Source organism: Pyrus communis, chromosome 8, assembly GCF_963583255.1.
Source record: "Pyrus communis chromosome 8, drPyrComm1.1, whole genome shotgun sequence".
Taxonomy (NCBI): Eukaryota; Viridiplantae; Streptophyta; class Magnoliopsida; order Rosales; family Rosaceae; genus Pyrus; species Pyrus communis.
The window spans coordinates 17,460,814-17,532,902 of NC_084810.1; the positions used below are offsets into that span (position 1 = coordinate 17,460,814).

At 39.6% G+C, this 72,089-nt stretch overlaps 5 protein-coding genes across 6 annotated transcripts; 2 read left to right on the forward strand and 3 right to left on the reverse strand.

Annotated features, from left to right (window-relative positions):
- Window positions 1–445: 445 nt before the first annotated feature.
- Window positions 446–1,369, reverse strand: LOC137743049 (uncharacterized mitochondrial protein AtMg00810-like). The gene has a single exon (XM_068482967.1). It carries the CDS (start codon window positions 1,367–1,369, stop codon window positions 446–448), a length of 924 nt encoding a protein of 307 aa, XP_068339068.1.
- A 9,757-nt stretch (window positions 1,370–11,126) lies between these two features.
- On the reverse strand, window positions 11,127–15,454 carry LOC137741983 (lactoylglutathione lyase). 2 transcript variants are annotated; one of them, XM_068481701.1, is made up of 9 exons: window positions 15,353–15,454; window positions 14,967–15,098; window positions 14,813–14,874; window positions 14,207–14,267; window positions 13,855–13,934; window positions 13,663–13,733; window positions 12,872–12,961; window positions 12,156–12,278; window positions 11,127–11,419 (listed from the first exon to the last, which is right to left on the reverse strand). In XM_068481701.1, the coding sequence occupies exons 2-8, from the start codon at window positions 15,057–15,059 to the stop codon at window positions 12,178–12,180; spliced, it is 558 nt and encodes a 185-aa protein (XP_068337802.1). In that variant the 5' UTR covers window positions 15,060–15,098; window positions 15,353–15,454; the 3' UTR covers window positions 11,127–11,419; window positions 12,156–12,177. The 2 variants fall into 2 exon arrangements, with proteins under 2 accessions (XP_068337802.1, XP_068337801.1); XM_068481700.1 differs by lacking the exon at window positions 15,353–15,454 and adding an exon at window positions 15,179–15,340.
- A 9,832-nt stretch (window positions 15,455–25,286) lies between these two features.
- Window positions 25,287–26,651, reverse strand: LOC137743050 (uncharacterized). Its single transcript, XM_068482968.1, has 2 exons — window positions 26,338–26,651; window positions 25,287–25,998 (listed from the first exon to the last, which is right to left on the reverse strand). Exons 1-2 carry the CDS (start codon window positions 26,649–26,651, stop codon window positions 25,287–25,289), a joined length of 1,026 nt encoding a protein of 341 aa, XP_068339069.1.
- An 8,074-nt stretch (window positions 26,652–34,725) lies between these two features.
- Window positions 34,726–38,244, forward strand: LOC137743393 (probable CoA ligase CCL7). Its single transcript, XM_068483275.1, has 6 exons — window positions 34,726–35,840; window positions 36,312–36,501; window positions 37,214–37,359; window positions 37,637–37,704; window positions 37,786–37,888; window positions 37,962–38,244. The coding sequence occupies exons 1-6, from the start codon at window positions 34,824–34,826 to the stop codon at window positions 38,073–38,075; spliced, it is 1,638 nt and encodes a 545-aa protein (XP_068339376.1). The 5' UTR covers window positions 34,726–34,823; the 3' UTR covers window positions 38,076–38,244.
- An 11,469-nt stretch (window positions 38,245–49,713) lies between these two features.
- Window positions 49,714–53,688, forward strand: LOC137741705 (probable CoA ligase CCL7). Its single transcript, XM_068481415.1, has 6 exons — window positions 49,714–50,995; window positions 51,502–51,691; window positions 52,404–52,549; window positions 52,827–52,894; window positions 52,976–53,078; window positions 53,152–53,688. The coding sequence occupies exons 1-6, from the start codon at window positions 49,979–49,981 to the stop codon at window positions 53,263–53,265; spliced, it is 1,638 nt and encodes a 545-aa protein (XP_068337516.1). The 5' UTR covers window positions 49,714–49,978; the 3' UTR covers window positions 53,266–53,688.
- Window positions 53,689–72,089: the final 18,401 nt, after the last annotated feature.

Sequence of the window (72,089 nt, forward strand, 5' to 3'; positions counted from 1 at the left end):
AACGGGTGATCGCGAGTCTCAAATTTAAGTGAAGTACGCATTTGTAGTAAAACTCACAAAACCTCGCAATGGTAAAACCCAAGGCATGGGGAAAACCCATAAATTAAGGAGAAAAGTGAGAAGTATGCATAATGTCTAAAACAAACGTCAAACAGTACGAAGGTAGTGAACTCAACGGAATATGATCATCCCAGGATGAGTGCCTCATTAAAACCTCGTTAGGTAGCAAAAATTGAGTGGAAAAAATGCTTCTAATCGTAGGAAAATGAGTACATTAAGATCATGTGAGTATGCTTATAGATACTCCTCCTGAGTTAGACATAACTTCTAAATAAGAGAGCTACAAGTGATTCATCTCAGATAATTTACGCATACCGATTCATTGGACGAGCTTCTGAAAAGTAGACTTGGGCAATGACTTGGTAAAGAAATTGGTTAGGTTGTCCTAGGAACGAATTTGCTTGACTTCAATATTTTGATGCTGCTGCTGCTGGTGTGAGTAAAAGAACTTCGGCGCTATGTGCTTGGTGTTGTCTCCCTTGATGTATCTCTTCTTCAATTGCTCGATACATGCAGCTTTGTCTTCAAAGATAGTCATAGGAAAGTCAACGACTGATGTAAGACCACGAGTGCTTCGAATATGTACCATAACTTCTCTTGGGCAAAAGCACTCGCGCGATGCTTTATTCAGGGTGAGAATCTCAGCATGGTTCGACGAAGTAGTAACTAGCGTTTGCTTGGTAGACCTCCAAGATATAGTGGTGTCTTCAATGGTAAAGACATAGCCTGTTTGAGATCGTGCTCTATATGGGTCAGACAGATATCCAGCATCTGCATAACCAACAAGGCGATAATCAATCTGAGGACCATAGGGGGTGGCAACTCTCGAAGATTTGTGGGTATAGAACAAGCCCAAATCCGTAGTACCCTTGAGGTAGCAGAAAATGTCCTTAACACCATTCCAGTGCCTGCGTGTGAGAGCATTTATGTATCTTGCCAATAGATTAACAGCGAAGGAGATGTCGGGTCTAGTGCACTGAGCCAAGTACAATAAAGCCCCAATTGCACTTACGTAAGGAACTTTGAGTTCAAAAATCTCTTCATCATCCTCATTTGGATGGAAGGGATCTCGTTTAACATCTAGAGTCCGAACGACGATGGGTGTACTCGAAGGCTTCGTTTTATCTTCATTAAAATTACGCAACACCTTTTGGGTGTAGTTCAATTGATGTACTAGGATTCCATCCGAACAATACTCGATTTTCAGGTTGAGACAATATCGAGTTTTCCCAAGATCCTTCATCTCAAATTCCGATTTCAAGTGTGCAACAATTTCCTCAAGCTCTGTGGAAGTCCCAATGAGGTTCATGTCAGCGACATAAACTGCAACGATTGCAAATCCGGAATGTGACTACTTTATGAACACGCATAGGCATAATTCGTTGTTCACATAACCTTGACTTGTCAAATATTCACTCAAACGATTATACCATATCCGCCCGGATTGTTTCAATTTGTAGAGTGACCTCCTTAACCTAATTGAGAGAGTGTTCCGTGGTCTAGAACTATTTGAACCAGTTAATGGAAGTCATTTTGGAACTTTCATATAAATTTCCATATCTAGATCCCCATATAGATATGCGGTTACTACTAAGCTGCATATTCAGTTTTTCGGAAACTACCAAACTGATTAAGTTGCAGAACATTATAACGTCCATTACGGAGGAATACATCTTCTCGTAATCAATCCCAGGGCGCTGAGAGATGCCTTGCACTACGAGGCGTGCTTTGTATCGCATTATTTCATTCTTCTCATTACGCTTCCTCATGAAAACCTACATGTAGCCAACGGGCTTCACACGTGGTGGTGTAGGAACGATAGGTTCAAACACTTTACGTTTTGCAAGCGAATCAAGTTCGACCTAGATTGCTTATTTCCAGTTTGACCAATCGGTTCTACGTCGGCATTCAACGGAACGTGGTTTAATGTCATCGCTAAGCATGATGTTAGTAACTACTAAATACACGAAAGCATCATTGACGATCATCTCATTCTTATTCAAAACCTTATCCAATACTACATAGTGGACCGAAATCTCACGATTCTCGAGAGGCCGACATGTTTCGTCTGAAGCATCATCGTAATCTAGAATAACCTCATGCGTTGGAATGGATGAGTGAGCGATGGTCGGATTCAAACTAGGGTCATTAGTTGGTGCCATTTTCTTCTTCCGGGGTTGTGGATCCTTTGAACCAAGGGGTCTGCCACACTTCAAGGTTGGAGCAGATGATTGGATAGCCGTCAATGTACCTTGTTGCATGGAAAGTGCAGCTTCCTCACCTTCGGGGACAGTCCGGCCTTCCCGGGCAAGTTGTGGATATACACGGGGTACATCTATCTTTACAGGTGCGTTTGCAGCGGGCATATGTGATCTTGTCACCTTAGCTACATCATTAAAAACATTTGGCATGCTTTAAGCAATGTTCTGAAGATCTATAATTCATCGCACCTCAGTTTTAGACTACGTAGTGCGGGGATCTAAATGAGACATAGTGGGAGCATACCATGACAATTCGCGGCGTTCTACGGGAACGTTAGCATGCTTATCCCCCCTAACGACGGGAAGACTGTTTCATCAAAGTGACAATCCGCAAAACGTGCGGTAAAAGGATCTCCTGTCAAGGGTTTTAAGTAGCGAACAGTTGATGACGAATCATAACCAACATGGATTCCCATTTTTCTCGGAGGATCCATTTTGGTTCGTAGCAGTGACACTATTGGCATATAAATGGCGCACCAAAACACCCGTAAATGCGAAACTTCAAGCTCGTATCCAGTGACCAACTATAACAGTGAATATGGTTGGGTAGCGGTGGGCTTCATATAGACCAACATAGCTGCGTGTAATATTGCATAGCCCCATGCAAATACCGGTAATTTGGTTATCATAACCAAAGTCTGAGCTATTAATTGAGGGCGCTTTATGAAAGCTTCTGCCAGGCCGTTTTGGGTGTGAACATGGGGTACATGATGTTCCACATTAATCCCTACTGACATGTAATAATCATCAAAAGTCTGTGACGTAAACTCTCCAGCGTTATCCAGTTGAACCGACTTAATATGATAATCAGGATGGTGAGCCCTTAGCTTAATGATTTGAGCTAGACGTTTAGCAAATGCGGCATTGTGTGTGGACAACAAGCAAACATGTGACTATCTTGTCGATGCATCAACCAACACCATAAAGTATCTAAATGGTCTGCAAGTTGGTTGGATAGGTCCATAAATGTCCCCTTGAATCCTCTGAAGAAATTTAGGGAGGTCGTGAATAATCTTTGTATGGGAGGGTTGAATATTCAACTTCCCTAAAGAATACGCTTTGCATGGCGGGAGTCCAACATAGGGATGTAACTTATGCCCGTATAAAAATTTGAGGATACGGCGCATCATGTCACGTCCAGGATGTCCCAAACAGTCATGCTAAAGCAATAAAGTGTCCTGGAACTCAGGCATAGGGTCGGCAACACTGTGGGCTTCTATGCCGTGAATGATTGTGATGTATAACCCACTTGGCAAACGTTCCAACTTCTCGTGAATACGCTTCTGGACATATTTGTATAAAGTGATACAAAGAAATTCAGAACCATTATCTTCAATGGTTTCAATATGATATTGATTATCTCAAATATCTCTAAAACTCAGCAACATTCTTTCGAAACATGGAGAATAGAGTGCTTCCTTAATGGTCAAGATTGTACCATTGGACAATATGATACGTGCCTTTCCGTATCCGTCAATCAAGTTAGATGAGTCTGAGAGAGTCGTCAAATGAGCTTTCGTGGGTATTAAGTTAGTAAAATAGTGTTGTTCACACAAGATGGTTTGCGTGGTTGCACTATCTGCCAAATAACTAACTTCCCCATTAGACATACCTAGAAATAAATTGATTGAATTGGTCACAGGCATAAATATAAGTCCATTCATTCAATTGAGCAATTCGAGAAAATAATATCCATTCAAATAACAATCCATAATTCAAAACAAACCAAAACCAAATAAATTATTCCAAATACTTAGAAAAATTGTTCAAAATTAAAACATAAACCTAGAAAATAGGGTGGGGTAGGGCAGGCCACTCCTAGTGGGTTCGGCCACTAGGGGTAAACACCCTAAAAACATGTCTAATTTATTCATCCATAGGCGCTAATGCCTTCTGAAAATCTGATATCTCCATTAATGTAATTGCATCTTTCGGATGATCCACATGTGTAAAAGTTAAGACTCATGACGGGAATGATACTTGGAAATAGCCTCAGGGGAAGCTTTGTATACACGTGACCAATGATACCTTAATCCACAGCGATAGCACATGTCCAGTTCAGTATAAGCAGGCTGAACGGGAGCTTTGCCCTTGTTCTTGAAGTTTAGGGCCTTAGGGGCTAGTGGTGGACGCTGCTGGATCACAGTTTTTCCCTTAAGTGTGGCACTCTGTTGACCTTGGGCCCGTGGTGGGGCTTGCCGCCCATTTCCACGGCTACAACAATTCTTTCATCGTTTATGACTGCTAGAATTAATCGCATGCGCTGCAGGTGCGGTGTTCGAGCTAGTGGGTCGAGCTTGATGATTCTTCATCAAAAACTAGTTCTGCTTTTCAGCGAGAAGTAAAACAGAGATCAAATCTGAAAACTTGGTGAATGTATGTGCCCTATATTGTTGCTACAAGATAATATTGGTGGCACAGAAGGTCGAATATGTCTTTTCCAGGAGCTATGATTCGGTTAGTTCTACTTCGTAGAATTTCAACAATGAACGGATTCTACAAACTTCAGAGTTGTATTCATTCACGGAATTAAAGTCCTGGAAGCGAAGATACTGCCAGTCGTGTCTTACTTCAGGCAAGTATATGTCTTTTTGGTGATTGAAACGGTCGGCCAGAGCAAGCTAGAAGGTGCATGGGCCCTCTTCAGCGAGATACTTAGTCTGCAGTGCATCATGGATGTGTCTTCGAATAAAGATCATTGCAGTAACCTTCTGAGCTTCGTCAACAGGTTTGTCGGTGATAGATGTCTCGATAGTGGCTCTAATACCGTTTGCAGTCAAATAGAGCTTCATGTCTTAAACCCACTTCAGATAGTTTCTTCTAGAGACTTCTAGAGTGGAGAAATCGAGCTTGTTCAAGTTCGACATGTCTCTAAAACAGAGGGAAAAACACGAGTAGTTATATGGTAAACCATAGACATATATCGTAGAACATGCAAGTTCTATAGACATGTATTGGTTTAATTTATGCATGAAAACTACAGGTTTCATGTGGTATGTTTTGAATGAAAACTTCAGGTTTCAAAGGCACTAAATTTGAAACTACAGGTTCGATTTAGTTTTTATGAACAGTTAATTCATAATGAGAGGTTCCTGCAAGAAACACGAAATGCAATATACTAATTTGAATATAGTGGATTTGAGGTTCTTCGGGAACTCAAGTGTGAGAGCTTCGTTACTACGAAAGTATATAACGGTTCAAAGTATAGAAATAAATTATTGGATCGTTAATGTCCAAAAGTGATCTTCAGGTCAATAATTTTGGATTCATTATCAGATTAATAGACTGCATGTCACTTTTAATTAATTTAATAAATCGAGCCATGCGGGGTCGATTGTAGAAGCAAAATAATATTATCGGATCGAAAAATATAGCCCCAAAAATATTTGGGCATGGTGCCATGGGTAAGGGGCACGGGTTGGGTGCCTTAAGTAAAAGGCAAGGCCCAAAAAAGGGCCTCAGGAATGAACTACAGGTCAGGGGGGTAAGCCCGGCCGTGTAGGCTGGCATGTTGGGCCAAGGGAGGTCACGGGTGAGGTCCAACGCAGTACTGGCCGTGGGTTGGGCGCGCGAGGGTTAAGCCCAGCCTTGTGGGCTGGTGCGGGCCGTGGGAAAAATCCCAGCCAACTGGGCTGGATTGGATGGCAACGGGCCGGGGCTGCAGGCCTCATTGAGATGGACCCTAGGCCGAGGCCCGATGGCGGTGAGGATCAGCTGGGCTTTAGCCCAGCAAGCTTGCCAACTGTGGTGGTGTGGTGGTGTGCTGCATCATGTCTAATTTCCTTTTTTTTTTCTTTTCAAATCCCCTAGGGTTTAGGAAACCCAAATTTGCTTCTAATTTAATTTGATACTTTGACTCACAGATTCCACATAACAATTTAATTGTGCGATGCATGAAACAAATATATGAATATATACAATATATATATATATATATATATATATATATATATATATATATATATATATATATCGGAAGGGAAATATAAACATAGAAGGGTTCATGCATCATGGGGAATGTTTTCATGCTTCGTGGACGTTTCAAATATCTTTTTTTATTTTAAGCGTACCTGATTAGCAGAAAACGAATAAGCCTTTGAATTTGGTGGATGATAGCCTCCTCCTACGATGCGTCAGTTTCTCAGCTTTTAGTAAGAATGTGCTGATAACGTGTTGTAGACCTATTTGATTGAATGATCTAGGGTTTATAGAGAGAGAGGGGGCCGGCTATGGTTAGAGAGAAGAAAGAATGATTTAATTGTGAGGTGTGTTTGATTCACCCCATTGTGCCTTTATTTATAGTAGTAGGATAGGTAAAAACCTTTCCCTTTAAGATTATAACATTTAATAGGTAATTTACTCTTAATAGGAATATAAGATACATTCTCATATTTACTAGGATTTACACAATCACATTCATATTCTAAATATGACTGCAACAAAAATAATTTTTTTTGTTCAAATATCTATCTATTTGTATACAACATATAGAACACATGTATGTGTTTAAAGCACACCGAAAATCTTTCTAAACTATGAAATTGACAGAACAGAAAAGAGCCACTGTATTAAATTATATGAACAGTTTGTAGCTTGTTTCCTCTAAGTTGTCCGTGACCTTGATTTCATCATCTGGTTATAAACTACAGCTATTTATGTCACACATTTTTCAATGTAATCGATCATCTTTGAGTACAAGCATGCCTACTCTATATACGTTTAGAATATCTTCCCCAATGAAATTCTTATCATTATATCTGTTGATAAAAACATTACATAGAAGAGATACATTAGCTAGCAGTTGAGTTGATCAAAAGGATGTAATAACAATCCTTCCACTTAAATCATGTTGTGCTTCTACTTAAACTTAGATTTAGTTAAGTTAGTTAAAACAGTGTAGCTCTTATTTTTCTCTTAAATATTAAATTTCACTCCTTGTAATTTAAAAAAAAAAAAGTCAATATAAATTATTTTATCTTTTGTCAAAAAAAAAAAAAAGAAAAAAAAGAAAAAGAAAAAGCATACGACTTCCATATTCATGGGATTTTGTAATTTTTTTGTTTCATAAAAGAATCAAGCGTCTCATTATTCTAAAAACAAACATTACAATATTCTTTGATGGACTGCTTTGTGGGGTGTTTCCTTAGGACTTATTAGTTAAACTTCCATTTGTCCATATTAGAGAAAAAACATATTCTCTTTCACTGACATTCGGATGAGAATGAATACTATGATTTGCAGTGCATGTATAAAATGCTACTGTAACATCTATACGATAAGGTAGGTCTTGTATCTAGCGTTTTCATACGATAATTTCTAATATTTGATCATACAAAACTAATAAATTTCACGATCAACTACAAAATTAGAATGTGATGAAATCAAAAACCTAAATGTATTACTTATTGCACTCAGGGCACATTTACTAATCCGTAATCAGATTGAGAGGAATTGAATTGAGAAGAAATTGAATTGAGGAAGAATTGGAATAAGGTGGAATCAGAATCAGATTACTGTTGAAGTTGTTTACTAAAACTGTCTGGAATAAAAGTAAGAATGACATTGATCTATATAAAGTGTTTACTAATTCACTTGAATCAGAATGAGAACTAATGTGATTACTAAAATACTCCTAGTTTAACTAATCTATTTTCTATGCTAATTATTTTTAAACTTTTATCTTTCATTTTTTTATTTTTTAGTATTTCTTCTTCTCATTCACGCTTTCAAAAACCCACTAGAAACTCTGCAACTTCAATTTCCCAGAAACTCTTCTTCTCATTCTTTCATTTTTCCAATGTTTTTTGTGACCCTCGGTCTCTCCCTCTCTTCCCCGTCTTTCCCGACCTACCCATTTCTAAAATTTCCCCATCGTTCTCTGCTGCCGTCGTACTGCCGACCTACCCCTTTCTAAAATATCTTTCTCTACTGTCGACCCACCCCACGTTTGCGAAGAACCTTTCATGCTCCCTCCTTCCATGTCCCAGCCTTAATTTTTTTTACCCCAATTTTGAGTTTCCTAGTTAAGGCAGTGAATGAGTTTTTAACCATGGAGTCGGCGAATCGAAGAGTCGTGATGAGAATATATAAGAATAGGGACATGAATCGGGTTTGGGATAAACAACAGCTGACTGAAGGCAAGGAGGAAGATGGACCTTGAAAGCTCTAGTCCTAAATCGCGGAACGAAGAGAAATTGGAGAAGAAGTTGCAAGGAGTCCACTGAGAGAGAAACATGAGTGTTGAAGCCGCAGCGGTGTTTTGGGATATAAAAAGAAGTACAAGGGCACATTAGGAAGAAAAGTTTGATTACTGATGGACCCTTTCTTCTGGAATTCAATTACCACCTATATCTTGGTAATCGGATTCCAGGCAAATCCAGAATTGAATTCCCCATTTTGGGTGGATCCCACCTTTGTTTTCATTCCTTATATACAAGTAAACACATGAATGCATTTGAAGGAATGCAATTCCGATTCCACTTACCTCATTCCCATTTCGTAAACACGCCATTAGTACTATAATCTAATAATATTTCTCTTCACTTGTAAGTAAAAGTCTTAAGTTTGAATCTCGTAGATGGTGAATTGATAACAATTTATTCCCCCACTATTTATAATAAATATATCGTTATAGAAAAATACACACACACACACATGAACAAGACCTCCCCCTAATCAAAGGAAGTAGGAGGTCAATTAAAAAAAGGAGATGAGCTCATTATGTAATAGTTTCTTTTGTGGTATATAATCTCCGATGTTGTAGTGACAATTGGGTTAGTAGGAATTAGAAGAGGAAAATATCATTTTCTTTCTCTTTTTTTTGAATTGTACAAGTTGCCAACACGTTACATGTGTTTGTACGTGCAATCAAGCATTACATCTTTCATATTGCAGGTTGAAGCTACAACTTTACGCTCTTCAATGGCCAACACAAATGTGCATTGCAAAAGTTGATGTCAAAGACGACTCTAAAATCCTAGTACATGTAATAAAAAAGCAGATGCAAATTTTGTGGTAAATTTCATCCTTCATCAAAGATATTTGACATCTGCTAGAGCAAATTTCACATTACTCGATTAAGCATATGTTTAGAGAAGCCAACATGTCTCCTCATGGGTTTGCTAATGTAGTACATTACCATATCTAGTCTTGTGTTTGGTTTAATAATTTTCCTTACGTAATAGTTCTTAGGCTACTTTGTGACAAGTTTGGTAATAGGATTAATCGAGAATTTATTTGTAAGTTTGATTTTCTCTCAAAAAAGGTAAATGTTATTAGCACTCTAAAATATCATTTTGCACTCTTCGTATGTGTATTTTTATTTCTAATTATAGAAAATTTAGAGTGCAAAATAAATTTTTTAAAATGTAAATAATGAATCTCAAAAAAAGGTTCATCTCTAAACCAGGAATAGGAGTGGGCATAAAAACTGTGGAACTGCGAAACCAAATCAAACTGTTCATACCTATTTCAGTTATGGTTTTCATCTTGTAGAACCGCTAAGAACTAAATCGAACCATGAATATAAATAATTAACTAAAATTATTAATTGTATACATGTGTCACCAGATGAGTGGTCAAAACCAAATTGGTTTCACTTAGTGCGATTGCATGAGAGCATTTCTCAAACTTCACTTCTCAATTAGGTTTCATAAGACTTGTGTGCTTTGAGGATTCTGAGTATTTTGGACAAAGTTGATTTGCTTATGGTGCATACTAAGACCAAGGGAGAATTAGTACAGTAATGTTATTCAAATTGGAGGGGAGCAAAATTTATTCAAATTACTTTCTCTTAAGGGTGAATTAGTACGATAATGTAGCTTTGTATGATGTTGGTTATCTATCTTTTGAATTTGGGTTTTCTTTTTTTGTCTATTTTAGGGTGAACGGTTTTTTTTTTTAATTTATTTGTTTGCTTGCTGCTGCCAAAGTGCCAGGGATATTTGCATTTTTATTTAGTATTTGAAAAGGATCTGTTGTCTGTAACTTTGTATAACCATTTTAGAAGACGTTTTGGAATGCATGCATGCATGCAAAAAAAAAAAAAAAATGTAAAATACAAATAAACTTCGAATAGCATTTTGATTTGGTATTCATATCATTTGGTATTCGGAATCGTAAACCAACTTGAACCAAACCGGAATTGCCATGAACCGAACCGTACAGTTTTAGTAATAAATTTAAACGGAACCACACTGCTCCGAACCGTTAATATATTCCAATTCCAGTTTGAGGGTAGGACCAGGCCGAACTGCACCGTGCCCACCCCTAAGTAAGAATCTCTCTGTAAGTTTTTATGTATTTCTTAGTTTTTATGTATTTGAGGACTACAAAGTCGGTGCCGCACACAAATAAAAAATTGCAGGAAGGACCACAAACTATTGGATTACAAAGTCGCAATTCCTTGGTTCACTGCAGTCCAAACTATTAATCCGTTCAGGTTCATGTCTCTAGTATTTTCTTGTATATGAACGGCATCAATTTTCTGTACGACTACTACTTTTGATTTTAACCTCCGATGTACAAGGGAAATTTATTGATTGTATGAACACTAGTAAAACTATATGCACTCCTCTCAACACAAAAGAAAATCCCATTCGTTTGTGTGATGGCATCTGCTGACGGATTTGGGTTGTGCTTGCTGACCACGATAAGCTATGCAGTGTTTTTTTCCCCGATACAAGCAAAATAGCGGGCGACAGAGTCACAAATAGAACCACAAATGCAAACACAAAGATAAATGCTCTTAAACACTTGAGCTTAATATGATGCGGGTGCACATACAAGAAACTCAATTCGTATAAATATTATGAATTTGACTGCTTTAGTAATGATGGATTTAGAAACCCAATACTTGCAAAAGTTGCACATTGAGATCAGAAGGACTAAGTTTGTAATAAAGAAACAGCCGAGTAGACAACAAAAACAAAGCTAACTTGAACCAAGAACAACTTACGCAACCCATAAACTCCACACACCATAGTAACAAGAAACAAAACAAACACACAAGAAAAAGTGCCATAACATCTGGTCTGGACTCGGAGTATATCAGGAAAAACTAAGAATCGCTGCGCCTGCAAGTTGTCACCTACGCTCACCTGCATTGACATCGAATACATTTGTTTTGAATCTTTTGATAACTATGCAAGTTTCTAACCTTCAACATTGAACCAAGAAATGCAAGTGTTAAATGAAATCCACAGCCCGTAGATACAAATGTGACCAATTCATGTCTGAAATATACGAGCTACAACACCTAGTTAACACCTGAGTAAATTAGGTGTTGTGCCCAAAGAGAAAAGTTATATACTTTTAGATGCATGATATTACACCATGCTTGTGCCCGTTTTCTAGAGATTCAAGGCTTGTGTATACCAAGAAAGCATTCAGAACCACCATATGTATTAATGGCCAAACCCTATCACAAGATGAATGTACTCCTTGCAATCTGGTGCCCTAGAATTTTTTTTCCTAACAATTCGGATAGACCTAAGTCTATTCCCGCACCATACTCATTGAAAATACCCATCTTGCACTACATCTACACAATGTAGTCATCCATGCATGCATAAAAATGCATAAACACTTGAATACAAGCACTGTGAATGGCTCAAGTACCATGAATCAGAACAACCTCTGATCATGTTTCTGAGGGAGGGTAGGGAATCTAGTAATAAAATAAAATGCTTAACATAGTGGTTAGCAGATGAATATTGTTATGCTTACGATACACATGATGCGGTAGGCCAGTAAACCAATTTTTTTTTTTTTTTTTTTTTTAAATCAAATCCTATACAATCAATTAAAAGCACGAATAAGAAAATTGAAACTAACCAGAAATTCAGGTACCATGAACTCAAGAAGCATCAGCTGTGACTTTTCCTATAGTTTTAAGGTCAAAGATCTCGATCCAATAACCATCAGGATCCTTAATGAATGCAATCCCTTTCATCTTTCCTGCAATCAACATCACAAAATTAAGGAACCAGAAATACATAAATATTTCCCCATTCTGTATTTCTTCAAATAAAACAGTGCAGGAATCTAAAAGGGGGTGTGCTAATAATCCAACAACCAGGGAGTAAGTGAGAATGAAAAGAAATGGTCATGGTCATCCACCCGAAGATAAGGAAACACACATCTTGCTCGTTCCTTATTGTAAGTTTGTAACCAAACGCATGATTGAACTAGAAGATAACAGACATGCATATAGGAGCACGCACCCATCTATGCACATACATCCATACATCCTTAAAAACCATAATGCTTCCCAAGGGGCTTTGGTACAAACTTATAATTACTGCTGCTGTTAATTCAGGAAAGTGATGATCTTTTGGTTAACTGAAACCATCTGCGTTACTTGTAAATAGCGTATACAACAGAGACTCCCTACAAACTGATAATAAAAATTATCAGTTTATTTACATAAAAAGGATCTAAGGTGACCCAATCAATCCCCGCCAATTATATGTGCTAATGTTCAATGAGGTCCAGCTTTCCAGGATACATCTCATACTTATTAATAGATTCTACTATATATGTGTTCTTACCATCATCTGGCTTTTTCACAAATTCTACCCCAAGACTTTCAAATCTCTCACATGCCTTGTATGTATCATCAACGGTGATGCCAATGTGTCCTGAGTAACAAAATTAGACAGTTAGGGCAGCCACTGTGAATGCCAGAAAGTAGAATTGATTTAAGGCAGAGTCTGTCAGAATCACTATGTACAAAGTAGAAAAAGTACAAAGTAGAAAAAGTACATGTAACATGCTTGATCAACCACTACCAGTGGCCATCAGGCAAAGCTACAAGTTAAAATAACTGAGGAATATTCACATTATTCACATTTGCAGCAATATATGATTTAGGGTTTAAGGTTGCTGATCCAGTATGAATTTCAGTAGTTGCTGATCCTGTCCACAAATCGAGCCTTCCTGATAATTAGACCAACTGAGCATTGGAAGCTCTCTTATCTTTTGTTTAAACATGAAAACATTTTACTCCATACCACACTTTATATAAAGATACACACCGAATCCATACAAAAAAGTTTATGCTTTAAAATTTTGTTTATTGTTGAAAAATGTAGCCTAATTTTTTTATAGGCAGAACTAAGCATTACGAATGTATTTTAAGTTCATGGTTCAGAGAGAGTCCAAATGTATGCATTTCTTGGAACCATCAATACTTGCTGCATAAGAAGAAATGACATAATACCTGGCATTTCACATTAAATGGAATAGTTAATCGAAGTCTAAGTAAGGGAAGAAACAACTACGTTATATAACATAAAAATAAGAACCGTATGTTTTAACGCATTGATAGGTCGTTACATACCAAAGCCACGAGGTTCTGAATTCCCATTGTGATATCCTTTGAATTCTGGATCACTTTCAGTACCCCAATTACTGGAAATATAAGTGATTGTCAGATATTACCGAGAGCATTCGACACAAATTGTTAAAAAAAAAAAAAAAAAAAAAAAAAAAAAAAAAAAAAGACCATGTAGGAAGAACAAAAGAATCTCACTGTGTCAACTCAATTGTAGCCTTCCGACCAAAAGTCCAAACTGTTCTATCAACCGAGTTAGTTGGAGCTGAAGCAGGGTCCTATTCCAGAAAAAATTCAAATAAAATTAAACGTCTCTGGAGGACAATTTTTAGAGACATACTATCACACACTTTAATTGCATATAGGGGTTTGACAGATTAAAAGGTGAAAGGCCAAATTGCTCCTTTAAGAAGAAGCATTAAATAGGACGTCGGAGATGTGTCAGATGGTTGAGGGAATGGAAAAACAGTAATCCAACTACCACTGTAAAACCAACAAGAGCACCTAGTATAAAACGCCGGTATAGCAGATGGGACATTATGAATTTTACCTCATAGCCCAAAAAGTACAAACTAAACTTCATTTCGGGAAAATCGAGCTTCTTAAGTAGCCTGAACAATAGTATAAATCACCGTCAATTTCCACTTAAAGAGTCAATTTTTCAACAACATCCAGTTACAGAATCTCCAGCCATAGCAAAGTGCATACATGCATGTTTACATACACACTCATACAAAAACCAATCAAAGAGGCATTACATCACTTGATAACACAAAAACAACCCAACTGAAATCCTGCTATCATGTCCCGTTAAATCCAAAGAAAATGTGAGGTATCCATAGACAAACCTACCAAAAGTCAACATCAAAACTAACATCCTGACACTTTAAACCGATATTGATATGCCTGTTCTTCCTTTTGCTCCATTATTTGTGCAGATTTCTAACAACAGAGACAAACCCACCCAAAGTATGATGCACTAGAATTCTAGATATTAATCAACTCTACCCTCCATACACAAAAACACAATAATTTCACGAACCAAAAAAATTCCTCAAAATGCCAATCTTAACTCATACCCAGCGCAACAAAAGCATAATAAACAGAAGAGAAAGAATTTCATATCAAAACGCTGGAAACAATAACAAAAACTTACGACATTCCCAAAACACGCGAATAAAAGTCAAGACTGGCTTTCGGGTCCTTAATTCGGAACATCTGCAATCAAAATTCACAATAAAAATCCATTTCTACAGAAAAATTAAATACAAACTTTATATCTATTCATTCAAAGGGACGCGGTTGCATACAGTTTGCTGCATGATGTAACCCTTAGTGGCTTCATCTGGGGTGGCCTGGAGGCCCGGATTGTTGGCCGGAGATTCTTTCGGTTCGGACGCCATTGAAGAAAACAATCGGAATCGGTATTTCGGATTCGGACCCTGCAAAGACACACTAAAGTAAGAGAGCAACCGAACTATCGAATCCCGAAGGATATAGAATATGTAAGATGAATTTGGACCTTGGGCTTGGGGGAAAAGAGTGGGATTGTATAAGGAGATGATGGGGAGGGTTTGGGTGCCAATCGGATTAGGGAGAGGCGGGAAAGGACGGTTGTGATTGCAGAAGCAGAAGAAGCCATGGAGGCCTCTTGTGACTTGTGAGTGCGAGAGAGAGAGAGAGAGAGTGATTTTACCTTGTGCGAGAAAGGAAACCAGAGGAGGACAGGGCTCTCTCGTGCGGGAGATTTTGGAGGTCTCTCTGCGCCTTTATTTTCTTTCGGCTTTTTCTCAAGATGGTGCATGCATTTATATCACTTTGCTCTGAGATTTAAAATAAATATAAGTGATTTTGAGATTGTTTACTGTCAATTAGTTTATTTTTTCTTGTGAGAATTTTTCATCAAATTGAGAGTTTTTTCAAATTACCCTTCTTCTTAAACTTGTGATTTCTTTAATTTAACAAAAAAAATTCATAGAATGATTAAAATGATTGATAGTGAACAATTATAGGGACTGTTTCTATTGATTTTAAATATCAAGAACCAAAATGAGAAATTATACTAATCTCAATGACTATTTTAGCTAAAAGCTTTTTCTTTCCTTTGTATGATTTTTTATTTATTTTTTTCATACAAAAATATTTTACTCTAACTAATAATCTAGTTCCAGGGGAAGGAGATTAGAGGAAGGAGATTGAGCAAGACCGATAATTAGGATCAAATTCAAAATATAATACATTCTCATTATCTAGTTAGTTGAATCTTAAGATCTATCACTAGTTAAGAGAATTATCATGAAACTGCATTACTAGTTAGTTCATATGGATAATAAAGTTTTATGTATAAATCTTGTAGATGATAAGTTTGAAATCAATTTATTTTTAGGAAAATTAATGAAAATGACTTCAAAATTTTGCATTTCAACCATAAACCATCTGATAGTCTTATTTAATAATAAAGATAAAAAAGAAAAAAACATCAAATATAAACATGTATGAATTAGCTAACTGTAACAACGATGACATCCATTTTTAGGCCTTTGACAAAACAAGATAACACAAACACACGTTTAGTACTATAATCTCGTAAGGTGTATTTTCATATATATAATAAATAATATATATAAAAGTGATAATGTCGATTTCACTCGTACTTACTTAAGGTAAAAGAAATAATATACATATATACACCGTTAAATTTCATAAACAGTGTAATACAGTGTAGTAAGTTTCATAAATAGTATGTGTGAGGACACCCGGTCCCGTGGGTCAGTTTTTTTTTTAAAAAAAATTTAATATTAAAATTATGTCTTTTTCATTAAAACTTAAGTTCTTTTGTCATTTTCATTAAAATTTAAGAGTTTTTCATTAAAATTTGAGTCTTTTTCCTTAAATAAAGTTATAATATGGTTTTTGATTAAAATAAACTTAGTACAAGCCATTTTCATAAAAATTCCCTTTATTTTTGTCCTTAAATTATTACTCGAGTAAAAATTAAATCAATCTTAAATTCAGAGACCATATCAACAGTTTACTAAAGAAATGAAAGAGATTGTATTGCTAGTTGTTAGCCCAAAACCTTCACTTATGCCACGCTTGAAATTTTGCTTATATTTATCACAAATACAATGTTTAAATAAATATTTTGTTCCAAAAAACAAATATCACAACAATAGGGTACAATAATGCTTAGATACGGACGGGAGAGCAAGGATTTAGGAACGTGTTTCGCTAATTAAAAAGGGTGTGTTATCCACACATTTCATTTTATTTCCTACATAACCTTATAATTTGTAGCCATCGGATCCAACTGAATTAAAGAAGTTTAAAGAGTAGAAATTAACAAAAGATATGTGAGAAATAAAAAAGAGTGTGTGGATAACACACCTCTTAAAAAATACAGGTATGTTTGATTCTAAATGGATCAAAACTTCATATTTATCCTAATTAACAAAAGGTCAATCGAGTTTCAAAGACATTAATGCACCTAAACTTGAAAAATTACAAACTAGTGCCGTTACATGTAGAGATGGCAACGTTTTTCTCAAAATTTTGATATTTTTGGATAGGTCGGTCATCCCGGCTTTAGACTCTGCATTGTAATTTCTATTTTCCACTTATGCTTATTCAGATTCTGCATCGAAGTTTCTATTTCATTGTAGTCGAATTAGTCACAACTTATATTAGATGTTAGGGATACCTAAATTTTACATCCTCAAGGTTTAAGATGATTATTAAACTGGGCCAAAAAGTTTCAATTTTCTCAAATTGCTCCCTAAAGTTTTGAAATTGTTTCAATTAGCATCTCTTGTATATTTGAACGTCTAATTATCCTTTACATTGATCAGTTTTTTAGGTTATGTTGTGCAAATGTGACCCAGTTATGGATTCCATCACCATGTCATCAATTTAATGAAAATTCAAATGATTCATTAGACAAAAGGTGTACATGTATTGTCAACTTTTGTGTACATGTATTGTCAATACCCGATCTCGAGATATGCTATCATGCCTCGCTTCGAGACATGACCAAAAACAAAACAATGGTTCAACATCGCATTACCTTTTTCTTTTATATCATGACTGCATCTAACCTTTGTGTTAGACTGCCTACATACCCTAACACGGATCAAGCCATTCGTAGTTCACAGTTTGATAAACTCTGACATTTCTCATAGTACTTCTAGCAAAAAAACATATAGTTCTAGAATCACTCAATGAAACTCGAGCATCATGAGTCACCAGATTCCACACTACATAATGAAATTATATGGCAGCTAGGATTGTCATTTTGTCATCCACGTGCATCATATGTTTTCCAACACAATTCTACAATCACAAAAAATAATCAATCTCATGAATCCAAGCCACACAATATTAACATTTAACTACATTAATCAACCAACAAGACCAAATATCACTCCACTAATTTTTAATAAAACCAACCTCTATAAGGTTTACCGTATTTCACTACTAAAATCCAAGTATCCAACATTGTAATCCAAGTTACAACCACAAGCGTGAACTTGAGTAACTTTTATGCACAAGATTTCAGGATTCCAAACTAACTTAACGGAATTGAAAGTGAAATGGAATTCCGGACCAACTTAATGAAACCCAATCGGAGGTAGGGTACCAGATCATTGAACGAAACCGAATAAGGAAAAGGATTCTAGACCACTCAACAGAATCCAGCTAGGAAGTTGTTGCCATTGCAAATATGCTAAGCAAAACCATAGGCATAGTCTAATAGTATAGGTAGTGATCACCCATCGCTGATACACCAAGCATAATCACTCATAGAATACGTACGATCCTCCATCGAGGATATATCAAGCAGGATGGTATCCTATAATACTAGGTGATCACCTATTGTGAATGTACCAAGCATGATTGTTCCTAGAATACGTATGGTCCCCTATCGTGGATATACCAAGCAGAACCATAAGCATAGTCTAATAGTGTATACAGTGATCACCCATCACATATATACCAAGCAAGATCACCCAATGCGGATGATCCTCCATCACGAATATACTAATCAGAACCATAGGCATATATCCAAAAGTATGGTCTTCCATTGCAGATTAACCAAGTAGGACCACTTATGGGAACAAGGTTACCAAATAGGCAATGACCACCAATGCGGATTAACTAAGCAGGACCATCTATAAGTACCATGTACCTAAGCAGGCAGTGACCCTCTACTGTGGAACTAAGTAGAGTTGCCCCTATAATACGTATGGTCCCCCAATGCGGATTAACCAAACAAAACCATAGCCATGCATCAAATGTAGTGGTCCCTCAATCGGATTAACCAAGCAGGACCACTCATATACCACATTGCTACATGGTTCAGTTATATCATCATACATCACATATCATACATCCTACATCATGCGTCGTATTTCATACAACAATACAACACGAATCACAATTGTAAGCACACACACTATCGATTCCATATGACAAACCTGTAGAATTATCAAAGACAAGGGCCAAAGGCCCACTTCCAACAACACCGATATTGTTCCCAATTTGATAATTACCACCTGCATAATTCGTCAGTGTGAGGTTTTACCATAAAAGGCTTTGGTACTGGTTAGAGTGAGGTTAGCATATTTAAACTCTTCTTTTCACCAAGATACGATCGATGTGATATATTTCAACAAAACCAAATATCTTATCATAAAGACATACAAGTCGTACATGATACTTTAAATATGTACTTCGCTCATCTTTTCATACTAGCACTCACACATATTGTTTATATCATCTAGAAGTTTAACAAACACGTAAATCAACGGTAAGGTGCCACTTGTATGCAAACCAAGGTGCACATCTCCAAAATGGCCTGTTGATTAGAGTAGGTCCGCCAAACCCTATTAGGTCTCTAGTAATACTAATTCTAGTATTTAAGAGTGATTCAAGACATTTGACCAAAAGTCAGCCCTCAATCAACGTAGTTAACGGTAGGGTCAACAACCTTACGTAGTCCAATCTGGAAGATCTGCACATCAGATTTGATCGTAACTTCCTAAGATCCTCAAATATTACGCATAAGCACTTATTATAATTTCATGATAAACCAACAACTGGACCTTCGTCTACAAAGGTCATGTGGCCTCATTATGAAACCAGGTTCGATTGGTCAAATTTCATCAAACTGATATCAAAATCAGATTCAACGCACCAAATTTAGCCTAGGAAGACAAGATAGGTCATCGAGCCCATGAGCCGCTGCCAAGCGGTAGCAGGTGCCCCAGGCTTGCTGGATTTTCCAACTAACACCAAAATGACTCAAATACACCAAAATGAATATCTCGAGGAGTAGAGCAAGAGTTATACCTTCGCCGGAGTCTAGTTTTGCCCCAAAAAATCCTGAAATCAACAAGGGACCATCAGAAATCTTCAAAATCGGTAAATGTCGATTTGACGTTACCGGTGCTTTAACAACTTGAATTGTGGTTGGGTTTTGATGTTGGGATGAAGATGAGTCGATTGGTTGTGGTGGATGACGTTGGCATGCACGGAGGAGGACGATCACCGCTGGCGAAAATCTGGGAAAAAGGTGAAGCTCGACTTGCCGTGAAAATGAGGCCAAATGGGGCAACCTTGGGGTATTTCTTGTTCATGAGGGTGAGACAGTTTAAATGGTGGTGGAGGGGGCAGATTCCATCCTTGAAATCGGCTGGAAAAACCCCTTGAAATTTGTCGAGAAAATGGGTTAAACCTTGCTAAGGAATAAGAAGTCCGAGTCGCATATGGGTCTGGTTCCTGCCCATTTGTCTGCCCCCCCCCACCCCCCGCTTCAGCTATATATAAGTGGGCAAAAGACTAATTTTCCCTTGCCTTTGCAAGCTTATATCTCTTTAGTTACAAATCCAATTGGCGAAACGGTTTTCGCCTGCGCGTTTGTGTTGTCGAGCTTTATCCAAAAATATTAAGAGTGATTTCAAAAGTTCAGCGGATTTTTTATGGTTACTTATGAAAATCAAACTTTAAGAAACTAAAACTCAATTAATGAAATTAAAATAATTTCACAAAATTGTGAGGCACAATAATTGAACAGTGAAATCCAGGGATGAGATTTCACATCGATACAATTTCAAAACCTTTGGGCAATGTGAGGATGTGAAACGTAGGTTATCATTTTGAAAATCACCCCAAGCATGGAGGTGCAAAATTAAGTTTGCATAGATTTTAGTACAACTGTTGGCTACTTTTATCTATTTTTCTTGTTTTCGACTTGAACATATACTGCATTAAGTAACCTTTATGGCTTAGAGATTAGCACCGGATTGTTGGGAGTCCAAAACTCAAAACCTAATCCTTAAGCTATAAGCTTCACTCCGTCCAAAGGAACATTTTAAAAAACAAAGCTTAAACATATGTTTTATAAATAGGTAAAAGTTAGAGAGATAACCTTTATTAGTGACAGGAGCGAAGTAGGTGTAAAATATTACACTGTAACTATAGCACAAAAGGATGACAAATAAAAGAGGTAGGAATATATACTGATGTTATTGATCTTTCCTTTCTTTTCTGTGTATCTTGATAGTAGTTGGAGTGTTCTATTCATAGAGCAACTCCAGACAAATATTTTGAAATTTACAGTACACATCTTTGAAAGTACGATCCTCCTTCATCTCCCAAGTCAATATCATTTTGTGTGGGCATTGAAAATTTGTGTGGGCATTCATAACACTGCCAATGTTTTCAACACGCCTCCTTGGATGCCTACATATCAATATCAGTTGCCTCGTTAAAACCTTGCTTAGTGGGAAAAAATCATAGCGAAGGAAAAAGAGTACAACTTTACCTGGATTGTTGATATAGTGTTAATTATGCTTATGTTGCCTCGTTAAAACCTTGACAGGAAAAATCCAGTGGGAAAAATCCTAATCAAAAGAAAAAGAGTACAACATGCATGTATCATGGATGCTCCCCTTGATTCTGCATTCTCCAAATTTATTTGATTGGTAAGTCGAAGTAATCCGATACTTTGCACTATCTTCTGGAATGTGCATTTTGGTAGAGATTTGGTGAACAAGTCTGCCAGATTTTTATTGGAATGAATTTGTCTGACTTCAATAACTTTAGCCTTTTAAAGCTCATGTGCACTGAAAAACTTTGGAGATATGTGTTTAGTTTTATCGCCTTTGATGAATCCTTCTTTCATTTAGGCAACACATGCTGCATTATCTTCATGGATGACAGTTGGAGTGTTTGTTTTTTAGGGTAGACCACATGAATTCCGAATATGATAGATCATTGATCTTAACCAAGAACATTCACGACTTGTTTCATGTAAAGCAAGTATTTCTAAATGATTTGAAGATGTAGCAACTAATGTTTACTTTGTTGAGCGCCAAGAGATTGTTGTATCTCCATTTTTGAACACATATCTAGTTTGTGAGCGGGCTTTATGCAGATCAGAAAGAAAACCAGCATCTGCATATCCAACAAGGACTTAGTCATTTATGGATTTCTTTGACTAGAAGAGACCCACGTCTGTTGTCTCACAAAGGTATTGCAATACATCTTTGACTCTCTTCCAATGATGAATTGTTAGAGCAGAGCTATACCTTGCTAACAAGTTGACTGAAAAAGCTATATCTGGTTTAGTACATTGTGCTTAATACAATAAAGCACCTATTGCACTTAGATATGGTACTTCTAGACCAATGACCATTTCATCATCTTCTTTTGGACGGAATGGATCTTTCTTAATATCCAGAGAACGAACGACCATTGGTGTGCTGAGTGGATAAGCCTTGTCCATGCTAAATCGCTTTAGGATTTTTTTCAATGTAAGCTGATTGGTGGACCAAAATTCCACTAGCACAATGCTCGATCTGCAGGCTGAGACAAAATTTTGTTTTTCCAAGGTCTTTCATTTCAAATTCGCTTTTCAGATATTCAGCAGTTTTATTGAGCTATTCAGAGGTTCTTACTAGGTTCATATCATCGACATATACTGCCACTATAACAAATCCAGAGTTGGATTTCTTAATGAACACATAAGGGCAAATGACATTGTTGATATATCCTTCTTTAATCAAGTACTCACTGAGACGATTATACCACATTCGTCCAGATTGTTTCAGCCCATACAATGATCGCCTTAATTTGATTGAGAGCATACCTCGTGGTTTGTTAGTTGTTTCAGGCAACTTAAGTCATTCTGAGACTTTCATATATATGTTAGCATCTAATTCTCCATATAGATACGGGGTGATGACATTCATAAGTTGCATGTCAAGTTTTTCTGAAACCACTAAACTTATTAAGTAACGGAACGTAATGGCGTCTATTACATGAGAGTATGTCTCCTCATAATCAATTCCAAGTCTCTGGAAAAAACCTTGTGCAACGAGTTGTGATTTATATCTTGAAATCTCGTTGTTCTCATTGCGTTTCCTTGTGAATACCCATTTGTAACCCATAGAGTTTACACCAGGCAGGGTTTGGATTAATGGTCCAAAAACATTTCACCTTTCCAAGGAATTTAATTCTGCCTGGATTGCATATTTCCACTTAGACCAATCTTGTCTCTATTTGCATTCATCAACAGAGTGGGGCTTAAGATCATCACTTAATATGATTTCAGTGGCTACCGTAAATGTGAACATGTCGTCGATGATTATTTCATTTCGATCCCACAATTCATTAGTACAAGCATAATTTATGGCGATTTCTTTGCTTTCATGTACCTTTGTTTCTTCAGGTACAGGTGTCTCATCAAGGACATTTTCTTTTTTTGAAAGTACATAATCATGAATTGTGGATTGTCATTCATTTTTTCTTCTTGAATGATTTCATTTGGATTCAGTTGTGCCCTCGACTTTCTCTTTCAAGTGGCTGAATCTTTTGAACCTGGGGGTCTACCACACTTCAAGCATGCACCAGATGAATCATTCGCTGCCACTTTATTTTTTCTAACAAGGACATCAATTCTTGCAGGTGCATTTGCAGCTGATATATGTGATTTTGTCACTTTCATAGCATCATTAAATATATCTGGCATTTAATTAGCTATACTTTGAAAATGAACGATCATTTTCACTTCATTTTCACATTGCGTGCTATGTGTATCAAAATGAGATAAGGTGGGAACAACCTATGTCAGCTATTTTCGTTCTTCTGGAACGGTCTTTTCTCCCCTTAACGACGGGAAGACTGACTCATCAAAGTGACTATCAGCAAAACGAGTTGTAAACATATCACATGTCAATGGTTCCAAATATCTAATGATAGATGATGAATCAAAAACTATGTAAATTCCCAGTCTGCTATAAGGTCCTATTTTAGTCCGTTGTGGTGGTGCAATAGGTACATAAACAGCACAACCAAAAACTCGTAAATGTGAAATGTTTGGATAATGCCCAAACATGAGTTATACTGAGGAGTATTGATGGTTGGCTATAGGTCTCAATCAAACCAATGATGCAGCATGTAAGATGGCATGTCCCCATGCAGAAACTGGCAATTTTGTTTTCATGAGCAGAGTGCGAGCTATTAACTGAAGCTACTTGATCAATGTTTCTGCTAAACCATTTTGAGTATGGACATGAGGAACAGGGTGTTCAACATCAATGCTCAATATCATGCAGTAATCATCAAAGGTTTGAGACGTAAATTCACCAGCGTTATCAAGTCGGATTGACTTAATGGGGTAATTTAGGAACTGTGCTCGTAAGTTAATTATCTGAGCAAGAAGTCTTACAAAAGCTACATTCCGAGTAGATAAGAGACAAACATGTGACCATCGGGTAGATGCATCAACCAAAACTATAAAATATCGGAATGGTCCACAAGATGGTTGAATAGGCCCACAAATATCCCCTTAAATTCTTTGCAGAAATGATGGGGATTCAGTATCAACCTTTAGTTGTGATGGTCTAATTATCAACTTCCCTTAAGAATAAGCATTGCAAGGGTTATCATTTGAGATAGCAATGTGTCTGCTCAATAATGAATGTCCATTAGAGTTGGTGATGCTTCTACGCATCATGGTAGATCTTGGGCGACCCAGACGGTCATGCCAAAGCATGTAAACTTTTGAATCAATGAACTTCTGGTTCATGACAATATGTGATTCAACTGTCTTTATGTATGTATAATACAATCCACTCAACAAACCACACAACGTCTCCAATATACGCTTATGGGTATCATTGGAGGTAATGTATAGATACTCTACATTTTCTGCACTTTTCGTTTCAATATGGTATCCATTTAAACGTATGTCTTTAAAACTTAACAAATTTTGAGTAGATCGAGTAGCGTACAACACATTTTGTATGGACAATATTGTTCCATTTGGTAACATAATCTGAGCTTTCCTTGAGCCTTCAATCACATCTGATTGCCCTGATATTGTTGTTACCCTTACTTTTGTAAGCATTAATCTTGAGAAATACTTTCGATCTCGAAGTATTATATGCGTGGTTGCACTGTCTGCAAGACAAATATCTCCGCTATTTCTCATGTTTTGAGAATGATCATACTTTTTATCCATGCTTTCTGAATAAGGGAATCATAGTTAAAAGTAAGTTATAACAGGAAATTTAAATGTCACTTTTATTGAATCTGAAATGCTAGTTTTAAACTACAAGTTCAGTACATCAAACATAAACGATTTTGTCCGACAGGTAAACTTCATTCCCCATTTCCATAATGAAGTCCAAGACATCTAGGTGGGTTGTGTTCAACTGCCTTGATAAGTCACATACAAGATCAGGTATATCCATTGGTTTAGCGTGGTCGAGAAAATTGGTCTCGACACCCTTATCCTTCAGGGAGGTTTGATATAGATCCACTAGATGTTTTGGGGTACGACAAGTACGCGCCCAGTGCCCATTGCGACCACACCTATGAAGGACTCCTTCAGAGTTTCTGGGAGCATTGGTCATATAAGCTCTGCCTTTATGGCGATTTACATTTTTCAAACTTGGGTCTGCATTATACCTTGGAACTTGGTTATGAAACTGGACACCATGATTCTTGCCCTTCCCGTTCCACCATCTTCGTCTGTGGCCACGTTTTCGTTTATGATTATTGCCACCAGAGGATGTGGCGTTCGCTTCGAGGGAAACAACATTCACTTCTGGGAATGGTGCAGATCCAGTAGGTCGGGAATGCTGATTTTTCAGCAGGAGCTCATTGTTTTGTTTAGCAACCAAGAGCACAGAAATCAGCTTGTTATATTCAGTGAAACCTCGCGCTCTATACTGCTGCTGCATAAGCATGTTGGAGGCATGAAAGATGCTGAAAGTCTTTTCCAGCATATGTTCCTCAGTGATGGTTTCCCCACAGAGTTTCATCTGGGAACTAATTCTGAACATTGCAGAATTGTACTCAGCCACTGATTTGAAATCCTGGATCCTTATGTGACATCCCACATCGCCCAGGGGAGTGATCCTTATATGTATATTCCCATCCCTTCCTAGCACGAGGCCTTTTGGGAGTTCATTGGCTTCGGGTTCCATCGGAACTCCGAAGTTAAGCGAGAAGGGGGCTAGAGCAATCCCATGATAGGTGACCCACTGGGAAGTTGCTCGTGAGTTCCCAAAAACAAAACCGTGAAGGCGTGGTCAGGGCCCAAAGCGGACAATATCGTGTTACGGTGGTGGAGCGGGCCCGGGAAGTGATCCGTCCCGGGCTGGGATGTGACACCTTAGGTGAGTCCACTCATAATGAGCTCTTGGAAGAATCACCGTTTTCTGATGATTGTATCTGTTTCTTAATGCCTTCCAGAGAGCTAACAGATCTTCAATCGTTAGGTACTCGTTTTTTAGTCCTTCACCAAGGTAACGACGGATAAAGATCATGGCCTTCACCCAATCTTGAGAAGATGCATTGTTATCCTCTTTGTTTGTTTCTGCAAGATTCCCTACCTCTAGATGGATCTTGATATCCACTACCCAGGTAAAGTAGTTTTTCCCAATAATGTCCAGGGCAATAAAATCAAGTTTTGCCAAGTTCGCCATTTTCTTTTCTGAAAGAAAACTGAGATGTGTAAGAACTTGCAATAATATGTAATCTGGGGGACGTAGTGTTAGAACTTCTGACTCTTACAAATTTTTCATTTTGATCTTTTGGGCAAAATGGTAAGCACTCGAAACTTCTGGCTCGAGATTTACATGATGAATGAGGAGAGCGATTATACCGCACCATTCTCATAACATAGGATGAGCGATTATTCTGCACCACTCTAGTAGTAGGAAAATTGAAATACGCAAAGTAGGGTGGGCGTTATACCGCACCACCTAAAATTTGCAGTAAAATTAGATCTGCGGTCCAAGATAGGTGATGATACCGCACCATAAAATTAAATTTGCAGTTCAAGATGGGTGATTGTACCGCACTATCTTGGATTGTAGTAAAATTAACATAAATAAACACTGGGTTAGTAATCAAGATCTACACCAAACAAGAAATCAAAGATATATGTAATTGTTAGGTTGAGAACTAAAAGCAGGCATGATGTAAACAGTTCTTTGCGAGGGTATATCTAGTAGTTGAGGCAAATGAAGAAGATGAACAGTAAAATCTTTAGAGGAAACTCTTTTTTTTTTTTTTTTTTTTTTCATTCGGCGAAAAGGAATGATTTCTTTCGGCGAAGAGAAATGAGAAATGGTTATATTTAGAGAGTCGTGCTGATAACGTGTTATAAATATGCAAAAGTTAGAGAGATAACGTTTATTAGTGACATGAGCGAAGCAGGTGTAAAATATTACATTGTAACTATAGTACAAAAGGGTGACAAATAAAAGAGGTAGGAATAGATACTGATGTTATTGATTTTTCCTTTCTTTTCTGTGTATCTTGATAGTAGTCAGAGTGCTCTATTTATAGAGCAACACTAGACAAACATTTTGAAATTTACATTACACATATTTGAAAGTACGATCCTCCTTCATCTCCCAAGTCAATATCACTTTGGATGGACATTGAAAATCTATATGGGCATTTATAACACTGCCAATGTTTTCAATACTGCATTCAACATTGCCAATGTTTTCAACAATATGAGCAATTAGAAAAGTCGAGCCAACTATGGAATACAAGGAGAAGACGTCAATGTTATGTCCACTAATGCGGATAAGTGATAGTACTCCTTTGGCATTGCCAAAAAAATACAGACATTTTGATAACATATTTATTGAGTAAAATATTGGAGAAAATTGATGTGATGATTAGAACCAACTATTAACCATAATTGATGTGGTGATTAAATAGAAAAACTATTTAAAAAATATGCAAGCTAATGAGTGAATTAATAGATAATTAGGTTTCTTTGTTATAACTAACCCCACACTTTGTCGTCCAAAAAAAAAAAAAAAAAACAACCTAACCCACACTTATTAGAATATTTTTTTTGTGATATATGTGTCCCTAAATTATATGATTTTTAGATGACACACTAGATAAATCTTGATTTAAATCACCACTTTTTCTTTGACTCTTGTTCTTTATTTATCCATGAGACGATCTCAAATAAGCAGGTATAGAAATTATAATGGTAAGCCACAATCTAGTCTATGAAAGAATTGGTTTATTTTATTTTATTTTATTTTATTTTTTTAGAGAAGTACAAAATTTATTGATATAAAATAAAACGTACAAAGTGGAGGATAGTGTGCTTAAATGACCCTCGATAAAAACCTTGTTGTGGCTTTCAACTCGGTCGAAGGAAAAAAGAGCGTCCTACACGAACAACTAACTTTAGCTATCCTCACACCAAGAGAGAAAACAAGCAAACAGTTGTCTTCCATAAGAGTATCTAGCAATAGCTCAAGAGCAGTCGCCCTCCATTGAAATTCATCAATCCTGCCAATCCCAAATCGAGCAAGTCGATGGAAGCATTGGTTTATACATTCATTTTAGTCTCAACTCTAGGAATAATTTTTTTTTGCTATCTTTTTTCGAGAACCACCTAAAGTTCCAACTAAAAGGTGAAATGACTTGTCATTATCTCAATTGAAGTACGGATTTCAACTAGTCCTCGGGTTCCTCTAATGGATCTCTTAGTTATTGAGAGCGTTGCCCAAAAGTAATATATAAGGTGTATCCAGTAGAACTTACAAGTAAACCAGATAAAGAAATGGCAACTAGGGTTATTGTTTCGAATATTACATAGTTTTAAGACAATATTACATTTTTATGATACAATAATATATTTACATTAAGAATGTGAAATGATAAATTAGTTTCAAACCTATAGCACGAGATTCTGACTTATTAATGAAGGACGGAGAAAATTTCACTAATTGACGGACCAAGATCCTCTCCTAATCTAAGGATGAGGATCCTCATGACCAAGGGATGTGGGCCGTTGGATGAAAATCCAACGGTTATAATTATTATAACTTTAAAGGAACCCCCTGTTTGTAACCGTTGGATTTTCATCTAACGGCCCACATCCTTTGGTCATAAGGATCGTCATCCTTAGATTAGGAAAGGATCCTCGTCCCCAGTTGACAACCCCTAAATCTAATCCTTCAAAAATGAGAAAAGTAAAGTTAGGAACATATCCTTGTCACAATTAATTACGCTATGACCACTTACCTCAAAGTCTTCCCATGCTGTTATACTTTTGTCTGAAATTAATATGCAAGAGCGTTGAACTTTGCTGATGTATTTTCTATCTGCTACTGCACAAATGCCATCAATTTCGCCGCCCGTTTGCTATTTTCCTTGTCACTTCTGAAAGCAAAAGATATTTAAAAATAAATAAATAAATAAATAAACAAAAGAAAAATAAAAAAAATTAACAAAAATTAAAAACCTATCACCATATCAGAGAAGAAAAGGCAAAAATTCCGGACCATGCATGGCGTTCCATTGCCAGCCTTCCGCCGTGAAGTACTGAATGAGTGACTGAGTCTTTCGATTCGACACGTAATACTTGCCGCTTCTCCATATCTCTTTTGTCTTGTCGCAAAGTGTCGTATATCGACACGGAGCAAGAGTATACACCGAGTTTGTGTCGTGTTTAGCGTGAAGGAAACAAATCAAGCAATCCCCTTGAGTTTAATTTTTATCCAACCAGACCGGTAAACATTTCCTAATCAGGATCACAGATTCACAGCACCTCCTTGGCAAATCGGAAGACAACACCTTTTTGCCGTAAAAAAAAAAAAGGACAATCAATATACCTCGATACGTATGATATATAAGAAATGTATTTTCATTAAATGAAACTGGTTACATTTGGAGTATTTATACACAGCAGCTAATAATATTTAGTTAACAACTAATGTAACTAATTAAGCTTAATCTATGAATTAGTTACAATAGAAAACTTAAAGACTAAGCAATTGATGACTTGGACTCTAGCACTGTTGGGTTGATTGAGAATAATGTGTGTCTTTACACCCCCTCAAGCTGAATGGAGGGGAACCAAGTGAAAGCTTGGAACGGAGAAACTGAAATCGACCCTTGGACAGGGACTTAGTGTGAATATCTGCAATTTGATGGAGACTAGGAACAAACTGAACTTTCAGTAGAGAGGCTAAAACCAGTTCTCGGATATAGTGGTAGTCTATTTGGACATGTTTCGTTCGAGCATGAAAAACTGGATTTGAAGCAAGAGAAATTGCAGAGACATTATCACACCAAAGAATGGGAACCCGGGACAGGGGAAAGCCAATGTCCCTGAAAATTTTGCAAATCCAAGTGATCTCGGCAGAAGTGTGAGCCAAAGAACGATATTCAGCTTCAGTAGAGGAGCGAGTAACCATGGGTTGTTTCTTGGCACTCCAACTAATAAGGTTGCGACCAAGATATACACAGTAACCACTTGTAGATCGTCGATCAAATACACAGCCGGCCCAATCAGCATCCGAGAAGGCAGTAAAAATGAGAGAACCTTTTTTGAACCAGATGCCATCAGTAAAAGTGCCTTTAAGAAAACGTAAGACACGTTTAACAGATTGAAAATGAGTGTCTCTCAGACAATGGAGAAATTGGCAGAGTTGATTGACAGCAAAAGAAAGATCAGGTCGAGTCCAGGTCAAATACTGCAATGCCCCAACAATGGACCGATATTCATGGGGATTAGAGAGAAGTGTACCACTGTGGTCTAACTTCTGAGTACCAAGAGGGGTAGTACATGGTTTGCTGCCATCCATGTAAGTCTTGAGAAGAAGATCCATGGCATATTTATGTTAAGAGAGAAAAATGCCAGCTGAGGTGCGATGAACTTCTAACCCCAAGAAGTAGTGTAGCGGGCCTAAATCTTTGATAGGAAAGAGCTGACTGAGCTTGTTAATGAAAGCATTGCAGGCTGGAGCACTAGGTCCAGTAACTAGTATATCATCAACATATACTAGTACAATAACAAGAGATGGCTCGAAAACAACAAATAGGGAGCAATCAGATTGAGAGTTCTGGAACCCCAGAGAAAGCAAGGTTTGAAACAATTTATCATACCATGCTCGTGGGGCTTGCTTGAGACCATACAAGGACTTAGAAAGTTTGCAAACATGAGATGGCTGTGAAGGATCAATGAACCCAGGGGGTTGTTGCATAAACACCTCCTCCTTGAGTGTCCCATGTAAGAATGCATTGCTTATATCCAACTGGTTTAAAAACCAATCAAATTGCACTGCTAATGTCAAGAGAATTCTGATGGTGACAGGTTTGGCAACTGGGCTAAAAGTTTCCTGGAAGTCAATACCTTCCTGTTGATGAAAGCCCTTTGCGACTAAACGGGCTTTGTACCTGTCCACACTACCATCAAGTTTCCTTTTGATTCGAAACACCCATTTACAACCTACAAGATTTTGATGTGGTGTAAAAGGAACAAGAGACCAAGTGCCGGTAGAATGCAGGGCTTGAAACTCCTCAGCCATGGCTTTCATCCAGTGGTCATGCTGTGAGGCTTGGAGAAAGGTGGTAGGAACAAAATTTAAGGAATCAATAGGATGTTTAGTAGCAGCCAAGGCTTTGGGTTTAAAAATTCCAGCTTTGGACCGAGTAATCATAGAATGAGTATTGGTGGAGAGGGGGAGGTGGATGTGGGAGTGGAGAATGTGGCACTGGTGAAGAATCCTGCACTGTTGGAGAAGTTGACACTAGGGGAGGCGATATAGGGTGGATAGGAGAATTTGAGACGGTGGGAGAATTTGAGACGATGGGAATAGATGAGGAAGTGGAAGGAAGTATAGAGGGTGAGGAAAGACAGGGAAAAGTGAAAGGATGAGTGAAGGTTGGAGATGGGGAAGGGGGACTGTGGGGCAGCGGAGAAGTATACACAATGAACTTGTGTGGTGTATGAAAAAGAAAAGTAGATTCATTAAAAAGCATATGGCGAGATATATAGACCCTGGATGTAAGAGGATCTAAGCAACGATAGCCCTTGTGGTGCAAACTGTAACTGAGAAAAACACAGTGAATGCTCTTCCCATCGAACTTAGAAATAGAATATGGTTTAAGCCATGGATAACAGCTACAGCCAAAAACCTTGAGCTTGGAATAATCCGGAGACTTATGGAAAAGTAATTCCCATGGAGATTTATCAAGGTTAGAGATGGGAAGCCTATTGATCAGATACAAGGCAGTAGAAAATGCCTCAACCCAAAACTGATGAGGGACCTTTGATGCAGTAAGAAGAGTCCGAGCAGTTTCAGTAAGGTGCTGATGTTTGCGTTCAACACAACCGTTCTATTCCGGTGTATGAGGACAAGAATATTGGTGCAGAATGCCATGTTGCAAGAGAAAAAAATTAAAACAGGAGCTTGTAAATTCACCCCCAGAATCTGATCGAAGAACTTTGATTTTATTACCAACCAAGTTTTCTACATAAGCCTTGAAAGTGACAAATACTGAATACACCTCAGACTTGAGCTTTAAAGGAAACAACCAACTGTACTTGGTGAATTGATCAACAAACAACACATAGTACTTATAACCAGTGACAGACAAAGTGGGGGCAGGTCCCCAAACATCACAATGAACAAGTTCCAAAGGCATAGAGACAGAACTGAGACTTGTAGTGAAAGGCAATTTGTGATTCTTACCAATTGCACAATCTGAACAGAAGAAAGAAGTAAACTTTTTACCACTGTAAACTATAGTACTACTAGTTAAAGCCTTTCGAAAGATAACAGAAGAGGGGTGGCCGAGTCGATTGTGCCAAACTGGTAAAGAAGCCTTGCTACTGACAAGAGCAAAGGGAGAAGTAGAAGCTGGAGGAAGTCCTTGAAACGGATAAAACCCATCTTTAACGGGCCCTCGGAAAAGCATCCTCCCCGACATACGATCCTTGATTGTAGAACCATCAGAATCAAGGGTTAATTTGCAATGATTGTCTCGTAAGAATTGATACGCAGAAAGAAGATTATGTTTCATGGCAGGAACATGTAAAACATTATTCAGACGAAAAGTGGCAGCAGTAGTAGTGAGAAAAGAACTACCAGTATGGTGGATGGGCATACCTTAACCATCACCAATATAAATCTTGTCTTGACCATTATAAGGAGCTGGAGAATGAAGAGCAGAGATGTCATTCGTTATATGAGATGTGGCACCCGAGTCCATGAGCCAAATAGGAGCAGAAGATGGGATATTGGTGTGAGCACACATAGCTGCCAATTTTGCAGGAGGAATTTTACCAACAAAAACATGATTCATGCGTTCAAAGCAGTCCAGAGCATCATGATCAGGAGAATGATAGATTTGGCATGGATCGCGATGACCATGGGGATGACTAGAAGGACGAGTATAACTGCCAGAATTGCTACGATAGTTGTTGCCTCGATAGTTGTTGCCCCGATAGGTGTGGCCTCGATAGGTATTGGTGCCACGAGAATTATTGCCTCGGTAAGATCCTTTACCACGATTGAATTGCCTCGGTACAGTATAGCCCTGTGGTGTGGGAAGAAGAGGCGGTTGAGACTATGGAGACTGAGCCGCATAGGCTTGAAAGGGTTCAGAAACAGATGAAGCAACATGTTTCTTCTTACGCTGCATGAACAATTCTTTGTTAATCAGTAGGCCATGTAGTTCATCCAAGGAGGTAGAAGAGATGCGAAGCATAATGGAGTCAACAAATGACTCATAGTCATCAGAAAGGCCATTAAGAGTGACTGCAATCAAATCACTTTCAAAGATCGGAGCACCGGCAGCCATGAGTGCATCAGAGATGGATTTAATTAGCTGAATATATTCAGAAATCGTAAGATCCCCTTTCTGAACAGTGTGCAGGCGAGAGCGAAGCTGGTAAATGTGAGCAGCAGAAACGCCGCCAAATCGTTGCTCAAGATTCAACCATAGTTTGCGAAAAGAAGTAACACCAACTGTTAACGGAATGAGATCTTCCGAAAAAGTAGAATTAAGCCAGATAAGGATATTTTGATCCTTTTCATACCACAGATCGAAGTCTGGATTTGGAGTGCCAGTGTTCTTGCCAGAATCATCAAGTAAGAAGGGGGAATGACAAATCTCAGAGCCATCAACAATCCCGATAAGCTTGTAGCGACGAAAAATTGGAGCAAACAACGCCTTCCAAACAAGATAATTGTCCCGTTTAAGCTTGGTAGGAACCATACAACTGATATTCTGAATAGAAATCTAAGAAATTGAGGGAGAAGGCGGAACCGTAGTGAAATTAGGGTTCATCGGGGACGAATTTGGGGCAAGAACATCAGGATTCATTGGAGATGAACTCGACGAAGGCATTGTAATCAAATCAGATAGGAGAAAAGAAGAAGGTATTGATCAAGATCCACAAGAAAATGAAGAGAGAGGATCAAAGATCGAAGAAATCAGAGATCGCAGGGAGCGACGAAGAAGAGGATCGAAGGAAAAAAGGTGAAGCGAAAAAGGGATGATACCATATAAGAAATGAATTTTCATTAAATGAAACTGGTTACATTTGGAGTATTTATACACAACAGCTAATAATATTTAGTTAACAACTAATGTAACTAATTAAGCTTAATCTATGAATTAATTACAATAGAAAACTTAAAGACTAAGCAATTGATGATTTGGACTCTGGCGCTGTTGGGTTGACTGAGAATAATGTGGGTCTTTATGATACTCCATCGCCCATCACCCATCACCTTCAACAAACTCCCCAATAAAACCATATCCAAATCCCAGAAACCCAAAACTCCAGCTTACCCAGTTGGACTTCTCCACCGCAATCGTCAATGGAGAAATCTGGGTTCGGCAGAGATGGCATTTTCCGGTCACTTCGGCCGCCGCTTGTCCTACCCAGAGACCCAAATCTCTCAATGGTCTCCTTCCTCTTCAGAAACTCCTCCTCCTACTCCAACAAGCCCGCGCTTATCGACGGCGAGTCCTCCGAAGCCCTGTCCTTCTCGCAGTTCAAGTCCAAAGTTATCCAGGTCTCCCATGGCTTAATCAATCTGGGTATCAAGAAAAACGACGTCGTCCTCATTTTCGCCCCCAACTCAATCCAATTCCCCATTTGTCTCTTCGGGATTATTGCGTCCGGCGCTATTGCCACCACCTCCAATCCGCTCTACACTGTTTCAGAGCTGTCCAAGCAAGTCCGGGACTCTAATCCCAAGCTGGTTATAACAGTCCCGGAGCTCTGGGATAAAGTCAAGGGCCTTAACCTCCCAACAGTGTTCTTAGGATCAAAGGGGTTTTCGGGGAAATCCCACGTTGGATCAGCCTCAAAGATTCGAACTTTCCATGATTTGGTCGAGTCTGCTGGATCTGTGTCCGATTTTCCATCGGTTAACATTAAGCAGACCGACACAGCTGTCCTGTTGTACTCTTCAGGTACAACGGGGGTCAGCAAAGGGGTAGTTTTGACACATAGGAATATCATTGCCTCGTCTCTGATGGTCACAATGGATCAAGAACTTTCTGGGGAGATGCACCATGTGTTTCTCTGTGTTCTGCCAATGTTCCATGTGTTTGGGCTGGCAATTATCACCTATGGGCAGCTGCAGAAGGGCAATGCTGTGGTCTCGATGGGGCGATTCAATCTCGAGAAGGTTTTGATGGCTGTTGAGAAGTATAGGGTGACACACCTGTGGATTGTGCCTCCTATAGTGCTTGCTCTGGCGAAAAACAGTGTGGTTAAGAAGTTTAACCTTTCGTCGTTGAAGCATATCTGTTCAGGGGCAGCTCCTTTGGGGAAAGAGTTGATGGAGGAGTGTGCTAAAATTATTCCTCAAGGTGTAGTAGCTCAGGTATTAAATTATTATCTTGCTGGTTTTGATTGTTTATAACTTGGAAGTGCGATTAATTCCTTTGGTTCGGTTATTTTATAATATAGGCATTGTGTTTAGAGTTTGGTGTTTGATTGAAACCAAATGGCTATAGGCTACATTTTCTTGATTCAAGTGCAGTTTTCAAGCAGTCATGTGTTCTAGTCGTCATGTGTCTTTTTACACAACAAGTTCGAATCCCCTTTCGTAAATTGGAGTAGTTTAAAATATAGTCAAATTGCAAGAGGGTAGCTAATTAAATTTAGCACAAAGTTTGAAGTAATTGAAAGTGGATGACAGCTTATGCCGCAATTCAACTGATGTGAAATGTGAAAATTGGGTGGCGCTAGAGTTTGAGGTTCTCAACCTCATTTGCGAAGTTAAAATTTTTCATGTAGTAGCTGGGAGGATAAAACTTCTTTCACTGATTCAGAAGTTTGCTTGGTTTTTCAGGGCTATGGTATGACAGAAACTTGTGGAATTGTTTCGGTGGGGAGCACACTAGCGGGGTCTCGACATACTGATTCAACTGGCATGCTTGTTTCTGGAGTTGAATGTCAGATAGTCAGCGTAGATACACTGAAGCCTCAACCTCCCAAACAGTTGGGAGAGATATGGGTTAGGGGGCCTAATATGATGACTGGTAAGTGTGTTTGTCAACATTCAAAAGTTGTCCTGCACACATAGACATATTAATCGTCTCACAGAAAGAAATTATTCTGCATTTTATTATAAGAGAAGTCACATTTTTTTTGTCTGTAATGTAATCGTTCAAATTGGCGCAATGCGGTAGCATTTTCATGTGGCATATGAGGTTTATGCTTATGATTTTCAGTATCCTCATCAATTATTTAAGATGCAAAACTCTAGTGCTGATGCTTTGTTCATCCCAAGCAGGGCATTGCATTTGCCAATATGGATCACACTCTCTTCCCGCAAAATGTTCACTCTTTTACTTGCTGAAAAGCTGATGCGGAATGTTTATAAATGTTTCCATGGTGTAAATTTAAGTTGGGTCTGCTGGCCTTAACTAAATACCATGAAATAATAACAATGCAGAAGCCTGCAATAATTTATTTTCCAGAATTTCAGTTACCTCGCCATTTATCTTGTCTAGCATTGAAAAGTTCTTCCTTTCTGTTTCATTGAGAACTGTCAGTTAAGGATGCCTCGGGTCAATATAATCGCCCAATATAACAAGCTTGCAAACCTTTGCTTCCAATTTGGTTGTGTGAAGTCTATTTGGTTCGCCTCTTGTGCAGATATTAGTAGGATATTTGTTCAAGTTTATTTTGTGTGTCGTGGGGTTTTTGGTATAAAAATTGATAACACCATGATTACTAAACTCATTTCAGGGTATTTCAACAACCCACAGGCCACCAACGAGACTATAGATAAAAATGGTTGGGTACACACAGGAGATCTTGGATACATTGATGAAGACGGACAACTTTATGTAGTTGATCGAATCAAAGAGCTCATTAAGTATAAAGGTTTCCAGGTAAATTCTTTTGCTAGAGTTAAACAATTACTGAAATTTCTGCTGGTTATCTCTGCAAAGCTATTTTTTATGCATAACGAATCCCATGCCAATTTTCCTTTAACATAGTTGTCTCTGCAACTAGAAAATTTGGTGGATCATGGATGCTATGCTGTCAGAATTTGATTAAAAGTTAATTATTATCTTTCTGTTTGCGTTTTTTCATGATGGATTCTTATGCTCTACACATCTGCAATTATTTAATCATGTTTTCTTTGCTCGGTTGGTCCTCTGCTAGGTGGCACCAGCTGAACTTGAAGGGCTGCTAGTTTCTCACCCTGAAATATTAGATGCGGTTGTCATCCCGTGAGTTTGCCACATACAAAACTTGTGCTAACCGCCTCCTCTTGAACTTAATTGAATGATGGTTTTATTTCCGTCCTGCAGGTTTCCTGATGCTGAAGCTGGTGAGGTCCCTGTTGCATATTGTGTACGTACGCCAAATAGCTCTCTAACTGAAGAAGATGTCAAGAGCTTTATTGCTAGTCAAGTAAGTAGGAAACATCAAAGGATTATTTCGGATCCAATTTGATTTCCTTGGTAAAAAATTGCTCCTGTGGCAGGTTGCATCTTTCAAACGATTACGAAGAGTATCATTCATAAACAGTGTCCCCAAGTCAGCATCGGGCAAAATCCTCAGAAGAGAGCTCATCGAGAAAGTGCGGTCGAAAATATGAAATTGTATCATGGCTCCTCATTGATACGATGTTTGCTTCATCGGTAAGGCTTGTCTGTAGAGGAACGCTACAAGTTCCTTACGCTTGTTTTAGTTGGAGAACAATTTAGAAACAATAAAATAACAGATGTGCAAAACTAAAATATTTATACTTTATTATTCACAAATACTTGCAATACAGAATGCAATAACACAATAATTACAAAAATTAATATGATACTAACTTGAATGAATTGAAGGTATAGGTTAGCGCAAATGCTATGTCCTTCGAACAGTATTTCCGTCCCACTCGTGTGCTTGTGGTTCTACAACGTCTGTTCGACCAGGATATAACTACCTAATTGTACAACCCGCACTGGATTATAGAACTCTAGCGAATTGCTTTGTGTGTTTACTCTCTGGAAATTTTGTACGGAAGACAAAGGAGAAGAAAAAGATAATCATCGATGAAAATGAGGACACTAGTTATATAGGCTCTTTCATACCTCTTCAAACACCTTTTGGATGTATCTGAAGCTATACAGCTCTTTCCAAAAAGATACAACTCTTTCCAAAGAGTTGTGTCTATTAATCAAAACGTTTTTAATTAATTTAATTAAAAACTTAATTCGAAATTAAAACTAATTGATCAAATTAATTTTAATTCCTTGGCCCCAAGTGCCCCAAGGCAGAAGGTCCTTGTCTTGATTAATTAATATTAATATTATAGTATAATCATCAAGCCTAATCCACAGCTTGTCTTATTTGTTCTCCTTGCATAAGTGGTATTTTTCCTATGCATCTTTTCTTGCAGTATTTGTCCTCCGATGCAGGAGTGGAATGCAAATCTTGCATTTGAAAGGTCATTTAGAACATCACTTCTCAACGACTCATCATGCTTGGCAACTCCAATCATCATATTAGTAGTTTGAAAATGAGTACTGGAGAGTAATGCTAGGTAAGTAATTAGAAAAGTTTCCAGGTAGTCGGTTCCTGACTGGAAATTTGATTTCAAGTTCTGATTGAGTGCTTTCTTTCTCCTAGTCCTCCAAGTGAGAATAAGGACAAAGAAAATGATAGGGAGATTGCATGATATGAGATACTTTTGCTCTCGTCCCTGATGATATGAGATATTCTTGCTCTGGTGTGACTTATTTGAAGAGGTATTCTCGGAGAGGAAGAAAATTAAGTATTTCGAGATGCTTTGATGAAGATGCATTCTCGGAGAGGAAGAAAAGTTAGATATTTTTGTAAGTTTGTCTTGTTATAGAAGATAGAGGTCGACATATATAGGGATTTCCCAATAACACGTAGTGGTTATGTGCCTTTACTTTTGTCAGCAACTGTGGTGTAATTAGAACAGTAAGATTCACGTGTTTTCAACTTTATCAGAGATCTTTGACAAAGTTGCACTTGATATCCAAAAGCTGAGATTGCGTCTAAGAAATGTTGACAAACTTTATCTTGAAAATCTGGCTTTTGAAATTCGGAGAGCGGTGTCTCTTCGATTTTTGAACAAGTGGCCCTGTTACTTCTTCTTTTATAGAGGCATCAATTGTGCTCAAAATGTATGCTTGAAAAACTACTGCGTGTAGAATTTTCCCTTTCTTGCATTTTTGAGATTTTATCTGACCTGCTTTTTCCTTCATCATTTTTGAAAAATGGCTTGCCCATCTAACATTTGCTTAAATTTGAGTCTTAAGAGTGGTACAGACAAGCCGCGTCTGGATAATATATGGTGCCCACCCTTCTTATCTTCATATGGTCCTTTTGCGGTTGGGGACTCTGTGATGAAGAATGACCTAACTGTTATAGTGGTAGCTAGGAATCTTCTCGTTCCCAAGGATAACAGAATCCTTTCAAACCGGTCTGATGAGTCAGCCGTTCAAGACTCCTTGGCTCTCAGTATTCAGTGTGTGGGCTCTGTTTTTAGTATGGGCCAACGCTTACTTGCTCGAACTTACGAAGTTGAATCATTGATGGCTGAGGTGGCAAGTCTTAAACGAAAGATTAGAGGGCTCAAGCACGAGAATAGAGTGTTACACATGCTTGCAAATAATTACTCGATGAGCATGAAAAGAAAGCTGGACCAGCTATTAGAATTCGAATGTCGGACTCAAAATGACAATCAGGGGTTCGAATTTTTATTCCAAAGACACCCATTGTCTCAGCCGTCTGGTGCCTTCCCTTTCTGGGGTACTTCCGAGTACTGAGGCTTCACATGAGCAACCTTTGTGAAGGTTCCCTTCTGTTTGTTTGTTTTAACTCATGTGTATGTAATTTCTCTGGGATATTAATAGATAAGCATTATTTCATTCAATGTATTGTGCTAAATACAATAAATCATATACTTCACTAAGATGTGGTACTTCTGGACCAAATATCAATTTATCTTTACCTTCACGAAAATAAATGATCATTCTTAGTGTCTAAATAATTTGAGTATTCAACTCATAACCTTCAATCCATAGGATTCTTTATAAACATCATGGATAAGATTCGTGTTGACATATTGTTCGATTCTGCAGTTTGAGACAATCTCTCTCAACACTTTATAAACTTTCTAGACTCTTCAGGAGTCTAAATCTAGTATCATCGACTGTTGCAAGAGATTTTAGTATTTTACAACAATATCATAATGATAGTACTCACTAAGGCAATTTATATCATCCATTGGTATCGAGTACATAATTTATGCTTTACCCTTCTAGGTTTTTTTCAGGCAATTTGAATCCTTCAGGGATTTTCTACACTTCATGCCATATTTTCCTTTGGAATTTATACAGAGAAACTTGCTTCCATGTATATTTGAGGGATTTACTTATGGAGATATGATGTGGGCGACTCATAACCCTTCGTATATAGTTCTCCATTCATATGAACTTATTTATATGAGCATAATTTTAGGTTTCAATTAGTAACTTTGTGTCATCATGTGAGTGTAATTCATTGTATTACAAATGCCCATATGTAACCTCATTTGGTTCAACATCTTTTGGCTATTTGTATTATATACACATATATAGGTCCATTTTTCCACATTCTTACAAGATTGTAATGGAATTGCCTTGCTCCATTTTTGGCAAATCATATTTCCTTTCATCGACGAACAAAAGAATGTGACTCAATATCAATACAGCTCATTGATGAATTTAGTAGCTATTTGTAAAAACCAAAATTACCATTGGTTGTCATCAATCATTGATTCCATATTCTCATGTGCATGCACATGCATAAAACCTTTTCATGAACATTGTAATAAGTTTCATAAACAATGTAGTAAGTTTCATAAATAGTATGTGTTTTTTATTAAAATTTAAGTTCTTTTGTCATTTTTGTTAAAATGTAAGAGTTTTTCATTAAAATTTGAGTCTTTTTCATTAAATAAAGTTATAACATGATTTTTGGTTAAAATAAACTTAGCCCAAAACCTTCTCTTATGCCACGCTTGAAATTTTGCTAATATTTATCACAACTATAATGTTTAAATAATCATTCTGCTCCAAAAAACAAATATCACAACAATAGGGTACAAACCTATGAGGCACATATATGGAAGGGAGAGCAAGGATTTGGTAGCGTGTTTCACTAGTTAAAAAGGGGTGTGGTTTATTTCCTACACATTCTCATAATTTGTAGCCATCGGATCCAACTGAATTAAAGAAAATCAAAGAACATAAATTAACAAAAGATATGTGAGAAGTAAAAAATGGTGTGTGGATAGCACATCCCTTAAAAAATACAGGTATATTTGATTCTAAATGGATCAAAACTTACAATATTAGAAATATAACAACCATATTTATCCTAATTAACAAAAGGTCAATAGAGTTTCAAAGACATTAATGCACCTAAACTTGAAAAATTACAAACTAGTGCCGTTACATGTAGAGATGGCAACGTTTTTCTCAAAATTTTGATATTTTTGGATAGGTCACTCATCTCAGCTTTAGACTCTGCATTGTAATTTCTATTTTGCACTTCTGCTTATTCAGACTCTACATCGAAGTTTTTATTTCATTGTAGTTGAATCAGTCACAACTTATATTAGATTTTAGGGATACCTAAATTTTACATCCTCAAGGTTTGTGATGATTATTAAACTGGGCCGAGAAGTTTCAATTTTCTCAAATTGCTCCCTAAAGTTTTGAAATTGTTTCAATTTGCATCTCTTGTATATTTGAACGTCTAATTATTCTTTACATTGATCAGTTTTTTTGGGTTATGTCGTGCAAATGTGACCCAGTTATGGATTCCATCACCATGTCATCAATTTAATGAAAATTCAAATGATTCATTAGACAAAAGGTGTACATGTATTGTCAGTCCCCGATCTCAAGATATGCTGTCATGACTCGCCTCGAGGCATGACCAAAAACAAAACAATGGTTCAACAACGCATTAACTTTTTCTTTTATATCATGACTGCATCTAACCTTTGTTAGATTGCTTACATACCCTAACACAGGATTAAGCCATTCGTAGTTCACCGTTTGATAACCTCTGACATTTCTCATAGTACTTCTAGCAGAAAAACATATAGTTCTAGAATCACTCAATGAAACTCGAGTAGCATGAGTCACTAGATTCTACACTAAGTAATGAAATTATATGGCAGCTAGGATTGTTATTTTGTCATCCACTTGCATCATAAGTTTTCCAACATAATTCCACTATCACGAAAATAATCGATCTCATGAATCCAAGCCACACAATATTAACATTTAACTACATTAATCAACCAACAAGACCAAATATCACTCCACTAATTTTTAATAAAACCAACCTCTATAAGGTTTACCGTATTTCGCTACTGAAATCCAAGTATCCAACATTGTAACCTAAGTCATAACCACAACCGTGAACTTGAGTAACTTCTATGCACAAGATTTTAGGATTCCAAACTAACTTAACAGAACTAAAAGTGAAATGGAATTCTGGAGCACTTCAATGAAACCCAATCGAAGGTAGGGTACCAGACCATTGAACGAAACCGAATAAGGAAAAGGATTATAGATCACTCAACATAATCCAACTAGGAAGTTGTCGCCATTGCAAATATGCTAAGAAAAACCATAGGCATAGTCTAATAGTATAGGTAGAAATCACCCATCGCTGATACACCAAGCATAATCACTCCTAGAATACGTACGATCCTCCATGGAGGATATATCAAGCAGGATGGTATCCTATAATACTAGGTGATTACCTATTGTGAATATACCAAGCATGATTGTTCCTAGAATACGGATGGTCTCCTAACATAGATATACTAAGCAGAGCCATAAACATAGTTTAATAGTGTATAAAGTATATATAGTGATCACCCATCATATATATACCAAGCAAGATCACCCATTGAATATGTATGGTCCCCCATTACTGATATACCAAGTAGTACCCTATCCTATAGTACTAGGTAATGATCACCCATCACACATATACTAAGCATGATCACTTTTAAAATGTGTATGGTCCCTTGTCACGAATATACTAATCAGAACTATAGGCACATATCCAAAAGTATGGTCTTCCATTGCAAATTAACCAAGTAGGACCACTTATAGGAACAAGGTTACCAAATAGGCAATGACCATTAATGCAGATTAACCAAGCAAGACCACCTATAAGTACCATGTACCTAAGCAGGCAGTGACCCTTCAGTGCGGAACCAAGCAGAGTTACCCCTATAGTGCTTATGATCCCCCAATGCAGATTAACCAAACAAAACCATATTCATGCATCAAATGGAGTGGTCTCCCAATGCGGATTAACCAAGCAGGACCACTCATATACCACATTGCTACATGGTTCAGTTATATCATCATACATCATATATCATACATCCTACATCATGCATCGTATATCATACAACAATACAACACGAATCACAATTGTAAGGACATACACTATCGATTCAACATGACAAACCTATAGAATTATCAAAGACACTGGCCAAAAGCCCACTTCCAACAACACCGATGTTGTCCCCAACTTGATAATTACCACCTGCATAATCCGTCAGGTGTGTGGTTTTACCACAAAAGGCCTCGGTACTAGTTGGAGTGAGGTTAGCATATTTAAACTAATTTTTTCACCAAGATACGATCAATGTGGGATATTTCAACAGAACCAAATATCTTATCATACAGACATACAAGTCTTACATAATCTTTTTAATATGTACTTCACTCATCTTTTCATACCAGCACTCACACATATTGTTTATATCATCATATCATCTAGAAGTTTAACAAACATGTAAGACCATCTCCAATGGTTGGGCTAAAAGCCAAATATTTTAGCCCGAAAAATTTAGCTTTTAGCCCAGAAACAGCTTTTCTGCTCCAACCATTCTAGCCTAAAATTTTAGCCCGGGATTATTAAAGAATAAACTTAGGCTATTTTTTTTGTTAAATTAAATTTTTAAAAAATAATAAATATGTAGACTATCGTAAATTAATTTTATGAACATTTTAATCTAAAAAAATTTAAATTCCGATAAATATTGGGTGGAGTCCACTCCGATTTCTGGGCTAAATTTTGGGGGAAATTTGGCCTTGGTTTAGCATTTAGCATTTAGCCCAAATTTTCCCCTTGCGTTGGAGTGGGTTTGGGGGGTAATTTGGCTTTTAGCCCACCATTGGAGTTGGTCTAAATCAACAGTAAGGTGCCACTTGCATGCAAACCAAGGTGCACATCTCCAAAATGGCCTGCTGATTAAAGTAGGTCCGCTAAACTTTATTGGGTCTCTAGTAATACTAATTCTAGAATTTAAGAGTGATTGAAGACATTTGACCAAAAGTCAGCCCTCGATCAACGTAGTTAACGGTAGGGTCAACAACCTTACGTAGTATAATCCGGAAGATCTGCACATTAGATTTTTAATCGTAACTTCCTAAGATCCTCAAATATTACGCATAATCACATATTATAATTTCATGACAAACCAACAACTGAATCTTCGTCTACAAAGGTCATGTGGCCTCATTATGAAACCAGGTTCGATTGGTCAAATCTCATCAACACAGATATCAAAATCAGATTCAGCGCACCAAATTTAGCCTAGGAAGACAAGATAGGTTATCGAGTCCACGAGCCACCACCAAGCGGTAGCAGGTGCCCCGGACTTGCCGAATTTTCCAATTAACGCCAAAATGACTCAAATACACCAAAATGAATATCGTGAGGAGTGGAGCAAGAGTACCTTCGCGCGGAGTCTAGTTTTGCCCCAAAAAAATCCTGAAATCAACAAGGGACCATCATAAATCTTCAAAATCCCTGAACGTCAATTTGATGTTACCAGTGCTCCAACAACTTGAATTGTAGTTGGGTTTTGCTATTGGGGTGAAGATGATTTGATTGGCTGTGGTGGATGACGTTAGCATGCACGAAAGAGGATGATCATCGCTGGCGAAAATCTGGGAAAAAGGTGAAGCTCGGTTGGCCATGAAAATGAGGCCAAATGGGGCAACCTGGGGGTATTTCTTGTTCATGAGGGTGAGACGGTTTAAACAGTGGTGGCGGGGGCAGATTTGATCCTCAGAATCGGCTAGAAAAGCCCCCCTGAAATTTGCTGAGAAAATGGGTTAAACCTTGGTAAGAAAGAAGAAGTCCAGGTCGCATGTGGGTCTGGTTCCTTTCCTTTGTCTGCACCCCCACCCCCACCCCCACCCCCCCCCGGCGCTCTAGCTAAATATAAGTGCGCAAAAGACTAATTTGCCCTTACCTTTGCAAGCTTATATCTCTTTAGTTACAAATCCGATTGGCGAAACGGTTTTTGCCTTCGCGTTTGTGTTGCCAAGCTCTATCCAAAAATATTAAGAGTGATTTCAAATGGTCAACGGATTTTTTATGGTTACTTACGAAAATCAAACTTTAAGAAACTAAAAATCAATTGATGAAATTAAAATAATTTCACAAAATTGTGAGGCACGATAATTGAACAGTGAAATTTGGGGATGAGATTTCACATCGATACAATTTCAAAACCTTAAGGCAATGTGAGGATGCAAAATGTAGGTTAGCATTTTGAAAATCACCCCAAACATGGAGGTACAAAATTAAGTTTGGATAGATTTTAGTATAACCGTTGGCTACTTTTATCTATTTTTCTTGTTTTCGACTTGAACATATACTGCATCAAGTAACCTTTATGTCTTAGAGATTAGCTCCGGGTTGTTGGGAGTCCAAAACTCAAAACCTAATCCCTAAGCTATAAGCTTCACTGCGTCCAAAGGAACATTTAAAAAAACAAAGCTTAAACATATGAGCAATTAGAAAAGTGGAGCCAAGTATGGAATACAAGGAGAAGACGTCAATGTTAGGTCAACTAACGCGGATAAGTGATGGTACTCCATTGGCATTGCCAAAAAAATACAGACATTTTGATAACATATTTATTGAGTAAAATATTGGAGAAAATTGATGTGATGATTAAATAGAACCAACTATTAACCATAATTGATGTGGTGATTAAATAGAAAAACTATTTAAAAATATGTAAGTTAATGACTGAATTAATAGATAATTAGGTTTCTTTGTTATAACTAACCCACACTTTCTTAAAAATAAAAAATTAAAAAAAAAACCTAACCCACACTTATTATAATATTTTTTGGTGACATATGTGTCCCTAAATTATATGATTTTTAGATGACATACCAGATAAATCTTGATTTAAATCACTACTTTTTCTTTGACTCTTGTTCTTTATTTATCCATGAGACGATCTCAAATAAGCAGGTATAGAAATTATAATGGTAAGCCATGATCGAATCTATGGAAGCATTTGTTTTTTTTTTTTTTTTAGAGAAGTACAATATTTATTGATATAAAATAAAATGTACAAAGTGGAGGATAGTGTGCTTAAATGGACCTCGATCAAAACCTTGCTAGGGCTTTCAACCCGATCAAAGGGAAAAAGAGCGTCCTGCACGAACAACTAACTTTACCTATCCTCACACCAAGAGAGAAAACAAGCAAGGAGTTGTCTTCCATAAGATTATCTAGCAATAGCTCAGGAGTAGTCCCCCTCCATTGAAATTCATCAATCCTGCCAATCCCAGATCTAGGAATAATTTTAGTGTCATTTTAGTCTCAACTCTAGGAATAATTTTAGTCTCGATGGAAGCATTGGTTTATACATTCATTTTAGTCTCAACTCTAGGAATAATTTTTTTGCTATCTTTTTTCGAGAACCGTCTAAGGCCATCTCCAATCGAAGGGTCCAGAGGGCTAGAGGGCCGAAAATAGCCTGAAAACCATCTTCAACTAAGAGCTAGGCCAGAAGGCCCCACAGAATCGGAGAGGGCTAGAGGGCTGGCCAGAAAAACTGGCCTTTTTTAAAATAAAAAAAAAAAATTCTATTTTTTTTCCTATAAATACCTAAACCATTCCTCACAAAATTTTCACCATTCCTACCATTTCAATTCTCATATTTTCCTTCCTCTTTCAAAAACCTATCCTTCAATTTTTTTAATAATTTTGAAATGGCCTCTTTTGCAATGAAAGGTAAGGCTTGGACCCGAAAAGAAGATGAAACTCTTTGCAAGGCTTATAGATGGGTGTCGAAAGATAGTGTGAGGGGGAATTGTCAAACAAATGATGGTGTTTGGACTCATGTGTCCAATAAATACTTAGACTTCTATGAAGGCACCACTCTATTGAATATTCGAAACCACGAGAGTTGTTCTTCAAGATGGAAGAAACATCTTCAGCCAAGTTTGAACAAATGGCATCAAGCATTGTTAGCAACCGCAAGTAGACATGAAAACGGCGCTAATTACTACAACGAAGTAAGTGTTTTCACAATTTATTTTAAATATTTAATTATATTACATTTAATTTCATAAATTAATTTCTGCAGAGGAATTGTATATGGAGAGTAGCTCGAAACCCTTTCAGTTTCACAGTTGTTGGGAAATTTGTAAAGGGTGGGTGTTATTTGAAGATCCACCAAAGAGAGCTCCTACGCCGGTGTTCGAAACTGCATCCTCAGCTGTAGATATGGATGAAGATAGATCTCCAACCATTCAACAAAAAAGGGTAGAAAATCCGTCTTCGGGTGAAGGTTCTATACTTAGGGCTATGAGACGAAACAAGGCGCGAAGGTTGAAGGAAAAGGGTAAGGCAAATGATAATTACGCCGCTCAACATGAAGTGGCGGCCTCATTGCGATTATTGGAGGAGCAAAATGCCCTTGAGGGTGAAGAAATGAAGCGTAGGCATGAAGAACAGGCAAAACAAATACAAGAAGAGATGAATGATAAAAATATGGAAAGGAACGCTTCGAATTACACTCCAATGAGTAAGGCCTATTTTGATAGGAAAAAAGAAGAAGAAATTATGAGCCGATGACAGTTATTTACCTCTGACTATACTCCTACGATGGCGGATGATGAAGATGATGTTGATTATGGATATTAAATTTAAGTTGTTTTAGTTTTTAAATTTAAGTTAATGTTGTTTTCGAATTTAATTTGTAGTTTTTAAACTTAATTTTTCGTTTTTAAATTTTAGTTGTAATTTTTAAATATAAGTTGTAGTTTTTAAATTTAAGTTGTTGTTTTTAAATTTAAGTTGTTGTAGTTTTTAAATTTAAATAATAAATTATGTTTGGCCCTTTGGTCCTCGGTTGGAGACGGTTTTTTGTGGCAAGGTTAAAACGAGCACTCTGGCCCTCGGTTGGAGTCGGAGGCAAATATGGCCATATACTGTTCATTAAAATATTAATATCTTGGAGAATCTTGGAGGACCAGATGGCTAAAACGAGCCAAAAACGAGCTATCTGGCTAGCCATCGGTTGGAGATGGCCTAAAGTTCCAAGTAAAAGGTGAAATGACTTGTCATTATCTCAATTGAAGTACGGACTTCAACTAGTCCTTGGGTTCCTCTAATGGATCTCTTAGTTATTGAGAGGGTTGCCCAAAAGCAATATATATGGTGTATCCAGAAAAACTTACAAGTAAACCAGATAAAGAAATGGCAACTAGGGTTATTGTTTCCAATATTACATAGTTTTTAGACAATATTACATTTTATGATACAATAATATATTTACATTAAGAATGTGAAATGATAAATTAGTTTCAAATCTACAGCACGAGATTCTGACTTATTAATGAAGAATGGAGAAAATTTCACTAATTGACAACCCCTAAATCTAATCCTTCAAAAATGAGAAAAGTAAAGTTATGAACCTATCCTTGTCACAATTAATTACTCTATGACAAAGACTTCCCATGTAGTTATACTTTTGTCTGAAATTAATATGCAAGAGCATTGAACTTTGCTGATTTATTTTCTATCTGCTACCGCGCAAATTCCATCAGTTTCGCCGCCCGTCTGCTATTTTCCTAGTCACTTCTGAAAGCAAAAGATATTTGGAAAAAAAAAACAAAAAAACCAAAAAAATAAAAAAATTAACAAAAATTAAAAACCTATCACCATATCAGAGGAGAAGAAAAGGCAAAAATTCCGGACCATGCATGGCGTTCCATTGCCAGCCTTCCGCCGTGAAGTATTGAATGAGTGACTGAGTATTTCGATCCGACACGTAATACTTGCCGCTTCTCCTTATCTCTTTTGTCTTGTCGCAAAGTGTCGTATATCGACACGGAGCAAGAGTTCGTGTTTGTGTCGTGTTTAGCGTGAAGGAAACAATCAAGCAATCCCCTTGAGTTTAATTTTTATCCAACCAGACCGGTAAACAGTTCCTAATCAGGATCACAGATTCACAGCACCTCCTTAGCAAATCGGAAGACAACACCTTTTTGCCGTGAAAAAAGGACAATCAATACACCTCGATACGTGTGATACTCCATCACCCATCACATTCAACAAACTCCCCAATAAAACCTTATCCAAATCCCAGAAACCCAAAATTCCCGCTTACCCAGTAGGACTTCTCCACCGCAATCTTCAATGGAGAAATCTGGGTTCGGCAGAGATGGCATTTTCCGGTCACTTCGGCCGCCGCTTGTCCTACCCAGAGACCCAAATCTCTCAATGGTCTCCTTCCTCTTCAGAAACTCCTCCTCCTACTCCCACAAGCCCGCGCTCATCGACGGCGAGTCCTCCGAAACCCTGTCCTTCTCGCAGTTCAAGTCCAAAGTTATCCAGGTCTCCCATGGCTTAATCAATCTGGGTATCAAGAAAAACGACGTCGTCCTCATTTTCGCCCCCAACTCAATCCAATTCCCCATTTGCCTCTTCGGGATTATTGCGTCCGGAGCTATTGCCACCACCTCCAATCCGCTCTACACTGTTTCAGAGCTGTCCAAGCAAGTCCGGGACTCTAATCCCAAGCTGGTTATAACAGTCCCGGAGCTCTGGGATAAAGTCAAGGGCCTTAACCTCCCAACAGTGTTCTTAGGATCAAAGGGGTTTTCGGGGAAATCTCACGTTGGATCAGCCTCAAAGATTCGAACTTTCCATGATTTGATCGAGTCTGCTGGATCTGTGTCCGATTTTCCATCGGTTAACATTAAGCAGACCGACACAGCTGTCCTGTTGTACTCTTCAGGTACAACGGGGGTCAGCAAAGGGGTAGTTTTGACACATAGGAATTTCATTGCCTCGTCTCTGATGGTCACAATGGATCAAGAACTTTCTGGGGAGATGCACCATGTGTTTCTCTGTGTTCTGCCAATGTTCCATGTGTTTGGGCTGGCAATTATCACCTATGGGCAGCTGCAGAAGGGCAATGCTGTGGTCTCGATGGGGCGATTCGATCTCGAAAAGATTTTGATGGCTGTTGAGAAGTATAGGGTGACACACCTGTGGATTGTGCCTCCCATAGTGCTTGCTCTGGCGAAAAACAGTGTGGTTAAGAAGTTTAACCTTTCGTCGTTGAAGCATATCGGTTCAGGGGCAGCTCCTTTGGGGAAAGAGTTGATGGAGGAGTGTGCTAAAATTATTCCTCAAGGTCTAGTAGCTCAGGTACTAAATTATCTTGCTGGTTTTGATTGTTTTTAACTTGGAAGTGCGATTAATTCCTTTGGTTCGGTTATTTTATGATATAGGCATTGTGTTTAGAGTTTGGTGTTTGATTGAAACCAAATGGCTATAGGCTACATTTTCTTGATTCAAGTGCAGTTTTCAAGCAGTCATGTGTTCTAGTCGTCATGTGTCTTTTTACACAAGAAGTTCGAACCCCCTTTCGTAAATTGGAGTAGTTTAAAATATAGTCAAATTGCAAGAGGTGCAAGTTTCTAATGTGTGAGTAGGCAAAATTCCTTTGGTAGCTAATTAAATTTAGCGCAAAGTTTGAAGTAATTGAAAGTGGATGACAGCTTATGCCACGATTCAACTGATGTGAAATGTGAAAATTGGGTGGCGCTAGAGTTTGAGGTTCTCAACCTCATTTGCGAAGTTAAAATTTTTCATGTAGTAGCTGGGAGGATAAAACTTCTTTGACTGATTCAGAAGTTTGCTTGGTTTTTCAGGGCTATGGTATGACAGAAACTTGTGGAATTGTTTCGGTGGAGAGCACACTAGCGGGGTCTCGACATACTGGTTCAACTGGCATGCTTGTTTCTGGAGTTGAATGTCAGATAGTCAGCGTAGAAACACTGAAGCCTCAACCTCCCAAACAGTTGGGAGAGATATGGGTTAGGGGGCCTAATATGATGACTGGTAAGTGTGTTTGTCAACATTCAAAAGTTGTCCTGCACACATAGACATATTAATCGTCTCACAGAAAGAAATTATTCTGCATTTTATTATAAGAGAAGTCACATTTTTTTTGTCTGTAATGTAATCGTTCAAATTGGCGCAATGCGGTAGCATTTTTATGTGGCATATGAGGTTTATGCTTATGATTTTCAGTATCCTCATCAATTATTTAAGATGCAAAACTCTAGTGCTGATGCTTTGTTCATCCCAAGCAGGGCATTGCATTTGCCAATATGGATCACACTCACTTCCCGCAAAATGTTCACTCTTTTACTTGCTGAAAAGCTGATGCGGAATGTTTATAAATGTTTCCATGGTGTAAATTTAAGTTGGGTCTGCTGGCCTTAACTAAATACCATGCAATAATAACAATGCAGAAGCATGCAATAATTTATTTTCCAGAATTTCAGTTACCTCGCCATTTATCTTGTCTAGCATTGAAAAGTTCTTCCTTTCTGTTTCATTGAGAACTGTCAGTTAAGGATGCCTCGGGTCAATATAATCGCCCAATATAACAAGCTTGCAAACCTTTGCTTCCAATTTGGTTGTGTGAAGTCTATTTGGTTCGCCTCTTGTGCAGATATTAGTAGGATATTTGTTCAAGTTTATTTTGTGTGTCGTGGGGTTTTTGGTATAAAAATTTATAACACCATGATTACTAAACTCATTTCAGGGTATTTCAACAACCCACAGGCCACCAACGAGACTATAGATAAAAATGGTTGGGTACACACAGGAGATCTTGGATACATTGATGAAGACGGACAACTTTATGTAGTTGATCGAATCAAAGAGCTCATTAAGTATAAAGGTTTCCAGGTAAATTCTTTTGCTAGAGTTAAACAATTACTGAAATTTCTGCTGGTTATCTCTGCAAAGCTATTTTTTATGCATAACGAATCCCATGCCAATTTTCCTTTAACATAGTTGTCTCTGCAACTAGAAAATTTGGTGGATCATGGATGCTATGCTGTCAGAATTTGATTAAAAGTTAATTATTATCTTTCTGTTTGCGTTTTTTCATGATGGATTCTTATGCTCTACACATCTGCAATTATTTAATCATGTTTTCTTTGCTCGGTTGGTCCTCTGCTAGGTGGCACCAGCTGAACTTGAAGGGCTGCTAGTTTCTCACCCTGAAATATTAGATGCGGTTGTCATCCCGTGAGTTTGCCACATACAAAACTTGTCCTAACCGCCTCCTCTTGAACTTAATTGAATGATGGTTTTATTTCCGTCCTGCAGGTTTCCTGATGCTGAAGCTGGTGAGGTCCCTGTTGCATATTGTGTACGTACGCCAAATAGTTCTCTAACTGAAGAAGATGTCAAGAGCTTTATTGCTAGTCAAGTAAGTAGGAAACATCAAAGGATTATTTCGGATCCAATTTGATTTCCTTGGTAAAAAATTGCTCCTGTGGCAGGTTGCATCTTTCAAACGATTACGAAGAGTATCATTCATAAACAGTGTCCCCAAGTCAGCATCGGGCAAAATCCTCAGAAGAGAGCTCATCGAGAAAGTGCGGTCGAAAATATGAAATTGTATCATGGCTCCTCATTGATGCGATGTTTGCTTTATCGGGAAGGCTTGTCTGTAGAGGAACGCTACAAGTTCCTTACGCTTGTTTTAACGTTGCAGGTATGTTACGATATTCAGCTGTGCTGCCATTCTTTATAGGGAAGAAGAGCAGGACGTAGCTCTTAGTACCAACTCTCTACGATTCTCTTCAACAATCTGGGCATTAAGTTTTTGGATTTAAATAAAGAAGAGCAATTTCATTATGTCTATATAGAAACTCCTATACCCAAAAAGAAAAATAGCAACAACCTCAGTACGTTGCTTTTAATGCAAATTATTTATATTTCGGTGAATCTAGCATTCTTGCCCGAAAAGGGCGAAGAAGATGAACAGGCAGAGGTATATCATTTTACCATGTGGAGTATACAGTCTTCTTCTACAGCATTCAGCCTTATGGCCACTGTCTTTGATGAATTGTAGTGCCCATAAACAGCTTGAATTTCTCTAAAAGCGTTTTTAGTCATTTTAAAAGCATTTTAGTTTATTTGATAAGGTGTTTTCAGGCTGTTTAGGGTTTAGGGTTCAGTCATGCCCTAAAAATAATAGAATAGGGGGTTGTTTTGTGGTGCTCTTTCTCACGTATATTTCCTAATAAAAAAGCGATGTTGTTGTTCACATCTTACAAAATTATGGCAACTTTTTTTTTTTTGGTTGAAAAAGTATAGCAACTTAAAAAGTAGATTTAGTTGTAGTAGAGATAAATGAAAGAGAGATTGGGAGGAGAAAATCCAAGTGTGCTTTTCCTTCTCATACGATTTATATACAAAGGTTCATGAATAATTAATTGAAAACATTCATGAAAAGGGGTTTGGGCTAAGTTTATTTTAGGAGTGTGTTATCCACACATCTATTTTTACTTCTCACACACTCCTTTTTAATTTTTGTTTGTTGATCTTCTCCATTTCATCCGATCTGACGGTCGAAAATTAGAAGGGTGTGTGAAAAGTAAAAAGGGTTGTGTGGATATCACACCCCTTATTTTAACTAAAAATCATGCTATAATTTTATTTAATGAAAAAAAAATTAGAAATTAATTAAAAAAAACCTTTAAATTTTAATAAAATGGACAAAAGAACTTATTTTTTTTTAATGAGAATGACACAACTTTAATATATATATATATATATATATATATATGTGTGTGTGTGTATATATATACACACATATATATTCACACACAATTAAAAAAAACCTAATGCGAGGGACTCTTGCGTCTATCACAGACACTAATTATGAAACTTGTTGACCTTAAAAACTACAAAGCCTACGTGGCACGCAGGTCGAGTAATTAATGAGCTAACTACGTCATTTGGTTATGTGCGGGGCGTGCCAACTCGTCGGCTGAGCTCGACCGAGGAGTAAAATATGTTGATGTGGCGTTGGGCGCACTGCTGACTTCTTGATCTTATGACTGGGGTCGAGGAAGGAACACGTCTTGGCATTCAGGTTCTAGAGCTTGAAGACAAGGCTGCTAGTTCTATGAAGTTCAATATCAAATTCGGCTTTCAGTGTGCCTAATGTAGTAATTTGTAACACCTCACTTCGCCGAGAAGGCTAATGAGATGACCTCTGCAAATAAGGATTCGAAAATCCTTCTCGACCGAGACTTGGATAGATAATCAGTCAGCCTCGACGCAGTGCTGTTTATCCAAACTGAAGGTGCTCCGCGGTCGGCTGATTCTACGGCAACAGTGCTATTTATCCAAACTGAAGATGTGTTGGTGAAAAAGGAAAACAAAAATCTCAAGGTTGTTGAAAGGTTTCGCGTAAAACGAGGGTTTGTGCAGGGCAGTTGATGTGTTGAATTGAAGAGGGGCCCTCAATGTTGCCTGCGACTCTGTATTTATAGTGGTTATCTTTTGCTTGGCACGAGTTGATAGCTTTGTAGAGTCCAACTGTAACTTTAACTCTGTGAAACTGAAATTGATCCATGTGAAATGCCAAAGCATATCCAACAAAATAAAACCTATCTAAGCTTTATCACATCACATCAGAAGCCTAGCTCACCTAGGCTTCTTATCTCATCATCAAAACTCCAACAGTGGCTTTTAAACCCATCTGACAACATCCATCATCATGCAAAAAGGCCGAGTCTACCTAGGCTTCTCTCATCATCACCCAAAGCCATCATCTTTATTGTCGCATGCATCCTGACCCTATCTAAATGAATTTCAAATTCATTTCTAGCTTCCAAGTATCGTTAGACATCCCAAATCAATTTGAATTATACTGTTTGCTTGGGATATAATTCGTATCCTATTTATCTGGTTGAAAAATGCTAAGATAATTCATATTAAAAGATAATTATTATGATAAAAACCATAATATTATCCTTTAACAATAACAAAAATTATCTCCACTTTTTCATCTCACTGTTGAGAACTATGCTCCCTCAACGACCTTCAATACACGGGCTGATGGTGTAAATTTGGGTCCAAACATTGCCCCCCAGTTTCCTTGAACTTAGGCTCGTAAGTCGAATGGTTAAGGAAATTAAGTCTCTCCAGCCAATCAGAAGTACTTCGACTGTCATCCCCCGCTACTGTTCACTTGATTCTCAGTAACTTGCCAAGGGAACAAGGTCAGGGCCCCTTTTAACCAAAGAACAACCTATGGTCAAAGAGAAGTGATAAACAATCATGAACCAAGGTCGAGAAGAATTGGGATTGGGGTCGAGGGTAAAGTGGGCCGAGGCCGAGGAGAATTACCTGCCGCCCGGGGGGGGGGGTGGGGTTAGAGAAACATTGAGGTCGAGGTCGAGGTCGAGAAAAGTCTTTCTTGGCAGACCCTATGTGTGTGTGTGTGTGACCCCAAACCAGCAATCATGACTTATTCGGCCAAATTTCCATTGTGAGGATTCCAGCCGACACCCCAAACTAGCCTTTTCTTGATTAAATGTTTTGAAACCTGTACCCACAACCACATCCTGACCACAACATGCAACCATCAACAGTAATACCCTTCTACTATTTTCTTGGCAACGGCTTGTAAGCCGAATGGTTAAGAAAATTAACGGTTCGTAGCCAACAAAACCTCGTCGTATCGCTGGAAAAGAGACTTTGTTCCTCGGCAATAACATATCTATTTCGCCAACGCTGTGGTCTTCCTCGACTACCAAAATTCTGAACAAGGCTCGGCAACTTTAATAAATAACCCTGTAAACACTTCGACTATCCAACTTACATGGTCGAAAGACTCAGAACTTGCAAATGACATCGAGAAAATCTGAGCCGAGACAAACCAAATGGGGTCGAAGGCTTGGGGACTCTCGCCCTTCGGTTTTCATGGTACTCAGAACTTGCAGTGGGAACAAGGACAACCGTTCGACAAGTCATTCAGCCATCCATTCCTTGGCAATCTAAATTTGGCAACACAGCTGCCTTATGTGATTCTGCTATGAATATATATATATATATAAAGGTAGCCTGACTGCCTGATGTGATCATGTGACACTGCTCTGTGTATATATATAGGAAATTATTATTAGCAGTCTAAAAATCTTATTCTACATTCTAAACTTTCTATATTAGAAAAGAAAAATACACTTGTGAGAAGTGTAAAATGAAAATTTTGAAATGTTAATAACACTTATATATATATATATATATATATTAATAGAGCCACGTGAAGGCCTACCATCTACTAAGGATGGCCTTTTTCCTTTTAACAAATGACTTTGTTAAAACCAAGGCTTGAAATGACATGTCCGACTTGAAATTTCAAACAAATGCCAACAAATGTTAAAACCAAGGCCCTTTTTTTTTTATTTTTTTTATTTTTTATTTATATTCCACCGGAGCCTATGTTTAATTAAATACCCTGATTCTTTGATTTGATAGCCAAACTACCAAGTTTCTACCACCGAGACAATATTTTAAGGGTATGGACTCCAAAGCTGACCTTAATCTGCCAATCTAAAAGTGGGGATTCCAGCCGAATTGCAAAAACATCACTAGACCATATCAACTCCTTGATTCTCGGCCTTTGAAACCCACCGGTTTGCTTGCTTACTTACCCTCGGCCTAGACAGCCAAAAGTTTTTTTTATTTTTTATTTTTATATCTTTTTACGAGGTCAAGATGCTTGTTGCCCCCTATTTTCTTATGCATCATTGGCTCAAACAACCAGATGGATAAGAATATATAAAAAGAAAACTGAAATCTAATATATGGGAATAAAAGTGGCCGATCCATGAGAAGGAGGAGGCCAATGATGTTTTATTCCTAGTTAAGATCTTTTCATATTAAAATTCTCAATTTGATTTCGCTTTAGGCCGAATAAAGAATAATCTCCAAATACTTTTGTCATGGCGAATTTTTTTTCATTTTCGGTCGCTGTATGTGTTGAACAATTATTACACCCCCGGGCATAATAACTTCGCCAATTTCGGCTCTTAACTCGAACAACTTAACTGAACGGGACTTCTCCATATTGGCTTTATCACCAATAATCATATCGATTGGCGTGGTTTTTTTTCGGCTAGGCCTTTGTCTCGGCCTTGTTTGTCATTGGAGTAGTCCTCTAACGAATCATTTTCTGAATCGATTCTTGACCTAGAAACTTGAACTTTTTCTTCTAGGCTTACCACACTTTCAGTCTCGATTGAAACAACAGGTGGTCTCGGTGTTTCTTTGGCCGTCTTCACAATTTCCTTAGGCCAAATTTTGATTGTAGCCGGAGCGAAAAATTGCCCCCTAGTCTTTTGATCCAACCATTCTTCAAATGTAATTGATTTGAATCTAAGACAAAAAGGCGTTTTCTTATCGTGCCACTTATAAAATTGAGCTCTGTCTTCGTTTAACCATTGATCTTGTAAGCTGTGATGAACCTTCACCTTTATAATTTGAGAGAAAGATTTTTTCCTTTCGTCATATGCTTCAATGATCCGGTCAAGATGAACTAGGTATGCGTCTAATAGGCTAAACAGAATCGGATTGACATTTTGATATATCATATGAACTTCGTAGTTTTAGCACTGTGTCCCACTGGGCATGCCAAAATGTTGACCCTAAAAACTACCAAGTTTACGTGGCACGCATGCTGAGTAATTAATGAGCTAACTACGTCATTCGGTTATGTACGGGGCGTGCCAACTCGTCGGCTGAGCTCGGCCGAGGAGTAAAATATGTTGATGTGGCGTTGGGAGTGCTGCTGACTTCTTGATCTTACGACTGCGGCCGAGCAATGAACACGTCTCGGCCTTCGGGTTCTAGAGCTTGAAGACAAATCTGCTAATTCTGCGAAGTTCAATATCAAATTCAGCTTTCAGTGTGCCAAATGTAGTAATCTGTAACACCTCAATTCGCTGAGAAGGCTAATGAGATGACCTCTGCTAATAAGGATTCAAAAATCTTTCTCGACCGAGACTTAGATAACCAGTCGGCCTTGACGCAGTGCTATTTATCCAAACTAAAGGTGCTCTGCGGTCGACTGATTCTACGGTAACAGTATTATTTATCCAAATTGAAGATGTTCACCGGTTGCCTTCACAGTGCTGTTTATCCAAACTGAAGATGTGTTGGCGAAAATGGAAAACAAAAATCTCAAGGTTGTTGAGAGGATTCGCGTAAAGCGAGGGTTTATGCAGGGCAGTTTGTGTGTTGAATTGGAGAGGGGCCCTCAATGTTGCCTGCGACTCTGTATTTATAGCGGTTGTCTTTTGCTTAGCACGGCCTAATAACTTTGTAGAGTCCAACTGTAACTCTAACTCTGTGAAAGTGAAATTGATCCGTGTGAAATGCCAAAGCATATCCAACAAAATAAAGCATATCTAAGCTTTATCACATCACATCAGAAGCCTAGCTCACCTGGGCTTCTTAACAAAACTCCAACAATGGCTTTTAAACCCATCTGACAACATCCATCATCATGCAAAAAGGCCTAGTCTACCTAGGATTCTCTCATTATCACCCAAAGCCATTATCTTTATTGTCGCATGCATCCTGACCCTATCTAAATGAATTTCAAATTCATTTCTAGCTTCCAAGTGCTGTCAAACATCCTAAATCAATTTGAACTATATTGTTTGCTTAGGATATAATTCGCATCCTATTTATCTGGTTGAAAAGATACTAAGATAATTCATATTAAAAGACAATTATTACGATAAAAACCATAATATTATCCTTTAACAATAACAAAAATTATCTCTACTTTTTCATCCGACGGTTGAGAACTATGCTCCCTCAACGACCTTGATTACACGGGTCGATGGTGTAAATTTGGGTCCAAACAAAACTGAACACTATTTATGAAACTGAAGGGTACTACACTATTTATGGGTCTAATTCCATAAATAGTGCCTAATTCTTGGTCCACTTTCATTAATAGTGCCTCATCCTTGATCATGTTTCATAGATAGTGCCTAGTTATTGGGTCCAGTTTCATAAATAATTGGTACAGTTTCATAAATAGTATCATTTTCTTGATCCGGTTTTATAAATAGTGCCTAGTTATTGGTCCACTTTCATAAATAGTGCATAGCTCTTGGTCATGTTTCATAAATATTATCTAGTTCTTAGTCCAATTTCATAAATAGTGTATAGTCCAGTTTCATAAATAATTTCCGCCTATTGGTTTAGTTTTGGAGATAGTGCCTAATTCTTGTTTTTGTTTCATAAATAGTGTCTACTTATTAGTCTAGTTTCATGAATAATGTCTACTTGTTGGTCAAGTTTTATAAATAGTGTTTGATTCTTGATTTAATTTCAAAGATTTGAAATTTAGACCGTTTTTGGTCTTGTAAAAGCACCCATTGTGCCGAAAACAATGAACTCATAAGTGATCATTTAGATCAAAACCTTAAGAAGATTATGTTCTCAATAATTATATTTAAAAAACTGTTTTCAATTACCAAATTAAAATTTCCTCACATTTTTTACATACCTACAATAATAAATGTAGCTCTCCATCCAATTTTTGAGCTTGGGTGTCATCTTGGAGAAAAATTTCCTTGTGCCCGTAACACAAGCGGTATACTACGTGTTATTATGTAAATGGCGGGAAATTTTATTTTTATGTTATTAATTTTTTAAAGAATCTCACAACTTGTATAAAGACGTGGTATACCACCCCAATGTTCTAGGCACATTGAAAAATCTCTTGTCATCTTGATACTATTGGGAAACAACACCGCAAAAATAAAACTGGCGAATGCAATTCAATTTGAAGTCTTTTTCTTATTCTAAGAAAAGAAAAAAAAAAAATATTAACGTAGTTGACAATGGGAGAAAAAAAAGTGGAGTGTGGAAATTAATGGGGGATGCGCCCAATGCAAGTTGGTTTTTTAGGTTTTTTTATTATTATTTTTTTTTAAATTCTTTTGTTGTTAATATTAAATAGAGTTAGTGGATTTTTTATTTATTAAAATGTAAAGATTTGAAGCCTTTTCATTAGTTTTTCTTAATTATTATCATATTGACACTAAGTGGACAACTATACAACTAATAGTATTTACAACATTCCTCTTTGGATGTTCATCGATTAATGATAGTTGTCTTGATACAACCTTCCTTAAAACCCAATGGGACAAAACCTGAGCAAGAAAATCGGGCTCTATGTTTATGAAACAATGTTTAGTTTTTGAATGCACATAATGCTGCATCGCTAAAAATTTACCTGTAAAAACTCAATGGGATAAAAGCCTAGTGTTTGGGCCCAAAATATTATTGTTGGGCCGAGCAGGAGGATGTGCTCGGCCCAAGGTGATGACAAATACTATGGGCCGAATAATAAATCCTGGGCCAGATGGCAGGGTCGGCCAAATCCTATCCTAAGTGGCCCGGATAAATGGAAAAGGTCGAAGAAGTCCTGGTGCGACCAGGATTCTCGACCGGCAAGGAATAAAGCCTCGAAAAGAAGGAAAATTCAGAATCCCAGTGGGAGTAGGTTGGTTCGAGTTGGAATCGAAATGGGACAAGGACTCCTAATCCAAATCAGAATACGAATTGGTTTCAAGGAATGGGGTACTATAAATACAAGAAGTCATGCAACAGAAAAAGACCTTCACAATCAGCATACAATTGCCCTGCGCAAAACCTCTCAAACACCTTGAGATTTTTTTCTTTTCTTTTCCCCGCCGACACACCTTCAGTTTGGATAAACAGCACTGTGGAAGTACCCGGCGAGCATCTTCAGTTTGGATAAACAGCACTGCTGCCGCAGAATCAGCCGACCGAGAAGCACCTTCAGTTTGGATAAACAGCACTGCGTCGAGGTTGACCGGTTATCTATCTAAGTCTCGGCCGAGAAGGGTTTTCGAACCTTTATTGGCAGAGGTCACCTTGCTAGCCTTTTCGGCATAGTCAGGTGTTACGAATCGCATTGCTCGGCGTACAGGTTGCCGAGTTATTTTATGATTGGATACTCGCAAGTAGGTTTCAGGGTTCAGCATTCCGACGGCCGAACTACGTTTACCATCAAGACATACATCACGTTCGAGTACCTGTGCCCATACAGTTTGGTCTCGATTCGACGTGCTTATACTCTTACGAATATAATCACAGTGACCGAATCGGGCTCCGACGATTATTGAACTCTGCAGAATTAGTAGCCTTGTCTTCAGGCTGTAGAACTCAGAGACCGAGAGCGTTCCTTCCTCGGTCGCAATCGCAAGATAAAGAAGTCAACGACGCGCTCCAAGCGACATTAACAAATTTTACTCCTCGGCCGAGCTCGGCCGACGAGTTGGCACGCCCCACATTCAACCGAAGGACGTAGTTAGCTTACTAGTTACTCGGCCTGCGCGCCACGTAGGTTTTGTAATTTTTAGGGTCAACATTTTGGCACGCCCAGTGGGACCTTTGTGCTAAACCTTCGGAGTTCATGACCATTGAGACACGGTCTACGAAGCAGAAAACAACCATGGGAAAGTCAACGACTGACTTGCCAGTGCAAGGCCTTGGGCATGATTTGCACTCTACAAAAAATCCGATCATAGTTGCGCCGCCTGAGGCCACAAGTGTAACACGCCGAGAGAATGAAATCTGTCTCGGCGGGCAACCTTACAACCCAGCAGTACCGAATCAAACAGCTGGAATGTTCATGGAAGGGATTGTGGAAGATTGTGATGACGATGGTGGGGAAGGTTCTGATCCACCAACTAGGACATTCCTTCGGAGACGACTGGATGAACAATATCGTCAGGTCGAGCAGTCGATTGGTCAGAAGATGAATGATTTGCTAGACGCAATACGTAGTAACAACGATACACACACCAGAATGCTTGAACTACTGGTTAGTAAAGCCTTCGAAGATGGCCAGGTCGGCCCACCTCGGCAGCTCCCGACGAATGTGCCCATACCAGCCGAGAGAGAGGCCGCCCGGCCGCAACCAATCACCTTAGAAAGAAGAGGTGGACCGGGAAATAGATTCGAGGGACCAAGCCAGGGAGAAGAAGCCGCTTCCATAAACGTGACCGAAGTCCAGAGAATGATTGATTCGGCCCTAAAGAAAGGACCGAAGTTTCCAAAATTCATTCATCCATACCCGGCTTATGTGGAAAGGTTTGAATACCCACGAGGATTTAAGATCCCTGATTTCAGCCTCTTCGCCGGGGAATCGTCTTTATCCTCATTAGAACATGTGGCTCGGTTCACAGCACAGTGTGGAGACGTCAATAGCGACTTCTACAAATTACGGCTGTTTAACTTTTCACTGACAGGCTCAGCTTTCGCCTGGTACATTAATCTTCCACCCAACTCCGTGCAGAGTTGGGAAGAGTTAGCCGAAAAGTTCTATGAGCAATTTTATCGGCCAGGGATGGAGATGTCCGTATCATCGTTGGCCAGGATGGCTCAGGCATCCGACGAATCTCCAATGGAATACCTAACAAGGTTTAAGTCGGCCAAGAATTGGTGCCGAGTACCACTCCCCGAAGTGGAATTCGTCAGGATCGCCCTCAACGGATTAGACGTGGAATACAAAAAGAAGTTCCTGGGGGCAAACATCCGAGATATGTACGAACTTGCTCAACACGTTGAGCAATATGATTATCTTCTCCGAGAAGAAAAGATATCGAAGTCACCATCTCGGGGAACGCTGTATAAGAATCCCACGGTTAGCTACGCATCGGCCGAAAGTGAAGACCCTCAGTATGCTAGTGTAGATGCGGCCGAGATAGTAATCGACAAACCCTATGTTTGCAAGGCCTTGGCGCAAGTGAATTCCAAAGACACCAAAACCCGTTTGGCTGCCGAGGAAATGAGTAAGTCATCGAAAGTATACACTTTCGATATCACCAAAGCTGATGCAATCTTTGATCAATTATTGGCAGCAAAAATCATCAAGCTTCGGCCGGGACATAATATCCCTAAGGCCGATGAATTAAAAGGAAAGATATACTGCAAGTATCATAATTTTAATAAGCATGCAACCAATAATTGTGTTGTGTTCCGAGACACAATTCAAAGTTGGATCGAGAAAGGAAAGTTGAAATTTCCGGAAAAGCAGATGGCGGTCGACGTCAATCCCTTCCCTTCAACAACAATCGGTATGGTGGATGTTCATATTCTTAAAAACAAAGGGAAGGCCGAATACGTCCCGGTGCAGCATATCCGTCAACGGAATGGCCGAACAAGATTAAAGCTTGATTTGTTTTCAAATGCACCACCTGTGGAACAATCAGGGCCACCCGCCGATGATCCTATGACGAGATCAAGTCCCGACGGAACTCATGAATCAACAGTTTTATGTGAGCATTGTAAAACACCAGTTGACCCTGGGAAGAAGACATCCTCAACACTCTCCACGGCCCCTGTAACATCACCGAAGGGACTTGGTAACGGTCCACGACACCAAGTGTTTGATCGACTCGGCCCACAAGTACGGCCGAAAGACCAGACCTCGATCAGGCGGCGTCTGGATTTCGACGCACCTTTCTACAATGAGGATTATTACTCGCGCAATACCAACAGTTCGGGCTCACCAGCCGATCGCAAAACTTTCAAACCACCCAGGACATCGGATCAACGCTGGTACAGTTACAATTCTCTGACTGGCTTATATACGGCGCTATCCAAATCCCAAAAACGTCGTCGTCAGCGGATAGATTGCATGGCTCGGCGACGAGAAGAACAGGCCAGCCCGGCCAACCAGTGGCAACCAAAGAAGGCCGTGGAAGACATTAGCGAACGGCCAACCCCGACTATCATGACCGAGTTAGCCAAAGGGAAGAAAGTAGCAGCTACCGGTTTCGAAACCACCATTGAGGAATCTGAGAAACGTATTAAGATCCTTCTCCAGCCTGGGGAAACGAGAGCTCGTCTAGAGTACTTTAGACAAGAGGTCGAAAAAAGACTTTCTCCGTTACCACCGCGCGAGCCGTTTATTAAAATACGGCGCAACTTACATCCTCCATTCCTCGGTGAATCCTTGGAATACATGCGAGAGTTTCATAAGAAATACTCCGCCAATGACTTGTACGGATTACTCAAGGCGTGTCAGGAAGCCCTCGACCTAGCTTTAACTTGCCCTGATGCCGAGCAAATTATCCAGAAAACTTCCGACCTAGCAATTAAAGCTAGGTTCCAACATATACGGGAGGCTCGGGTCCTTGGTTTTGAGGTCGATCCCTATACAGACATCGACACCGCCGAATTACCCTTTTCGCTTGAAGACCTCCAGCATTTACGCTATCATTTCGAAGTTTTCTCGGCTGTATCACTTTTCGGCCTCACGGCCGACGAAGAATAACGGATAACACGGTTGGATACATATCTAGACACGAGGAACGCCCGTATTGCCTATGAAGAACGAGCCCGTGTAGCCAAGGACCAACGTAAATCTTCGGCAGTCAACATCGTCTCAGATACCGGTTCTTACCGAGGAACTCAAAAGTTTGATCGAGGATGTTCCGTCGACTGCTACGGGGGTCAGTTCTGCAGAAGACGACGACCACGATCCAATGGGCCCCTCGGTCCTCGAACATATGGAGATCAATATGGTCCACGTCCTACCAGCTGAATTCCAACCGAGTACCCACCAGTCGAATTTCTTGGACGGAGACGTAGTTGCCGAGGAGGCAACACAAGTAGACTTCGTCGCAAACGACGACGATAGAGAACACCGAAGCGGGGACAACCTTAAGACAGCGTTGGCCGAGCTATTTCCCCGCTCCCCCTCGGTTAATCTCCAACACCTGAAGCCGTTGTATGTCACGGCTCACATCGAAGGATTTCCCATTTCTAAGGTGTTCGTCGACTGTGGTGCCACAGTCAACATTATGCCAATCTCCGTCATGAAAGCTTTACGCCGTTCTGATAGTGAACTCATTCCGTCAGGATCACTATGAGCAGCTTCGTTGGTGATAAGTCTCAGACCAAAGGAGTACTCCCGTTGGAAGTTAGCATTGCCGGTCGTCAACACATGACGGCTTTCTTTGTCATTGATTCCAAGACCGATTATAACGCATTACTTGGTCGCGACTGGATCCACCAAACCAGTTGCATTCCGTCATCACTCTACCAAGTCCTCATCTTTTGGGATGGCAAATCGGTCGTGGTCCACCCAGCCGATAACCAGCCATTTGAAACCAACATGATTCAGGCTCGCTATTACGATGATCACGTCGGCTACATCACCCTCCAAGGCCTTAACAAGGATGGGCGGCCGACGAGAATTTCGGTACAGAAAGTGATTGAGGTCGGCGCCGAAACTGTCCAACAGGATTCGGCGAGACTTGGTTTGGCAGATCTAGTCACCAATGCCGATGATTGAGCACACCACGCAAGAACGGCGTCAGGCCGCGGTTTCATCTACAATGGAACGTCTGCTGGCCCATTGGTACGCCATCACCAAGCAACCACATTCTGGCGTCAATTTAATCGAATTTCTGGCCGAAGCAGATAACGGCCCCATTCTATCTTTCGATAAAGTTCAGGCTGCGCCGGCCGAACTCGAAGACCATCGACCTCAAGTCAAGGACCCGTTAGAGGAAGTTAACGTAGGCACGGCCGAGGATCCTCGAACATTGTTTATTAGTGCGTTACTCCCACCGTCCATGAAGGTCGAACTCCGTAAACTACTCCACGAATTTAAAGATTGCTTTGCTTGGAGTTATCATGAAATGCCAGGCCTCGACCGAAACCTTGTAGAGCATGAGCTACGCATCAAGGAGGGGTGTAAGCCTTTTCAACAGCCTCCTCGCCGATTTTCGAACGAAGTACAACTCGGCATTAAGGAAGAATTAGTTCGGCTTCTAAAAGCCGGGTTTATTAGGACCGCTCGGTATGTCGAATGGTTGGCCAATATCGTCCCCGTGTTAAAGAAAAACGGTGCCCTTCGCATTTGCATCGATTTCCGTAATCTAAATCTGGCTACTCCCAAGGACGAATATACGATGCCGATCTTAGATTTATTAATTGATGCCGCAGCTAATCATGAACTGCTATCTTTTATGGACGGTCATGCGGGTTACAACCAAATTTTCATTGCCGAAGTTGACGTCCACAAGACGGCTTTCCGTTGCCCGGGGGCACTTGGTACTTACGAATAGGTAGTCATGTCTTTCGGCCTCAAGAATGCCGACGCCACATACCAACGAGCCATGAATATGATCTTCCACGATTTAATCGGTACAATCGTCGAAGTTTATATCGATGATGTGGTCGTAAAATCCAAACGTCGTCAAACACATCTGGACGACCTGAGGCAAGCGTTCCTTCGCATGCGCAAGAACAACCTCAAGATGAACCCGGCCAAGTGTGCTTTCGGTGTTTCGGCCGGTAATTTCCTAGGATTTTTGTTGCACCATCGCGGCATCGAGGTCGATGAAAATAAAGCCCGCGCCATCATTAGCGCCCCACCTCCGACGATAAAGAAACAGCTCCAGTCGTTACTCGGGCAGATAAATTTCCTCCGTCGTTTCATCGCCAATTCGGCCGGTAAGATGAAAGCATTCTCTACACTCCTTAAACTGAAGGAGACCGACCGATTTGAATGGCGCGAAGAGCATCAAGCTGCATTTACGTAAATCAAGGTGGCCCTTTCCACCCCACCGGTGCTCGTTCCACCTTGTCGCAACAAACCCCTTAAATTGTACATTTCGGCAGCCGCTGAATCCATTGGATGCCTCCTTGCACAAGATAACAACGTCGGACGCGAACAAGCTATCTTTTACCTTAGCCGAAACCTGAATTCACCAGAGCTTAACTATTCCCCTGTCGAAAAACTTTGCTTAGCGTTGTGTTTTGCTGCATCCAAGCTTCGGCATTACATTCTTCCCACAGTTACGCAGGTCATCGCCCAAACCGACGTAATTCGTTACATGCTGACTCGGCCTATTGTCAAAGGCCGAATCGGGAAATGGACACTCGCCTTATCCGAGTTCAGCCTTCAGTATGTACCCCAAAAGGCCGTCAAGGGGCAAGCCCTCGCCGACTTCCTGGCACAACACCCATCCCCTTATGGTTTTGAGGGAGGCGACGTCGACATCGGTTTCGTCACCACACGCGATAACCATTGGACTATGCATTTTGATGGTTCCAGTACTTCGACCTCGGCAGGTGTCGGTATCGCAATTCAGTCGCCTGACCACTGCCGATGGTATTTTTCTCTCAAGTTAGATTTCAGCTGCACCAATAATCAAGCCGAGTATGAAGCCCTCATTATCGGCCTCCATGTTTTACACGATCTGCGGGCCCCCCGCGTTCTCGTCCTTGGTGATTCCGAACTTGTGATTAACCAACTAAACGGCGTGTTTCGTTGCATGAGTTGTACTTTAGCTCCCTATCACATGGTCGCCACCTACCTGGCCGAGTCGTTCGAACGAATCACATTTGAACACATTTCACGTATCCACAATACTGACGCCGACAAACTCGCCCAGATCGCCTCCGGAGCACAACTCATGGGGGGCAAACTAAGTCGAATTGTGGGAATTGCGAACACGGGTCAACGCTCGTACCCCGTTTTGATTAATCAGCAAACTCTCCAACGCGCGCACGTAATACGTACAAGGGTGATGTCGCTCCCATCCCTATTAGAACGAGGAGATCCCATAGAAGTATGTGCCGTCGAAGTAGAACCAGATGATTGGAGAAAGACGATGTTACGATACCTCGATAACCCCAATGGGAAACACGACCAAAGAACGAAGGTGCTCGCGACGAATTACGTATCGTATCAAAATGAATTATATCGCAAGGGCGAGGATGGTTTACTACTATTGTGCCTCGGCCCACACGAGGCTGCCCGAGTAATGGCCGAGGTACATGAAGGAATTTGCGGAGCACACTAATCTGGACGAAAGATGCGCTGGTTGCTCCGACGACACGGTTATTTTTGGCCCAATATATTAAAGGATTGCATCGAATATGCACGGAGATGCGTATCATGCCAGATTCATGGACCCGTGCAGAGAGCCCCGGCCGAATTGCTACACTCGGTTACTAAACCGTGGCCGTTCAGGGGTTGGGCAATGGATGTAATTGGCAAAATCACGCCATCATCGGGGGCAGTGAAACACGCATGGATAATTGTAGCAACTGACTATTTCACTAAGTGGGTCGAGGCAAGGTCATACGCCGAATTAACGGCTAAAGAGGTATGCAACTTCGTAGAGGAGAATATTGTGACCAGATTCGGCGTGCCAGAAACGATCATAACTGATAATGGCACTATATTTACGGCCGATAGGTTTAGGGAATACGCGGCAAGTTTGAATATCCGACTCGAGCAATCTACGCCGTACTACCCACAGGCCAACGGGCAGGCCGAGGCAAGCAATAAAGTGTTGATCGGCATCCTCGAAAAGACGGTAAAAGAGAAACCTGGTTTGTGGCATTTGAAGTTAAATGAAGCATTATGGGCATACCGAACTTCACCTCGGTCGGCCACTGGAACCACTCCTTACGCGTTAACTTATGGACACGACGCCATGTTACCGGTCGAATTGAGTATAAGTTCGTTGTGAGTAATCGAGCAGAGTGATTTGTACAGTATTGAATATAGTCAAGCGATGCGACAAGAGTTAGAAGACTTAGAAGAAAGTCGAATCGACGCAGGTGACTTGTTAATAGCACAAAAGAAAATTGCCGAGCGAGCGTATAATCAGCGTGTAAGACAAAAAACGTTCGGCGAGGGAGAATTGGTTTGGCAAACTGTGTTGCCCGTCGGGATTAAAGACCCCAGATTTGGTAAATGTTAGCCAAATTGGGAAGGGCCATTCATCGTTCACAAGGTCCTCGGCAAGGGGGCATATCATCTAAGAGATCGGACGGGTTCAGTTCACAAATTGCCGATTAATGGAAAGTTTTTAAAGAAGTATTATCCAATTACATGGGAAATGCAAGAGTAAGACCATCGTATTGATAGCAAAACGACCATTGTATTGATAACAAAAAATCATTACAAGAAATACAAATACAATGGTGAATTCCTAAGGGGTCGAGGGGAAGAAAGTCTCAAGGGCGGCTTTTAGCTCCAGCCACTTCGCTTCGCCCAGGATGATCTCAGCCTGCCTGGTCTTCCTGTTGTACTGCAGCTGCTGGACATGTCGTGCACCAGCAGCGAAGGCCGTCAGCAGAGCCTTGTTGGCCCCGAAGTCCTTCTCAAGCTCGGCAGCAGCAGCAGACCTTTGCCGTTGAAGGTCAGAAATTTGACGCTGGAGGTCAAAAATCTGGCGATCAAACTCGGTCAGCTTCGCCTTCTTAGCTTTGATTGCCTCCATCTCAGCTCGGCCGGCCTCTTGCGCGACCTTGGCAGCCTTCAAGTCATCCTCGGCTTGAAGGGCTCGCTCGAAGATGTAGAAGTGTTGCCGAGTCCGCTCCAGGAGGTCGGTGAGGAAAGAGATATTCTCCGTGCTCAGGTGACCACCGCTGGCAAGGTCGTTGAGACACTCTCCAACAGAGTCAAGGCCCTTGCATTGGAGAGCTTGGGAGGCATTAAGAGATAGGACTTCGTGCAGCTTCACGAAGACTTCGGCCTCGGGCACGGCGCCCGCTGGTTCGGCGGGAGCAGCAGAAGAGCCAGCCTCACCGGTCGTGCTCTGAAGAAGAGCGTCGAGCTCCACTTCCCACGATGGCTGCACATAAAAGAAAAAAAAAAAAACTTTGTGAGGGAAAGTAAGACGTCGTGATATAGTGCATAAAGAAAAAAAGGGGATTGTTTTAGACCTGCCGAGAGGAGATTTCGGCCATGCCCTCTGGGTCATTGCTCGAACCCAGGGAACTTAATGGTCGAGCCCAGTGCCTTAGACCTCCACGCAATTCACGCGGTCGATGGAGGTTATCTACATTTGATGGCCACGACGGCGGCCAGGAAATATAGACAACGCCCCTCGGCGTATAAAATTACCGGTGAAATGAATGTTCGGGCACCTGACATTTAATAGTTTTTTTTAAGAAAAACATGTAACAAAAAAAATCAACACAACAAAAAGCGAGACTTACAAAGGCCGAAGAGACTTCCTGTGGAGGAATGGGAGGGTCTTCGTCCTGCTGGTGGATCGGCGTTTCGGCCGTGGCCTCAGGATCGGCCATAGGTCTCTTGCCACGATCCGCCGCAGTAGAACATGGTCGAACGATCGGCTCGACGACAGGAGGAGGATGGACGGGAGGAGAGTTGACTGGTCGACGACGACGTTCCAGAGGGAATTCGTCACTCTCGCTCTCGACATCCTGCACAAAAAAGAGAGCATTTAGCATTACGATCAGAAGCCTAAAGAAACAAGTGGAAGCAGAATTATACCTCCAGAATGATCGTTGGAGTCAAGGGTGCTTCGACAGGTGCAGCCGACTTCCTCACTGCAGGCGCCACGACCGGCTCCGACACTGGAGCTGGGGCAGTGATGGGATCGACCGTGGTCTCAGGAGGAGGGCCGGCAGGAGCAGGCGTCCCAGTAGTGTCACTAGGAACGACATGAATCTCCCGGTCGCCCTTCTTCGCCAATTTCTTGACGCGTTTAGAAGGGCGAGGGGCATCATCCGCCGGCTCGGTCTCTTGGTGGGGGCGTTTGGCAAGGACCGTCCGCTCGGTGGCGATGGTCCTCTTTGTGGGCACCAGCTTCTTCACCCTCGCCACCGCGGCGACCACTTCAACCTTCCTCGACCCGCGACCCCCTGAAATAGCGAAGTAATTAGCAACAAGGACAAATGAGGTTTCCTTTTCATGAAATAGCAAAGTAATTAGCCGACAATATACCTTGGGCCGATTCCTTAGGTTGGGTCGAGGGCGCTGGTCTCAGCCGATCGTCGAAAACTTTGCTCACCACGTCTTCGGCCGATGCGCCGAAGAAGTCGCCGGTGTATTCATCCCACCAGTCTCCGAAAGTGTCGGTGCCCAAGGATTCCGGAACGGTAGGCCGAAGACGGAACTTCTTGCACCGAGCCTGGAACTCTTGCTCCATCGTCCGGCACTCCCTCTCGGATGAGCCAGAAAGACGCCCCCGGCTCAGGAGGGAACGGGAGACGAGCAGGGGCACGGGACAACCTTGGAGGTAGCCAAGTTGCCGGGCGATAAAGTGGGGATGGTAGACCTCCCAACTGGCTCGGCAGGCATTGCAGCCAAAGGGAAGGTCGCGAGCCAGTACGAATGACCCCCAAGACTGACGGAGGCCCGCGTCCTCGGCCTCGGTCCAAGCTGCCGTAGGGAGCATGATCGAGGCAGGGTACTCCTGGCGCCGGCACACCAGAAATTCGTCGTCCGAAAGGACGTCGAGGCCAAAAAAAATGCTTAAGGACCTCGTCAGCCCGGTGAGGTGGAGCCGGTCGAGAGGCCAGTTGAGGGCCAAGGGCGGCCGAGCGTTGGAAGGCAGGGACTTCAGGCCGAAGAGTGGAGAAATAGACC

Coding starts and splice junctions, on each gene's coding strand:
- LOC137743393 (XM_068483275.1), top strand. CDS start 34,824: ATGGAGAAATCTGGGTTCGGCAGAGATGGCATTTTCCGGTCACTTCGG. Junction 35,841..36,311: donor CTCAAGGTGTAGTAGCTCAG/GTATTAAATTAT, acceptor TTGGTTTTTCAG/GGCTATGGTATGACAGAAAC. Junction 37,360..37,636: donor TTAAGTATAAAGGTTTCCAG/GTAAATTCTTTT, acceptor GTCCTCTGCTAG/GTGGCACCAGCTGAACTTGA.
- LOC137743050 (XM_068482968.1), bottom strand. CDS start 26,651: ATGGCGAACTTGGCAAAACTTGATTTTATTGCCCTGGACATTATTGGG. Junction 25,999..26,337: donor TATGAGTGGACTCACCTAAG/GTGTCACATCCC, acceptor TGCAATGTTCAG/AATTAGTTCCCAGATGAAAC.
- LOC137741705 (XM_068481415.1), top strand. CDS start 49,979: ATGGAGAAATCTGGGTTCGGCAGAGATGGCATTTTCCGGTCACTTCGG. Junction 52,550..52,826: donor TTAAGTATAAAGGTTTCCAG/GTAAATTCTTTT, acceptor GTCCTCTGCTAG/GTGGCACCAGCTGAACTTGA. Junction 52,895..52,975: donor TTAGATGCGGTTGTCATCCC/GTGAGTTTGCCA, acceptor TCCGTCCTGCAG/GTTTCCTGATGCTGAAGCTG.
- LOC137741983 (XM_068481700.1), bottom strand. CDS start 15,298: ATGGCTTCTTCTGCTTCTGCAATCACAACCGTCCTTTCCCGCCTCTCC. Junction 14,875..14,966: donor GTTACATCATGCAGCAAACT/GTATGCAACCGC, acceptor TTTTGATTGCAG/ATGTTCCGAATTAAGGACCC. Junction 12,279..12,871: donor TGTGAAAAAGCCAGATGATG/GTAAGAACACAT, acceptor TGTTGATTGCAG/GAAAGATGAAAGGGATTGCA.
- LOC137743049 (XM_068482967.1), bottom strand. CDS start 1,369: ATGAACCTCATTGGGACTTCCACAGAGCTTGAGGAAATTGTTGCACAC.